This window comes from Elephas maximus, chromosome X (genome assembly GCF_024166365.1).
Source record: "Elephas maximus indicus isolate mEleMax1 chromosome X, mEleMax1 primary haplotype, whole genome shotgun sequence".
NCBI lineage: Eukaryota > Metazoa > Chordata > Mammalia > Proboscidea > Elephantidae > Elephas > Elephas maximus.
The window spans coordinates 32,817,550-32,889,638 of record NC_064846.1 but is presented as its reverse complement, the minus strand read 5'-3'; positions in this window follow the sequence as shown (position 1 = coordinate 32,889,638).

The following is a 72,089-nucleotide window of genomic DNA, read 5'->3' as shown; positions in this document are numbered from 1 at the left end:
GAACCATTCCCAAAGCCAACTCTTCAGACATGGATTGGACTGGACAATGGGTTGGAGAGGGATGCTGGTGAGGACTGAGCTTCTTGGATCATGTGAACACTTGAGACTATGTTGGCATCTCCTGCCTGGAGGAGAGATGAGAGGGTGGAGGGGGTTAGAAGCTGGTGAAAAGGACAGGAAAAGAAAGAGTGGAGGGAAAGCGTGGGCTGTCTGATTGGGGGAGAGTAACTGGGAGTGTGTAGCAAGGTGTATGTGGGTTTTTGTGTGAGAGACTGATGTGATTTTTAAACTTTCACTAAAGCACAATAAAAATTATTTAAAAAAAAACACCCCAGTGAAGCCTCTGAGTTCTAGCCATTGTCTTCCTTGCCTCCACTGTGTAGAAAACACCTAATTTGCTCTTGGTAACCAGGATAGATAACCCTTGTCTGTACAGTGAACCCTTAATCTGCCTGTTAGTTCATTTTATGCATGAACACCAATGACCAGAGGACAGTGTCAGCTTTCAAAACATCAGAATCATGGCTATGTGCCCTGGGGGAAGCATTTCTCCCTTGGGTACTAGAACCTCCTAACCCACTGTGTAACCAACCTGCCAGCAGCTGTCTATCTGGTCCCCTGGGGAATGGTGCCATAGCGGTGCCTCAGTGTTTGGTCTCTACTGATAACCAGGTAGCCCATTTAATAGTGGTGATAGCCAGATCAGCCTCACTGAGGGGAAGACTCTGTTGCTGAGCCATATATAGGCCACCTCCCTGCTGCCATGGCCATCTTGTACATGGGCCTACTGAGCATGTACTAGAGTGGCTGAGGAAAGAAGCTGGCTAACATCAATAGAATAGGTCATCTTATCTACCTGTGCTGCAGTGGAGCGTGTCCCCAAAAATTCAGATTCACCTTGAACCTCAGAATGTGACATTCTTTGGAAATAGAGCCTTTGCAGATGTAATTAGTTAAGATGAGGTCATATTGGGTTAGGGAGGGCCCTAAATTCAATCTGACTGGTGTCCTTGTAAGAAGAGGAAAAAAGACAAAGAGACACATCCAGGCAAGAAAGCCATGTGAATGTGGAGGCAGAGATTGGAGTTATGTTGCCACAAGCCAAGGAATGCCAAGGATTGCTAACAACCACCAGAAGCCAAGAAGAGGCAAGGAAGAATTCTTCCCAAGATTTCAGAGGGAACATGATTCTTCTGACACCTTGACTTTGAACTTCTAACCTCCAGAACTTTGAGAGATGAATTCTGTTGTTTTAAACCACCAGTTTGTAGTTACAGCAGCTCTAGAAAACTATTATACCACCTGAGCAATGAGAGCCTCCTCTACGGTGGATGCCTTCCCGTGTATGTGGAATACAAATATCTTCACACCCTGGCTCATTTCCAGAGGCCCATCCATATACCTCTCCCCTTGCCTCCTTATCGCTAAATTCCTATCTTTTACTTTCCAAACTCTTCACCAACCAGCCAATTCATTGGCTTCTGTCCATGAATCAGTATAGATCAGTATGTCAGGCCATTTCTCCTTCCACCAAAGTAGACAATCAGATGTACCACTTGGGAAGATTTTTCTTCACTGCTATCTTTAAGCGACATCCTTGAGTGGGGTTGTAAGACAACTGACACCCACGTCTACCTGGTGTCAGCCTACCATACAGACTATAAACAAGGCCTGCATTTACTTGCTCTGTCAAATGATTATAAAGAACTCTCCTTTAGCCCATATATATGGGCTGATGGAGAGGCAGTGATGTAGTAGGAGCAAGTGCCATGAGGGCCTGAGCCACTTACTCATTTTACCTTCCCAATATACTGGGACCTGTGTGGTGGTTAATATTATGTAGTAACTCATATGATTCTCAGTTGTTTGACCAAGCACTATTCTAGTTACTAACAAGGAGTAATAACACGTGATTAAATCAGTTGGCCTTGAGTAGAGCGGATTACTTTCCATAATGTAATCTAATGTTGGTTTATAGTGTCGTTCAGGTCCTCTGTTTTCTCGTTGATCTTTCTAGATGTTCTGTCCAATATTGAAAGTGGTATATTGAAATCTCCAACTACTATTGTAGTACTATCTATTTCTCCTTTAATTCTATCAGTGTTTGCTTTATATATTTAGGTGCCCTGATGTTGGGCACATATATATTTATGGTTGTTAAATCTTCTTGATTAATTGACCCTATATCACTATATAGTTCTTGGTTTATATCAATATATAACGTCCAACTTTATCTCTTCTGACAGATTGTCTTGAAGTTTTCTTTGTCTTATATTAAGATTGTCACACCAGCTCTCTTTGGGTTATTATTTGCATGGAATATTTTTTTCCATCCTTTCCCTGGATGTGTCTCTTTGTCTTTTTTCCTCTTCTTACAAGGACACCAGTCAGATTGAATTTAGGGCCCTCCCTAAACACCTATTTGTGTTCTTGGGTTTAAGGCATGTCTCTTGTAAACAGCATATAGTTGGATCACATTTTTTTTAATCCATTTTGCCACTCTTTGCCCTTTGACTAGAGCATTTAATCCATTTGCATTTTCTGCAATGATTGATAAGAAGTGCTATTTTGTTTTGTTTTGTATGTGTTTTAAGCCTTCTTTGTCTTTGTCCTTTAGTACTGCTTGCTTTTGTGTTTTATTGGTCTATTGCAGTGTGCCTTTTTGGTTTCCTTCTCCTTCCCTTTTTTTGTGTTTTTTATGTATTTTCTTCGTAGTTCCCATGAATATTACATTTGACAGCTTGTATTTACAACATTCTAGAGTAAGTTGGTACCAACTTAACTCCAGTAACATACAAGAAATTCTATATCTATATCATTCCTGTCCCTCCTTCTGTTGTTGTCATCACTAATTACGTCTTTATATTTCAAGTGCCCTGTAACAATTTTATCCTTGCCTTTTATATATTTGTTGTTAAAAAACATGAAGGACAAAACATTTAGGATTATCAAGCGTGAATACTCTATCACTAGCCTTTATACTTGTCCATGCATTTTCTTTATTTAAGGATCTTTCTATTTACGTATACCTTTGAATTACTACCTAGTGTCTTTTCTCTGGTGGCGTAGTGGTTAAGTACTACGGCTGCTAACCAAAGGGTTGGCAGTTCAAATCCACCAGGTGCTCCTTGGAAACTCTATGGGGCAGTTCTACTCTGTCCTATAGGGTCGCTATGAGTCGGAATCGACTTGACGGCACTGGGTTTGGTTTTTGTTTGGCTTGGTCTTTTCTCTCCTATCTAAAAAAAAAAAAAAAAATTTTTTTTTTTTCTCTCCTATCTACATAACTCCAATTAGTACTTTTTGTAGGGCCGGTCTGGTGGTTATGAACTCTCTCAGCTTCTGTTTGTCTGGGAATGTTTTAATTTCACCCTCAATCTTTTTATTTATTTTTTCTTTTTAGTGTTTTTCCATCCCCATCCCTTCCCTCCCTCATAACCATCAATGATTGTTTCTTTTTTTGTGTGTAAACCTTTTCATGAATTTTTATACTAGTGGTCTCATACAATATTTGTCCTTTTGTGATTGACTTATTTCACTCAGATTCATCCGTGTTGTGACATGCTTGACAGATTCACCATTGTTCTTTATTGTTGCATAATATTCCATTGTGCATGTACCATCATAGTTGGTTTATCTATTCATCTGTTGATGGGCACCTAGGTTGTTCCCATTTTTTGCTATTGTGAACAATACTGCAATGAACATGGGTATACATATGTCTATTCATGTGACAGCCCTTATCTCTCTAGGGTATATTCCTAGGAGTGGGATTGCTGGATCATATGCTATTTCTATTTCTAGCTTTCTAAGGAAGTGCCATATAGATGTCCAAAAAGTTGTACCATTTTGCATTCCCACCAGCAGTGCATAAGCATTCCAATCTCTCTGCAGCCTCTCCAACATTTGTTATTTTCTGTTTCTTTAGTTCATGCCAGTAGTGTCAGGGTGAGATGATATTTCATTGTAGTTTTGATTTTCATTTTTCTAATGGCTAATGATTGTGAGCATTTCCTCATCTGTTAGTCACTTGAATGTCTTCTTTGGTGAAGTGTCTGTTCATTTCCCTTGCCCATTTTTTAATTGGTTTATTTTGTCTTTTTGTTGTAGAGGTGTTGGATTTTCCTGTAGATTTTAGAGATTAGAGCTTCGTCGGATTTGTCACAGCCAAAAACATTTTCCCAGGCTGTAGGTTCTCTTTTTACTCTTTTGATGAGCATTAAGTGTTTCATTTTTAGAAGAGCCCAGTTATCTAGCGTATCTTCTGGAGTTTATGTTTGTTAGTTACGGTTTTTAGCCTTCTTAATGCTGTATATTAGGGCCTCTACGTTGATCCTATTTTTTCATCTGTCATCTTTATAGTTTTGGGTTTTATATTTGGGTCTTTGATCCATTTTAAATTAGTTTGTGTGTATGATGTGAGGTCTGGGTCCTGTTTCTTTTTTTGCAGATGAACATTTAGTTTTGCCAGCACCATTTGTCAAAAAAACTGTCTTTTCCCCATTTGATGGACTTTAGGCCCTTGTCGAAGATCAGGTGACCATAGGTGGATGGATTTACATCTGGGTTCTCAATTCTATTCCATTGGTCAATGTATCTGTCATTGTACCAGTACCAGGCTGTTCTGGCAACCGTAGCTGTATAGTAGGTTCTGAGGTCAGGTAGTGCAAGCAGACAGACCAAAACTGATCCCCAGGGAGGTCTATCCTGTTGGTTTCAGAGACCTAAACTATGGGGTACATAGGGAGGCAGGTAGAATGCTGAGTGTGGGAGCAGACTCCACTGCAGGGGCCTTTGTAGCAGTTTGCAATAGCCTGGCAACCAACAATTACCAGGTTGGGGAGGGGGTGTCTTGCTCTGGTCAGATCCCCAAGGAGGTCTGCATTGTTGCTATCAGAGTCCCTCCGGTAGATTGCTGGCTGTGAATGCAGCCTCCGCTCAAGACTTCTGCTTTCTAATGCACAGCAGCCTCAGTCAAGAGTCCTCAACACCAGCTGGAAGTGGGGGCAGACTAATCCTAATTGATCCCCAGGGAGGTTTGTCCTGTTGATTTCAGGGGCCAGAGCTATGGGATATGCAGGGAGGCGAGTAGAGAGCTGACTATGGGCGCAGACTCCACTGCAGGGCCTTCTGTAGTAATTCACAGTAGGCTTGCAGGTGATAGTGTCCAGGCGGGAGAGGGACTGTCATGATACAAACAGGCCTCCAGGGAGGCCTGTCTTGTTGCTATCAGAGCCCTCCCTGTAGTATGTTGGCTGTGGGTGTAGCCTCCACTAACGATGCCTGCTTTTTAGCACACAGTAGCCTGTCAGCAGTCCTTAATACTGTCCAAAATGGAGAGCAGATAGGCCTAAAGTGATTCCCCAGAAGGTCTGTCCTATTGGTTTCAGAGGCCTGAGCTATGGGGTGCGCAGGGAGGCTAGTAGAGTGCTGACTATGAGAGCAGGCTCCACTGCACAGGCCTTCTGCAGCAATTCACAGTAGGCTTGTAACTGACAGTGTCTGGGTGGGGGAGGTGCTGGCACACTCCACATGGACCACTGGGGAGGCCTGCCTTGTTGATTTTAGAGCAGAAGCTTGGGGTCCTGTCTCCTTGTACAGGCAGGAGTTGTGGTGGTTAGGGAAGCAGACTCTTTTTCTGGGGCCATTACCCCAACTCACAGCAGCTGGTGGCCCATATGGCTAGAGGAGGGGCAGGGACTGTGGGAGAAGCAATTTTCCTACCATATGTGACTCGTTGGTTTGTTGATTCTTGCTTGTCTGCAGTTCCCTGCTGCTTTCCTCTGCTCCCTCTTTCAGAGTTCCTCAAAGCTGAGCACCTTTTCCTTGTTGTATTTGGTGGCAGGGGGCTGGGGGGTGAGTGGAATGATGGTTTGTTTATGCTGCCATCTTCCCAGAATCCCAATGTATTTCATAATGTCTTAGTGAAGGGTGTGTCCTTCCAGTAGGGTGACCAAGTTGTCCTGATTGTCCTAGTACTGTCCTCTTTTTAAACTGAAAATCCCATAACCTAGGAAACTCTCAAGTCCTGGGCAAACCATGACAGTTGGTCATCTTATCACCCAGTCCTCCTAAGAGCATAGTTGGAAGTAGACACTGAGCAGGTTACACATAATAGATCCATTTCAGCATCTTCATCCACTTGGGCATTTGGGCACCTGGGCTACGCTGGGATCTAACAATTCTTAATGAGCATGGAGGCAATGTGGTGTGTAATGGCCAGTCCTGAGGAGAATCAACATTCCTTGTGAAGCAAATGCCCCAGATGAAGTCACCGAAAGGTTTTTATGCAGAGGAAGTCTGGCTCCTTTACATAAGGGATGACGGGCTGCTTCTACTGTCAAGGAAGATTCAGGGGGATTTGGGGTTTAAAATTTTCTCAGCCTCATCTGCCTATGCCCAAATATTCCACTCAATATCTTAGGGTCTTATTCTTTTCCCAGGAGTGCCCTTAACTTAGTGTATGAGTCCTAGCAAGGCTATGCTTTTAATTGATGCTGCAACATGTATAATCTGTCCCTGAGCACGATCTTCAGGCATGTCTGTCCTGTGGCTCCAGGAGAATCATGGCTACTTAAACCCTGACATTGAGGCACTTTGATTTTCCACCTGTGATATGAGTTGTACATTCAAGGCTTTCAGTTTGTGGTGTTTTCTATGTAAGCTCTCTAGGGTCATCAAAAGCAGTTAACCCTTGCCACATCCTTCATAATCATCATTGTCACCATAGGGACTAAGTGCAGTTTGAATTAGTGACAATCTAAGGAGATTTTGAAATAACATTGAACAGACAGACCTTAAAGAAAGGAGAGAGAGCAAGTTAATCATGTGAATGTATGAGAGAAGAGTATTCCAGGCAGAAAGAACAGTCAGTACAAAGACCATGAGACAGGAATGTGCTTGGTGTGTGTCCCTGGAATAATTCAAAGCCAAGGATTTGACTTTTTGTTCTTTCTGGTTCCTTATGTTCTTCCTTCCCCTGGGGAATAAGGTTCAGTTTATTATTCTATCACACAAAAGGGGACATGACATACATGCTGTGCTGCAACTCTCATTTTCCCTTAATGATAAATCATGCGCATTCTTTCAGGTCACTACATTTAAAATCTACCTCATTGTTTATAAAGGCCGCATAGTATTCCATTTTATAAACGTATCAGAGATTTACTTCTAAAAAAATCAATTATTTCATGATTAAAAGCTTTCAGTAAACTAAGAATAGAAGGAAACTTCCTCAACATGATAAAGGCCATTGTAAAAAATGGTGTGGCAGCAGCGTCTGACCTCCTCTAACATCTCAAGCGGGAAGGAGAATCAAGATCAACAGCCCAAGGCTGATTCCTCTGAAGCAGAGGTCAGACATGCCTCCACCCTCCAATCTTTTTACTAATTCTGACACCAACTGTCCCTCCCACGGCACTCTCTGCTTCTCTGCTGGGCTTGATAATTCGTTGCAATGGCCACACAGAACTCACAGGCCATACTCACAGTTACGGGGTTTAATAGGGAAGTTAACAGGCTACAATTCAGGTTCAGAAATGCTCAGGATACAATTCTTCAATCAGGACAGCCACTTCTCAGCCCCGTCCACAGGCAGGACTCCCTCTGGCCCTTGTTCTCTCAGCCTGGCCCCTGCCCTGCTTAGGCGAGTTTTATAAAGCTCTTTTAGCTCTGCTGGTAAGTGTCCTGAGGTACCCCACTCTGCCAGTAAGCCTCAGCCAGAAGGCACTCAGCTCTAGCTCCTGTGGGTTGGCAAACCTAACTCCACCAAGTGCTTGGAGGCACCCTATTCCTCCAGCAAGCCTCCTGCCTGAATGCACTCAGTTTCTCACTCATGGGTCCACTGCATCATCTCCTACCAGCCTCCTGCCTCTATAGCTGCTGCTGCTCTGCTGCTGCTTCTCACTGACTTCAGTATTACAACTCTCTCCCTTTTTTTTTTAAATAATTTTTATTGAGCTTTAAGTGAATGTTTACAAATGAAGTCAGTCTGTCACATATAAGCTTATATACACCTTACTCCATACTCCCACTTACTCTCCCCCTAATGAGGCAGCCCTTCCAGTCTCTCCTTTCGTGACAATTTTGCCAGTTTCTAACCCTCTCTACCCTCCTATCTCCTCTCCAGACAGGAGATGCCATCACAGTCTCAATTGTCCACCTGATACAAGTAGCTCACTCTTCATCAGCATCTCTCTCCTACCCATTGTCCAGTCCCTTCCATGTCTGATGAGTTGTCTTCGGGAATGGTTCCTGTCCTGGGCCAACAGAAGGTTTGGGGACCATGACTGCCGGGATTCCTCTAGTCTCAGTCAGACCATTAAATCTGGTTTTTTTATGAGAATTTGGGGTCTGCATACCACTGATCTCCTGCTCCCTCAGGGGTTCTCTGTTGTGCTCCCTGTCAGGGCAGTCATCGGTTGTGGCCAGGCACCATCTAGTTCTTCTGGTCTCAGGATGATGTAAGTCTCTGGTTCATGTGGCCCTTTCCGTCTCTTGGGCTCATAGTTATCGTGTGACCTCGGTGTTCTTCATCCTCCTTTGATCCAAGTGGGTTGAGACCAATTGATGCATCTTAGATGGCCGCTTGTTAGCATTTAAGACCCCAGACGCCACATTTCAAAGTGGGATGCAGAATGTTTTCATAATAGAATTATTTTGCCAATTGACTTAGAAGTCCCCTTAAGCCATAGTCTCCAAACCCCCGCCCTTGTTCCGCTGACCTTTGAAGCATTCAGTTTTTCCGGGAAACTTCTTTGCTTTTGGTCCAGTCCAGTTGAGCTGACCTTCCGTGTATTGAGTATTGTCCTTCCCTTCATCTAAAGTAGTTCTTATCTACTAACTAATCAGTAAATAACCCTCTCCCACCCTCCCTACCTCCCCGCCTCGTAACCACAAAAGTATGTGTTCTTCTCAGTTTATACTATTTCTCAAGATCTTACAATAGTGGTCTTATACAATATTTGTCCTTTTGCCTCTGATTAATTTCGCTCAGCATAATGCCTTCCAGGTTCCTCCATGTTATGAAATGTTTCAGAGATTCGTCACTGTTCTTTATTGATGCGTAGTATTCCATTGTGTGAATATACCACAATTTATTTAACCATTCATCTGTTGATAGACACCTTGGTTGCTTCCAGCTTTTTGCTATTGTAAACAGAGCTGCAATAAACATGGCTGTGCATACAGCTGTTCGTGTAAAGGTTCTTATTTCTCTAGGATATATTCCGAGGAGTGGGATTTCTGGGTTGTATGGTAGTTCTATTTCTAACTTTCTAAGGAAACGCCAGATAGATTTCCAAAGTGGTTGTACCATTTTACATTCCCACCAGCAGTGTATAAGAGTTCCAATGTCTCCGCAGCCTCTCCGACATTTATTATTTTGTGTTTTTTGGATTAATGCCAGCCTTGTTGGAGTGAGATGGAATCTCATCGTAGTTCTAATTTGCATTTCTCTAATGGCTAATGATCGAGAGCATTTTCTCATGTATCTGTTAGCTGCCTGAATATCTTCTTTAGTGAAGACTCTCTCCCTCTTGGTCTTCTGGTTCCAGGAGCTTCTCAGTACAGGGATCCTAGGTCTCAAGGATGCACTCTACTCCTGGTTCTTCTTTCTTGATGGTGGCGAGATCCTTCCCTCCCACCTCTGGGATGGCTCATTTTAAGCCTAGTGGAATGGCGAAACTGACCTATCCCCTTGTTAGGGTTCTATATACTTTATTTACATGGTCCCCCATATATATATATATAACCCCAAAGAATCCACAAGAAAATTACTAGAGCTAATAAATGAATGCAGTAAAATTACAAGATAAAAACTCAACACACAAACATAAGTTGGATTTCTATACACCAACAATGAGCAAACCAAAAAGGAAACAATTCCATTCTCAATAGCATCAAAAAATAAAATAAAATACTTAGGAATAAATTAAACCAAGGAGGTGAAAAGCATATACATTGAAAACTATTAAACATTGCTAAAAGAAATTAAAGAAGACTTAAATAAATGGAAAGACATCCTGTGTTCACAGATTGAAAGACTTAATATTGATAAGATGTCAATATTACCCAAAGTGTTCTACAGATTCAATGCAATCCCTATCGAAATTCCAGCAGCTTTCTTTGCAGAAAATGGAAAAGCCAATCCTCAAATTCATATGGTATTGCAAGGGGCCCCAAAGAGCCAAAATAATCTTGAAGAAAAAAAAAAGAACAAAGCAAGAGGGCTCACACTTCCCGATTTCTATACTATAAAGCTACAGTAATCAAAACAGACTGGTACTGGTACAATGATAGACATATAGACCAATGGAATAGAATTTAGAGTTCAGAAATAAACCCATACATCAACTGATTTTTGACAAGGGTGACAGGTCCATTCAATGCAGAAGGAATAGTCTCTTCAATAAATTGTGCTGGAAAAGGGAGAATGTTGACATGTTGTAAGGTTGGCAACCAATGTCACAAAACAGTATGTGTATTGTTTAATGAGAAACTAATTTCCTCTGTAAACCTTCATCTAAATTACAATAAAAAAATTTTTTCCCACAAGCAATCCCCTCTTGCCAAGCCAGAGGCCATGTGTATCTGAGTTATCACATAGAGAAGAGCTGCCAAAACTAGTACCTGCTAAAGAACATTTGCATTGGACTTAGTGTAAGAAGTTTATTATGTTAAGCCACTGAGATGTGGGGTATTTGTTATTGTAACTAACATTAATCATTCAGATTAATACAACTCTTTTCAAAATGTGTAATAGAATAAAAAATAAGAATGAAATAAAAGTACATAAGGTGGCAAAAATAAACAAATAATGCTGGAACAATTGGATCTCCACATGCAAAAGAATGAGCTTGGGCCTATACCTCACACCATATAACTCAAAATGGATCAAGGATCTATACATAAGAACTAAAATCATATAACTCTTAAAACAAAACAGAGGTGTAATGCTCTGGTAATGTTTTCTATAATACATTCTTAGATGACACCAAAAGCATGAGCAACAAAAGACAAAATTATAAAATGGATTTCATCAAAATTTAAAACGTTTGCATCAAAAGACTTTACCAAGAAAGTGAAGAGACAACCAACAGAATGGGAGAAAATATGTGCTAATCATACATCTGGTAAGGGTTTAATATCCAGAATACAACTCACCAACAGAAACAATTCAATCAAAACATAGACAAAGGACTTGAATAGACATTTCTCCAAAGAAAATACGCAAGTGGCTAATAAGCACATGAAAAAACGCTCAAAGTCGTTAGTCATTAGTGAAATATAAATCAAAACCACAGTGAGATACCACTTCACACCTACTAGGATGGCTATCATAAAAAAAAATGGAATATTAAGTGTTGGCAAGGATGTGGAGAAATTGGAACACTTGTGTATTGATGGTGAGAATGTAAAATGGTACAGCCACTGTGGAAACCAGTTTGATGATTCCTCAAAAAATGAAAAATATAATTATCTTATGACCCGGCAATTCCACTCCGGCATTGCCTTTGTTTCCTAGTGCTGCTATAACAGAAATACCACAAGTGGGTGGCTTTAACAAACAGATATTTATTTTCTCACAGTTTAGGAAGCTGTAACTTCGAATTCAGGATACCCCCTCCAGGGAAAGGCTCTCTATCAGATCTAGGGGAAAGTTTTAGTCTCTTTTCAACTTCTGTTCCTCGGTTCCTTAGTGATTTTCACGTGGTCTGTATCTTCCTCTCTGTTGGTGCTTCCTTCCTCTGTGCCTAACTGCTCTTTTTATATCTCAAAGATGATTGGTTTAAAACACACCCTACACTGACGTGGTCTCATTAACATAACAAAGCCCTATTCCCAAATGGGATTACATTCATAGGAATAGAGGTTTAGGATTTACAACACATATTTTGGGGGGACACAATTCAATCCATAATAGGTATATACCCAAAAGACATGAAAGCAGAGTATATCAAAAATTCAAAGCAGCATTATTCACTGCTGGGGGGAGATGGGTAATGGGAAGTTATTGTTTAACGGGTATAGAGATTCTGTTTGGGGGTCTGGGGAACATGGTTTGAGGAGACTTCTAAGTCAACAGGCAAAATAATTCTATTATGAAAACATTCTGCATCCCACTTTGAATTGTGGCGCCTGGGGTCCTAAATGCCAACAAGCGGCCATCTAAGATACATCAATTGGTCTCAACCCACCTGGAGCAAAGGCAAAGGAAGAACACCAAGGCCACATGACAACTAAGAACCCAAGAGACAGAAAGGGCCACATGAACCAGAGACCTACATTATCCTGAGACCAGAAGAACTAGTTGGTGCCCGGCCACAATCGATGTCTGCCCTGCTAGGGAGCACAACAGACAACTCCTGAGGGAGCAGGAGGCCAATGGGATACAGACCCCAAATTCTCATAAAAAGACCATACCTAATGATATGAAAGCGACTAGAGGAATCCCAGAGACAATGCTCCCCAGAACTTCTGATGGCACAGGACAGGAACCATCCCCGAAGACAACTCATCAGGCATGAAAAGGACTGGTCGGTGGCGGGGAGAGAGATGCTGATGAAGAGTGAGCCAATTAAATTAGGTGGACACTGGAGAGAGTGTTGGCAACTCTTGACTGGAGGGGGGATGGGAAGATAGAGAGGGAAGATGGCAAAATTGGCACGAAACGAGAGACTGAAAGGGCTGACTCGATAGAGGGAGAGCAAGTGGGAGAAGGGAGTAAGATGTATGTAAACCTACATGTGACAGACTGATTGGAATGGTAAATGTTCACTTGAAGCTTAATAAAAATTAATTAAAAAAAAAGATCGGGAAATAGATAATAGTGATGGCTACACAACATTGTGAATGTACTTAACACCACTGGATTGTACACTCAAAAATAGTTAAAATGGTAAATTTTAGGTGATGTATATATTTTTTCATTTTTTACTAATGTAAAAATAGATATAACATTTGCCTGTTCACCATTTTTCACGTGTACAATTTATTGATGTCAATTACATTAATCATGTTGTTCAAGCATCACCAATAAAAATTTTTTTTTTTTTTATTTAGTCACTGCTAAATTTTCTGTCACCTATGTTTGGTATATTTTACCATAATAAAAAAAAAATCACTTATTTAACCAGTTTCCTGTAAATGAGCATTTAGATTGCTTCCAGTTTTTAGCTATGACCAAAAAAATGATTTTTCATGTATGTGTGTCTGTGTGTGTACTGGCTCACGCACTCCTTTATTCACCAAAAATTTACTGAGCAGCTACTATGTGTTAGGTACTTTGCTGAAAATACCCAAAACCAGTGCTGTCGAGTCAATTCTGACTCATAGTGACCCTATAAGATAGAAGAGAACTGCCCCATAGGGTTTCCAAAGCTGTAATCTTTAGGGAAGCAGACTGCCACATCTTTCTCCCGCAGAGCGGCGGATGGGTTGCAACCGCCGACCTTTCAATTAGTGGCTGAGCACTTAACTACTGCGCCAACAGGGCACCTACTGAAAATACAGCGATGAACAAACCAGACACGGAATGTAGGGTCTACTAGGGAAGAAAATCATACAATAAATACATAATTACAAACTGAGAAGTGCTAGCAAAGCATGGTAGATACTGTTGTTCAGCTGACCCAACTCCCAATCTCATTTTCCCCAGCCTTCTACCATCTACAATTTTGGCTAATGAGCTCAATGTCATATTTGGCCAATGAGACTTAAGTGGGCTGTGGTAAACAGAATAATGGTCCTCCAAAGATGTTCACATCCTAATTCCCAGAACCTGTGAATATGTTATGTGGCATGACAAGGAGGAATGAAGGTTGCAGATGGCTTTAAGGTTGTTAATCAGCTAACTTTGGCACAGGACCAGGCAGTGTTTCCTTCTGTTATACCTAGGGTTGCTATGGGCCGGAACCGACTCGACAACACCTAACAACAACAACAATCAACTAACTTTAGGATAGGGAGATTACCCTGGATTATTTGAGTGGGCCCAATGTAATCACAAGGGTGCTACATGTGGAAGATGGAGGCAAAAGAGTCAGAGTCAGAGAAGGTGATGTGACGATGAAAGCAGAAGTCAGACTGATGTGATTCCTTTGCCGTGAAGACGGAAGGGGGCCACCAGCCAAGGACCCCAGGCAGCCTCTAGAAACTGGAAAGGCAAGGATTCTTCCCCAGTCTCCAGAAGGAACACAGCCCTGCTGACACTATGATGTTAGCTCAGTGACACCCATTTCGGACTTCTGACTTCCAGAACATTAAGATACTAAATGTGTGCAGTTTTAGGCGCTACGTTTGAGGTAGCTTGTTACAGCAGCCATAGGAAACTAATATATGGGTTCTTTGGGGAAAACTTTGGCTTTTCTGATACAGATGCTGTCCCTTCTTCTTCTTCATTATTCTTGCCTTGAATGTGGAACTGTAAAAGTCATCTAGTAATAATAATGATGGAAAGGCCAAGAGAATTGCAAAACCATCATCCCTGACATTGTTGAGCTGCTGAACCTATGCCAGCAGTCCCTGATCTCCACCCTTCTAGTTCTGTGAGAAAAATAAATCTGTAAACCCACATTTTGGGGGTTTGGATAGTTGTATATTCTGTTACTTGCAGATAAAACCATCTCTAGGTGATAAGAAGATAAAAGTATAAGGAGTTATGAGAGAATATAACAAAACAACCTAACTTGGTCATGAAAGGTGTATGTAGTGGACTTTTTTTCTTTTTCTGTACAAAGTCCAATTTCCCTTCCTCTTTGGAACAAATTCCCCAATATGTATAGTGAGTTAATAGTTGGCTGACCAAACCTCTCATTTGAACTACAGTTCCAACCCCCTCCTTCAGGATCTAAAGGGTGAAATCTTCCATCTCCCTGTCTCTTGGTAGCCAGTGCAAGCTCACCTAAACCAGAAAAAGGATTGTTGTTAGGTGCTGTTAAGTTGGCTTCAACTCATGGAAACCCTATGTATAACAGAATGAAACGTTGCCTGGTCCTATGCCATCCTCATAATCATTTGCACGTTTAAGTCCACTCGCACAATATTCTGTTGTGATCCATAACGTTTTCATTGACTAATTTTCAGAAGTAGACTGCCAGGTCCTTCTTCCTAGTCTGTCTTAGTCTGGAAGCTCCACTCAAACCTGTCCACCATGGATGACCCTGCTGGTATTTGAAATACCAGTGGCATAGCTTCCAGCATCATAGCAACACCCAAGCCACCACAGTACAACAAACTGACAGGCAGATGATGGAGAAAAAGGATGCAAGTATAAAGAAAAAGTTAATAATTTCCCTTCACTCCTTACAGTCAACTCTGTTGGTGCCCCACCCAATATCCTCCAGGCACTTATTGTTTCTGTACAGATCAAATGCTTCTTACTGCAAGCACCTGTGACTCTCTGCCTGAGGTCTTTCTGGCCACAGGAGTGTGCTCAACCAGTTTGCAAGGCAGGCCAGAAGTGCCAGGGATTCACGCCCACAGGAGCAACCCTCAATCGTGATGGACAGGAGTTGATGGAAAACACCCCAGTTTCTTTGTTCCCTGGATAGAAAACCTCTGAGTCATGTTCTGCATGGTCTTCCTGCCAAGGTCCCAGTGGAATTGAGTCCCAGTTGCTTACAGCACTAACCTGCTCATTAACAGGCCTTGTATTGTTTTTCATCCTCTCCCTATCTCATTTCCATACTTCCTCCATTGCTTCCTGGGATTATCCCAAATAAACCAATTGCACACAAATATTAATCTCAGGGTCTATTTCACCCAAAGCAGAACAATTTGTACGAGAAATGATCCTTAGAAGAAGACCCTCAAGATAGGAATCAGATCACTTGTAGACTGTATGACAAAACCCTGCTTGCTCATTAAGTGGTAGTGATAATCCCTGCCATGTTGTAGCATCACAATTGGTGAGACTCTTACCTATGCTGGATTGGGACGGGGTACAAGTGGCAGGAGATGCACTGGTTTATGCAGTAGTCCTAGCCCTTGAAAGATACGGGGTAACGGAAATTTTAAGAATCATCGTGTTGGTTTGCTGTCGTCAATGGCCATAGAAACCCTGAAGCAAATAATACGTTTGACCAGCCAACTATTACCTGAAGGAACAGCATGAAAGCAGAAGGCCTTCGATGGAAATTTTATCTTGTTTCATCTCCTGGAAAAAAAAAAAAAGGCAGAGGGGGCGTCTAAGCTGAAAATCGGGTCCAAGATTTAATTGCGAAAGTGGTAGACTGCACAGGAGGATGATGCTTGTCTTCCTCAAGGCCTGCGCCCCCCCCCCCCCGCCCGCCGCAGCTCATTTCTTCTATAGACAAATAACTAGGGGCAATTATTAGCATGGTCCAAGCAGGGAAGTACTGCTCCTCCTTTAAGAGAAAAGAAACTATTTACTCAAATAGTTGTAACCTGTTGCTGTCAAGTCACTTTCAATTCATAGGGACCCTATACGACAGAGGAGAACTGCCCCCTAGGGCTTCCAAGGCTGTAACCTTTACAGAAGCAGAGCTGCTGGTAGATTCCAACTGCCAACCTTTTGGTTAGCAATCAAGCACTTTAACCATTGCCCCACCAGGGCTCCTGAAATAATTGTAGGTCTTGGCTAATATGTATTGGGAAGAATCAGAAGAATAAACCTGGGAATGGATCCTGAGGGTGCTGTACCAGGGAGAGAGGAATATAAAGCTGGATGTGGGAAAGTTTATTGATATTGGAACACTCACCCATGACTCAGGATTTAACAGTCTGGCAAGGACACCAGGAACCAGCTGTAATATGCTGATGGAATGATTCCTTAAAGCTTGAGAACAACAATGCCTATATAGTAAATAAAGTGGAGTTGTTGGAACTGTCTTGACAGAGTATAGAGAAAAAGGTCAAAAGGCTCAGAGAGGTGGGCAAATTAGACTCACTTTCTTATTATAAGACCAGAAAACACACTAGCTGACTATGCCCCCTTGGGAGGGCCCAGAGAACTCTTCTTCTGTTAAGGCAATAGGGAATGTGCTCTGGCACTGTTGGGATCTCCGTGGTGACTGTCTTCTATGGGCTAGAGGTGACGATAAGGGAGACTGCTGTGTATTTGGGCTTCTTGGTGTCACTGGCGATGAAAGGATTCTAGAATAGTAGAGGCCAACTGTTAGAGCCAAGTTGGGTGTAGTAATCATAATGGGCATCAAGTCTGAATGGCAAAGATGGAGCTTTGACCTGCTGGGATCGGTAGAGATGGCCACTAAACTGTGGCATCACTAGGAACAAGATGGGAAGCCAATGAGGATATTGCTTATAAAACAAAAAAAATCAAGAATAGTTGAGCATTAGACTGATGCCAGTTGCCACAATGGAAAAATCATGATCCTTTGCTTACTTTCCATCCCTGAGCAAGTTCTCAGAGCCATAACTGAGAAGTAAAGAGGAGGGCAGGGACCCTTGAGGAAGGACTCTACAATGCCACAGCAAATATATATAGTTACGAGTCCGTCAATTCTTCCCTAACAGAACCTAGTATAACTGTAATACTGTTGCTGTCATTACTGTTGGGTGCTACAGTTTTCGACTCCTACTGATCCTATGGGACAGAGTAGAGCTGCCCCGTGGGGTCTCCTAGGCTGTAATCTTTACAGAAGCAGGTCACCAGGTCTTTCTTCTGTGGAGCTGCTGGCTGGGTTCCAACTGCCAACCTTTCAATTAGCACCCCAGTACTTAACCGTAGAGACACCAGGGATCCTTAACTGTAATACTAGGGCAAGAGAAATACCCATATTTCAGGGGGCTGGTACCAAGGACCCAAAGCACCATCGGGAGCCCCTGTCAGAGTAGAAGGTATGGCAGCCTGGTGAGAAATGGAGCCCTGGCCCAGCCTCACAGTGAATCCAATGGACCACAGACCTTCTGTGGCAACAGCCTGGCCAGTCCTGGCTGGTGGGATACCCTTGTTCCAAAAGGTTATTCGGTGACCCATGTTCCTTCCATCTTAATGTCCTGCCATCTACTGGGGTGTTATATTCATCTGCATGGTTGAGGCTGAGTTATAATTATGTCTACGTTCCAGCCTGTGGGGAGCAGGATGGAAGGAAAGCTCAGGGCGAGCAATTTCCTTTTAAGCAATTGAGGGATAATTTGAACTCACCACTTCTGTTCACATTCTCTTGGTGCAAATGCAGTAATGTGGCCTCACTTAGACTGGCCAAAGCAGTCTCTCAGTCATATGCTTAGGTGAAACTGTATTTCTAAAGTAGAAAGGGAGAATGGATTTGGGGGGACAACTAATGGACTGCTATACATAGTACTTCAATTTCTTGTCTTACTGCATTAGTTAGACCATCGAAAACAATATTGAATAGTAGTGGTTATAGATAGCATCCTTCTCTTATTCCTGATTTTAACAAAGATGACTTCAGTGTTCCATCTTTTAGTACAATGTTTGCTCTTTAATATTGGTAAGCAATCTTTATCACATTTAGGTAGTTTATTTTTTTTAAAGCACTTAGAACAACGGCAGGTACATAAACTGAAAAACCAAACCCACTGCCGTTATATCGATTCCAACTCATAAAAAGTAAAAAGAGTAGAGCTATAGGGATTCCAAGGCTGTAATCTTTACAGAAGCAGACTGCCACATTTTTCTCCCACCGAGCAGCTGGTGGGTTTGAACCGCTGGCCTTTTGGTTAGTAGCTGAATGCTTAACCACTGCACCACCGGGGCTCCTTGGCTGGTACATGTTGTGTTGTTAGGTGCCACTGAGTTGGTTCTGACTCATAGCGACCTTATGTACAACAGAACGAAACACTACCCAGTCCTGCGCCATCCTCATGATCGTTGTTAGGATCGAGCCCATGTTTGCAGCCACATGCCGATCCACCTCTTTGAGGGTCTTCCTCTTTTTCACTCTCTACTTTACCAACCATGATGTCCTTCTCCAGGGACTGATCCCTCCTGATAACATGTCCAAAGTATGTGAGATGAAGTCTCACCATCCTCACTTCTAAGGAACATTCTGGCTGTACTTCTTCCAAGATATATTTGTTCATTCTTCTGGCAGTCCATGGTATATTCAATATTTTTCACCAACACCATAATTCAAATGCATCAATTCTTCTGTCTTCCGTATACATTGCCCAGCTTCGCATGCATAGGAGGCGACTGAAAACAGCATGGCTTGGGTCAGGCGCACCTTAGTCCTAAACGGTGGAGAAAAAAGATGCACATAGTAGACAGAGAAAACAAGATAAATAAAATTAATCTAAGTGTTCATTTCGAAAGAATCAATGGAGGTAGATGGCCAAGAGAATGAAGGATTCTCATGTGAAAATCAGGGAATTCCAATTTGAGTAGTTTCTTTTTCATTTCGATTTTGCTTTGAATATTTATTAGGAACCGCTGCTGAATTTTTAAATGCCTTTCAGTGTGTTTCTATTGACATAATAATGTGGGTTTTCACCTTTAATTGCTTCGTATCATGAATTATGCTGATAGACTTCTTAATGCTGAATCAGTTTTTGCATTTCTGAAATAAACCCTACTTGGTCAAGGTGTGTTAGTCTTTGAATACACTGGAAGATTCCGTTTACTAGCATTGTATTTAGAATTTCTACATGTATATTTTATACAAGCATTATCATATTCTAACACTTGGTATCTATCATATTGTCATTATTTAAAGCTACGTTAGCTTTACAAAAGGAATTTGGGATCTTTTCCTCTTTTTCTATGGTTCGCTATGCAAAGTGTGGTCTGAGGACTGGTGGCAGCCTCTAAACTGTTCACTACCAATCCATGATGAGATACAGAAATTGAAAGTGTTTAGAAACCTTTATAGCAATCTGACATAGTTACGACATCCAAGCAGTGATCAGTGAATCAATGAATAAAGTATTCCGTTTTTGTCATTCCTTTTTGTCCCTATGTTAAATTTGTTTTGCTTGTATTTAATGAAATCTAATTTTAGTTATGATGAATCTAAAAATTAGATTCATTTAATCTAATGTAATTAGATTGCATTTTATGTCTGTTTATTATTTCATTTTTATAATCATTTTTATTGAGTTTTTTAAAATTAGATGTCCACTAAGATTATGGACACAGAAAAGAAAACTTGGTTCTTCACTACGGATACTGGTCCAGAATTTATTTGCTCTTTAAAGTTAGCTATAACTTAGTGGTGCAGAGGTTAAGAGATAAGGCTGCTAACTAAGGGGTCCGCAGTTGGAATCCACCAGCCGCTCCCTGGATACCCTATGGGACAGCTCTACTCAACAGCACGGGTGTGCGTTTTTTTTTTTTTTTTTTCAATAGCTTGATTGTAAAACCACCCGAACCTGGTAATTTTCATTTTCTTCTATGATTGTTGCTCTCTTCAGGTTTTCTACTTCTGCCACCAATTTTGGTAATTTATCACAACAGTTAAACACTCTAACCCTACGTCCAGCTGCTAACCAAAAGCTGGGTGGTTCGAACCCACCCAGTGGCTTCCTTGCAGAAAGACCTGGCAATCTGCTTCCATATAGATTATAGGAAGAAAACTGTATAGAGCAGTTCTACTCTGTCACACGGGGTCATTATGAATCAGAATCAACTCCAGGACACACAAAAACAACATAATTTGATAGGAAATAAACCATTCCTTCTATAGATTTGGAAACCCTGGTGGTGTAGTGGTTAAGTGCTACAGCTGCTAACCAAAAGGCTGGCAGTTCAAATCCACCAGGCGCTCCTTGGAAATTCTATGGGGCAGTTCTACGCTGCCCTACAGGGTCACTATGAATCGGAATCGACTCGAGGGCAACTGGTTTGGTCTATAGATTGGAATTTGCTGCATATGATAAAAAAATTTAAAAAAAACTTTGCCCCGGAGTGGATTCTGACTCCTAGCGACCCCATGCGACAGAGTAGACCTGCCCCATAGTGTTTTCTAGGCTGTAATCTTTAGAGGGCGGGAGAAAGATGTGGTAATCTGCTCTCTAAAAGAGTTACAGCCTTGGAAACCCTATGGGGCAGTTCTACCCTGTCTTATATAGGGTTGCTGTGAGTTGAGATCTACTGCATGGCAGTGAGTTTGGTTTAATCTCTAGGGGAGCAAATCGCCAGGCCCTTTCTCTTGCGGAGCAGCTAGCGGGTTCCAGCCACGCACCTTTCAGTTAGCAGCCAGTGCTTAGCCACTGCGTCACCACGGCTCCTTTTGCACATGATAGTCTCTTCAAATTCTTTTAATATCTTATAAAAAAATACATCTGTATTTTTATCTACTTTCTCATTACTATTACTTTTCCCTTCCTGCCTCCCTCTCTTTTTTCCTTCCTTCCTACTGTAGGCGGGATAAAAAAAGCAGGATAGCCAGGTGTTTATCTAGTTTCTTGGTCTTTTCGAAAACAACCTGCCTTGGGGGGCGAGCAGGCAGGAGGGCTGCGCCCGGGGTAAGGTGGGGGCGTGGCGGGCGCGCAGCCGGGACAGCCGCCTGAGCCGAGAGAGGGAGAGAGGCGACGGGGCTGCCCAGCGGGACCTGCAGGCGGGGGACCAGTGGCAACTCCGGGGCCGGAACCAGGGTTTTCCGGCTTTAGAGGAAGCCTCCTCCGGCCCCGTCTTCCGACGTCACCGCCCCGGATGCCATCTCCTCCTCCTTTGTCGCCACCTCCTCCTTCTCCCGGGCTGGGCTCGCGGAGCCTGGTTCCTCCTGCCGCCGCCGCCTCGCCCTTGGTTCATCTTCCTGCACCACATGTCCAACCTAGCGATCAGCCGGTACACAATGGTTCCCAGTTGAATGCACAGCTAGAAGGTTGGCTTGCACAGAGACAGCCAACAACAACAACGAACTCGCTAGAGCCATTATCGCGGACCATGCAGGACATATTTATTGTGGGTTTTTGTGTTGTCTAGGCTTACGGTCTTCCCATCACGTGCCCCCCTCTCCATGAGCACTTTCCACTATGGGTACAGTGGGGTCAAAAAAATTTATGCAGAAGTGAAGATGGGCACAGTACTGAAATACATTGGCCTTATACTGTTCAAAGGAGCCCTGGTGGCACAGTGTTGAAGCGCTCAGCTGTTAACTGAAAGGTGGGCGGTTTGAGCTCACCAGACACTCCCCGAGAGAACCATGTGCGTAGTCAGCTTTCCTACACCTTACTGCCTTGGAAACCCTGCGCGGCAGTTCTACTCTGTCCTGCAGGAGTCGATTGCCTCTAGGGCAGTAGGTTTTTTGGGGTTTATACTGTTAAAGCCATGGTAAGGCACGGGATGGGTTGGAATTCTGAGCAAGTCAAAAGAACAAGCATTCAGGAAATTTTGCAGTAGATGCCCTGTGCAGTGCTCTCCAATAGAAAGATAATGTGAGCTGCAGGTGTAATTTTTAAAATTCTTTATTTGTTGTTGTTAAGAATATAAACAGCAAAACACACCAATTCAACAGTTTCTACATGTACAATTCAGTGACATTGATTACATTCTTCGAGTTGTGCAACCATTCTCACTCTCCTTTTCTGAGTTGTTCCTCCCTCATTAACATAAACTCACTGCCCTCTAAGGTTCCTATGTAATCTGGAGTTGCTGTTGATCTCTTAGAACCAAAAAAAAAAAAAAAAAAAACCAGTGCCGACTTATAGGGACCCTATAAGACAGAGTAGAACTGCCCCATAGAGTTTCCAAGGAGCGCCTGGCAGATTGAAACTGTCGAGCCTTTGGTTAGCAGCCATAGCTCTTAACCACTACGCCACCAGGGTTTCCAGTGATCTCTTATAGATAGTTCTTTAAAAAAGCACAATGCTCAAGGTATTGTTTACTAGTTAAGCTAAACTGCTGTTTGGTTTTAAGAATACTTCAGGGGATATTTTTGGTTTAAGGTTTGAAGATTATCTCAGGGCAGTAGTTTCAGGGGTTCATCCAGCTTCCATGGCTCCAGAAAGTCATTTTAGAAACAGCCTATCACAGCTGGGTATAGGATTTTTACCTCACAGCACTTTTCTTCCAACATTCTGTAGATGGTATTCCACTGTTTTCTAGCTTTCTGTTTTGCAGATGAAAAGTCTAATTCTAGTTTAAGTTATTTTTCTTTGTAAGTGCATCAGTCAGGGTCCAACCAGAAAAATAGAAACTGCTCTGAGTATTTAAAACAGAGGGAATATAATAATGCAGGGAATGGATCTCGCAGTTAATGGAAGAACTGATAAACTTAACAGGGGCAGCCCAGAGATTAACAATAGCAGGGAGCTGCTACTGCCCCTAGTCAGCGGAAGAAGTTCCAGGGCCGGGGCTACCCAGTAAGATCCTGTTTGGCAGGAGCTGGGACCACAGAGTTCCTTGGGAAACTCAAGCATTCTCGACATGCTTGACAATGGGAATACAGGCTGCCTCACTTCTGCTTTCCCTCCTTACCCTGCTGTCATAGGCTACTCTAGCCAGCACCCCCACCTGTAGCATTCTTTGGGGGGAGAGGTGGGAACCATTCTCCGGGTTCACATATGACCCCAAATTCCAGGGAACACATGTCAAGTTCTCAATGATTTTGTCACCACCCTCCACTCTGGTGGCACTACCAGGGTAGGCCTTTGTGGCAGGCATGATGGAGCACTGCTAGGATCTCCTTTCAAGAAAGAACTTTCCATTTACTGTGAGGAATGAAGCAGCTGACATCCTCAAGCTGCAGTGCCTTCAGGATCCATTGCACTATTTTAACAAATGCAAAGCTCTTTCTGGGCAGCCTCCAGACAATGACTGAACATGGCAGGGGTACCAGGGTACCAGGACCTGTCCATATATACCCAACATGTGACTCCTCTAATGGGCAATTTATGCTCCAGAGTTTGGTTGGCTGAAATTTTGTCAAATCTACATTGTGGTCTCAGGCTCTCTGCCCAATCCTGCTTCCCACCCACCCCTTTCTTTTCATAGGTGTCATATCTGCATCACTACCTGCAGGCTCTCCCTGCCCAGTTCTGTTCCCTCCTATTTGTTTTCACAGGTGTCAGATCTGTATCATGGTCTGAGGCTTTCCCTGCTCAATTTTGTTTCTTCCCCCTTTGTCTTTCACCAGCATCACCTACCCAATAAACCTATCACACTCCTGATTCACTCCCAGCATCTGCTTCCCAGAGGACCCAAGCTGACACAGCCTCCAAATTTCTGCAGCTCAGCAGCCACCCCAATTTCTGAGTGGTTTTCTTGGATCCCTCACCCTTGAAGGGAATGGAAAAACTCCAGCACTTCACTTAAAAATCCTTGAATCTGGCATCTTGTTCATATTTCAATGAGTTTGCCTCAAGGAATGGATTACCCAATAAGCAAGGTATGAACAGGAGTACTTGAGCTTACTTATTAATCTTACTAAAGAGGTGAAATTGTGCACTATAGATTAGTAAGTAAGCACAAGTAAGTTGTGAAAAACAGGTGAAATTATACATTACAGATTAGTAGGTAAGCACAAGTTATTCCACGCATACCTTGCTTAATGTAAACCCATGTGTACCTTGCTTATTGGTTAATCTGCCCCTGTTGCCTCAGCTTTCTGGTCTTCATATGTTGGGGTGGTAGAGATAATGGTTGAAGAACTAATTTTTCTATTCTTAGCATGTGCTGGAGGGGGTGTCTGACGGTTCCTAGGTCCACTCTTTAGAAAGTGGAGCTATATATTTCCTGTTATCCTGAGCTCTGAACTTTAGCAAAAATTCTACTCAGACTTTACATGCACACACACATATATATTATATAAAAAAAAAAACTATATATACACAGAGCCCTAGTGGCACAGTGGTTAAGTGATTCGGCTGCTAACCAAAAGGTTGGCAGTTTGAATCCACCATCTGCTCCCTGGAAACCCTATGGGGCAGTTCTACTCTGCTCTATAGGGTCACTATGGGTCAGAATCGACTCGATGGCAATGGGTTTGGTTTTTTTTTTTTTTTTTTTGGTATATATGCACAGATATATTTGCATATACAATTTTTTACAAAAAGCTTTTTTAGTTTATAAAACAACATGCTATTTGTTTATTTCTGTACTTGCTTTTTGAAAAACCTAAAAATGATAATTTATCTAATTCTTTAAATGGTTACGTAAAATTCTACCGTTACTATGACTTATTTAACCAGTCCTCTCCATTTATGATTTTTTTTCTTTATTTCCTCATCATTTCAAATAATTCTGCAATGATAATCACTGTATATCCATCTCTACGTGTTTCTTACAGTGTAGATTCACCAATGCGTAGTTGCTAGGTCAAAGGGTCTACACATTTAAAATGTTTATAGATACTAACAAAATGCCTTCCAATAATATTGACCCAATGTATAGTCCCACCCACAGTGTTAAGAGAGTGGCTATTTCTCCACACCTTTGCTAACCCGATATTGTCGATACTTTAAACCTTTACCAATCTGATAGGTGAAAGGAAATATTTTGATTTGCATTTCTTTGGTTATGAATAAGGTTGAGCGTCTTTCATACATTTAGTAACCATCTATGTGTTCTTTTGTCCTTTGCCCATGTTTCCAATGTGTTGTTGGTTTTACTGATTTATAAGAATCCTTTTGTATTACGTAAATAAGCTCTCGTCATATGTGTTGTAAATGTGTCTTCCCAGCTTCTTCAAAATAATCAAGTAAAATTTTTTATTAAATTGTCAGTTTTTACTTTTTTTTTAACAATTTAAATTAAAACTAAATGAACAGCCCTTAGCATTCAATATTACACAGTGAAACTGCTTATATATTCCGGGAGCTTTCACACAGCTTAACACCATGAATCCTGTTGCCCATTGCCGTAGAGTCGATTCTGACTTATGGTAACCCTATGGTACAGAGTAAGAACTGTCTCACAGGGTTTCCAGGGAGCACCTGGTGGATTTGAACTGCCGACCTTTTGGTTAGCAGCCGAATCACTTAACCACTATGCCACCAATTATCAATTTGCACATCAGTTGCTCCACTAATCTTTGAGCTTTTTAAGTCAACGACCACATCTTATTCACGGTTGTTTTCCTGTTACCTTGTACGCGCCCATTTGCTGAATGAACAAATTGGAGCAAATGTGTAATTGGTCTTCTGACTAGTAGCTGAATACTTTTCCATAGTAACTGGGTGATCTTTTACAATGAGCTTGTTAAGATGTGCTTAGCTATGTTACAGCAATCCCACAAGGAGGGGCCCCAGTACAGCACATTTAGAAGGGCTAAATACCTTTTAAAATCCTCATTTCAACAACATTGTGGAGGCAGATAATGATCTTTTCCATAACAAGACTTTTCCCAGTTGCTGGAATTAGGAAAGCCCACAGTGTTCAGTTCCTACAGTCTACTCTATTGTTGCTGCTGAAATATAAGTAGGACAAACAACAAAGAAGTTATCCATATCCCAATTCATTTTAATCTTTATTTGTGGTGTTTTATATATATATATAGAGAGAGAGAGAGAGTTATCTTTTTTTGCCTTCAGAGCTTCTTGACTTTGTGTAATGCTTAGAAAGTTCTCACCCACTTTTTTCTTATACTACCTTTATGGTTTTATTATTTTTGACACACTCAAATTTATTTTGGAATAAGGAATGAGGTAGCAAATCATCTTTATTTTCTAAATGGCTAGCTTGCTTTCTAAACACCTTATTGGACAATGCTATCTTTTCTCTGCTGATTTCAAAACGTTACTGTACCAAAATCAAGATTGTCATAGTACTTGGTTTGTTTCTGAACCTTCTACACTTGTTTTTACTGTTTTAATTATGATATCTTACTTTTAAAAGTATTGTCACCTTATGATATATTTTAATATCTAATAGAGCTAGGTTTTCCTCTATTAACTTGTTTTTATAAATTTCCTAAATATTCTTGCACATTTTTACTTACATGATTCTTTAGAATCATTTTGTCAGCTATCCAAAAACTACCGAGGGATTTTAAAATCAGAATTCCAATAAATTTATAAATCAATTTAGGGATGGTTAATACCTTTGCAGAATTCAATCTTTTGGTGTCCCTCTGGAAAAATTCTAATTTCCTTTATATAGGTTTTTCATGATTTCTTCATTAATAAAATATTTATTGGGCACCTATAATGTGCAAGGCACTGTTTTAGATGCTGAATATACAACAATAAATTAAATAAAGTCCATGCTTTCATGGTGTCTTAGTCATCTAGTGCTGCTATAACAGAAATACCACAAGTGGATGGCTTTAACAAAGAGAAGTTTATTCTCTCACAGTCCAGTAAGCTAAAAGTCCGAATTCAGGGCCCCGGCTCCAGGGGAAGGCTTTCTCTCTCTTTTGGCTCTGGAGAAAGGTCCTTGTCATCAGCCTTTCCTTGGTCTAGGAGCATCTCAGCACAGGAACCTCAGGTCCAAAGGATGCACTCTGCTCCTGGCGCTGCTTTCTTGGTGGTATGAGGTCCCCCTACCTCTCTGCTCGCTTCTCTCTTTTATATCTCAAAACAGATTGGCTTAAGACACCATCTAATCTCGCAGACCTCACCAAAATAAGTGCCATTAATCCATCTTATTCCATCATAGTGGTAGGATTTACAACACAGGGAAATCACATCAGAAGATAAAATGGTAGAATATTATACAATCATACAAGAAATTCATGATCTAGCCAAGTTGACAGATATTTTGGGAGGACATAAGTTAATCCATGACACATGGAGTCTATAATACAGTGGGAGAAGGAGACAATATTTATGAAGAAATAAATATATGACAGGTGGTGACACGTGCTATAAAGGAAGCAAAGCTGGATAAGAAGGTGAGAATAAAGGGAAAGAACTGCTATTTTACATAGGGTGGTCAGGGAAGACCTCTCTGATAGGTGAAACTTGAGCAGCAGCTTGAAGGAGGAGGGTGAACCAGCCATGTGATCATCAGGGTAAAGAACATTGCAAGCAGTAAGTACAAAGCCCTTAAGGCTTAAGCATGATTGGCCTGTTTGAGGAACAGCAAGGAAGCTAGTGCAGATGATAAGATCTGAGTGATAACCAGGGGCCAGGTTATGTAAGGCCTTGTAGGCCATGAAAAGGACTTTGGATTTTATTCTAAGTGAGTTGAAAAGACACTGGGAGGTTTTAAACAAAGAAGTGGCAAGTCTAATTATGCTTTTAATGGGTCACTGTCACCTCTATGAGGAGAATAGGGGCGCAAAGATGGACAGAAGAAGACCAGCTAAGTCCAGGAGATACGTGATGGTAACACGAACCAGGGTGGTAGAGGTGAAGGTAATGAGTGGTCAGAACACAAAGAAGTGAACTGGAGCCTATTCTACCCAGAGGCATTTGCCACAGCCATAGTCAACAGCTGAGAGGTGAAGCACCTTACACACACACACACACACACACACACCACTATGATCCTACTGTAGCCTTTGCTCAGGGATCACTTGCCCAGCCCAGAAAACAGTTAATAAACAAGCAGTGCTTTGGTGGACACCAGAGCTGAAAGAGAGCAGTTGGAGATTAGTACCAGTCAAAGGGTGACTCCTAGTGCAACATACATTCTATTCTGAGGAGGGACTTCAGAGGACTACACTCTGGAAGGGGGGAAACAAAAAAAAAATCCTCATGCTTTGGTCCCAGACGAATAATGCCTTCAGGTAAGCAATTATTGAGATTATAGTTAAGAGAGGCTAAATACCCTCTTAGCAGAGCATGTTGTTGTTGTTGATAGGTGGTGTCTAGTCAGTTCTGACTCATAGTGACCCTGTGTACAACAGAACGAAACACGGCCTGGTCCTGAGCCATCCTCACAATCGTTGCTATGTTTCAGCCCACTGTTGCAGCCACTGGGTCAATCCATCTTGTTGAGAGTCTTCCTCTTTTTCGCTGACCCTCTACCAAGTGTGCTGTCCTTTTCGACTGGTCCCTCTTAATAACAAGTTCAAAGTACAGGAGACAAAATCTTACCCTCCTTGCTTCCAAGGAGCACTCTGGCTATACTTCTTCCAAGACAGTCTTGTTCGTTCTGCTGGCAGTCCATGGTACACTCAATATTCTTTGCCAATACCATAATTCAGAGGCATCGATTCTTCTTCAGTCGTCCTTATTCATTGTCCAGCTTTCTCTTTCATATGAGGCAATTGAAAACACCATGGCTTGGGTCAGATGTACCTTAGTTCTCAAAGTGACATCTTTGCTTTTTAACACTCCAAAGAGATCTTTTGCAACAGATTTGCCCAGTGCAATCCATCATTTGATCTCTTGACTGCTGCATCCATGGATGTTGATTGTGGATTCAAGGAAAATGGAATCCCTTACAACTTCAGAATTTTCTCCCTTTATCATGGAGGTGTTTTTTGGCCCAGTTTGGAGGATTTTTGTTTTCTTTACGTTGGCGTATAATCCATACTGAAGGCTATAGTCTTTGATATTCATCAATAAGTGCTTCAAGTGCTCTTTGCTTACAGCAAGCAAGGTTCTGTCATTTGCATATCACAGGTTGTTAATGAGTCTTCCACCAATCCTGATGACATGTTCTTTTCATATAGCCCAGCTTCTTGGATTATTTGCTCAGCATATAAATTGAATAAACTTCCTAAAAGGATACAACCCTGATGCACACCTTTCCTGATTTTGAGCCACGAAGTATCCCCTTGTTCTGTTGGAGCAACTGCTTTTTGGACTATGTTCAGGTTCCTCATGAGCACAATTAAGTGTTCCAGAATTCCCATGCTTTACAATGTTATCCACAATTTGTTACGATTCATACAGTCAAATGCCTTTGCATAGTCAATGTCTTAGGCCGAGTTCTCTAGATAAGCAAAACAAGTAAAGTGTATAAATATATATAAAGGGAGATTTCTATCAAGGAAACAACTCATGTGATTGTAGAGGCTGGAACGTCCCAAGTCCGTGGATCAGGATAGAGACTTCTTTTGATTCACATAGCCACAGGGGCTGTTGAACCCAAGATCGGTAGGTCAGAAAGCAGTGCTCTTGTTCACAGGCTGTGAAGATCAATGAATCCCAAGAATGGCAGGCAAGATTCAAGGCTTCTCCTTATTCACGTAGCTGCAGTGACTGCCGAACCCAAGATCGGTAGATTGGAGGGCAGGGCTCCTGCTCACAGTCAGTGAAAGATCAACAAATCCCAAGATTGGCAGATAAGCTGATAGCTCAAGTCCAAGAACTGGAGGTCAGATGAATAGGAGGCAGTCACAGGATCCAGAGAGAGAAAAAAGTCAGAATGTCTGCTTGTATTTGGATGCAGGCCACACCCCAAAGGAAACTCTCCTTTAACTGACTGGATACTCACAGCAGATTCCATCATGGGGGTGATTAGATATGAACACTGAGAATCATGGCCCAGCCAAGTTAACACACAATCTTAACCATCACAGTCAATAAAACACAGGTAAACATCTTTCTGGTATTCTCTGCTTTTAGCCAAGATCCATCTGACATCAGCAATGATATCTCATTACACGTCTTATGAACGTGGCCTGAATTTCTGGCAGTTCCCTGTCATATACTGCTGCAACCATTATTGAATGATCTTCAGCAAAATTTTACTTGCATGTGATATTAATGATATTGTTCAATAATTTCTGCATTCTGTTGGATCACCTTTCTTTGGAATGGGCACAAATGTGGATCTGTTCCAGTCAGTTGGTCAGGTAGTTGTCTTCCAAATTTCTCGGCATAGATGAGTGACACCTCCATCACTGCATCCATTTGTTGAATTCTCTCAATTGATATTCCATCAATTTCTGGAGCTTGTTTTTCATCAAAGCGTTCAGTACAGCTTGGACTTCTTCCTTCAATACCATCGGTTCTTGATCATATGCTACCTTCTGAAATGTGTGAACGTCGAACAATTCTTTTTGGAACAGTGACGGTGTATTCCTTCCATCTTCCTTTGATGCTTCCTGAGTCATTCAATATTTTTCCCACAGAATCCTTCAATATTGCAACTCGAGGTTTGAATTTTTAATTCAGTTCTTTCAGCTTGAGAAATGCTGAGCGTGTTCTTCCCTTTTGGTTTTCTAACTCTAGGTCTTTGCACATTTCATTATAGTACTTTATTTTTTCTTCTCAAACCACCCTTTAAAATCTTATGTTCAGTTCTTTTACATCTTCATTTCTTCTGTTCACTTTGGCTACTCTGCATTCAAGAACAAGTTTCATAGTCTCTCCTGACATCCATTCTGGCCTTTTATTTCTTTTCTGCTTTTTAATGACCTTTTGCTTTCTTCATGTATGATGTCCTTGATGTCCTCCCACAACTCGTCTTGTCTTCTGTTATTAGTGTTCAATCCATCAAATCTATTCTGGAGATGGTCTCCAAACTCAGGCAGAATATACTCATTTGTGTTTTGGTTCTCATGGACTTGTTTTAATTTTCTTCAGCTTCGACTTGCCCGTGAGCTGTTGATGGTCTGCTCCACAGTCAGCCCCTGGCCTTGTTCTGACTGATGATATTGAGCTTTTCCATCATTTCTTTCACAGATGTAGTTGATTTGATTCCTGCATTTTCCATCTGATGAGGTCCACGTGTATAGTCACCATTTCTGTTGTTGAGAAAAGGTATTTGCAATGAATAAGTAGTTGGTCTTGCAAAATTCTATCCTGTGATCTCCAGCATCATTTCTATCACCAAAGCAGTATTTTCCAACTACAGATCCTTCTTCGTTTCCAACTTTTGCATTCCAGTCACCAGTAATTATCAATGCATCTCAATTGCATCTTTGATCAATTTCAGGCTGCAGAAATTGGTAAAAATCTTCAATTTCCTCATCTTTGACATTAGTGGTTGGTGTGTAAATTCGAATAATAGTCGTATTAACTGGCTTTCCTTTTAGGCATATGAATATTATCCTTTCACTGAAAATGCTGTATTTCAGGATAGATCTTGAAATGCTCTTTTTGAAAATGAATGTGATGCCAATCCTCTTCAATTTGTCATTCCTGGCATAGTAGACCATATCATTCTCTGATTCAAAATGGTCAATACCAGTCTATTTCAGCTCACTAATGTCTAGGATATTGATCTTCAAGCGTTCCATTTATTTTGACAACTTCTAATTTTCCTAGATTCATACTTTGTACATTCCATGTTCTGATTATTAATGGATGTTTGGAGCTGTTTCTTCCCATTTCAAGTTGTGCTGCAGTAGCAAATGAAGGTCCTGAAAGCTTTACTCCATACACGTCACTAAGGCTGACTCTACTTTGAGAAGGCAGCTCTTCCCCAGTCATCCTTTGAGTGCCTTCCAACTTGTATTTTGAGGGCTTTTCAACCTGAGGGGCTCATCTTCTGGCATTATATCAGACAATGTTCTCTGCTATTCATAGGTTTTCGCTGGCCAATTTTTTCAGAAGTCGACCGCCAGGTCTTTCTTCCCAGTCTGTCTTAGTCTGGAAGCTCCACTGAAACCTGTCAACTATGGGTGACTCTTCTGGTATTTGAAATACCAGTGGCATAGCTTCCAGCATCACAGCAACATGAAAGCCACCACAGTATGACCAACTGACAGATGCATGCTGGAGCAAAGCTTGGAGAGAGGCTTTTATCCTAAGGTACCCAAATCTAAGGATGTTTTCCCATTCCAAAGATATATCTGATAACCTGAGTTGCTCTTTTGCTGGTTTCATGGGGTAGAGGGATAAAAATTGGAATCTGAGGTATGGGCTTAGAAACTAGACGGCTACACCCTAAGAATAAGGATGAACCCGAAGTGAAACAGCCATTGTAAAGTCTATACTTCAGCTTTACCATTTGAATAGCCCCAAAATATCAAGACTTAAATTTGGATTAAGGTAATTCCAGACTCTTAGTGTACCCAGACACCTGGCAAGAAGCAAACAAATCCTTTCTGGAAGAAGATAATATTGTTCTAGGCTTCAAATTATTTGTATAAATAATTCTTCAAATACAATATCCAGCACATAACTGAAGTAACCAGTGAAACACAACACAGCTAATGCAAGAAACATCAGAAACAATAGGCAACAGAAACAAACCCACTAGGACTCAGGATACTAATAAAGAAATAAAGTCAGTAAAAAACAAATACAAAAAACAACTTTGTATAAAGGAACTTCAAGCCCAGACAGCATCGCAGGTGAGTTCTACCAAACATTCAATGAAGAAAACATTCCAATTTATGTAAAGACTTCCAGAGAATACTTAAAGGGGTACCCTCCCCAATTCGTTTTATGAGCCTAGCATCACCTCTATACTAAAACAAACAAGCAACCAAAAAGACAGTTCAAGAAGGAAAAACTACATGTTAATCTGTATTGTGAACTTTGCAAAAATCCTGGACAAAACGTTAGCAAACCAAATCCAGCGATATATAAGAGGGGCAGTGCATCGTGACTAAGCTGGATTCATCCCAGGAATGTAAATGTGAATTAACGTTAAAAATCAATCAATGTATGAGTCCACTTACATGAAATATCTAGAATAGGCAAATGCATCAAGGCCAGAGTTTATTAGTGGTTCCTAGGGACAGGAGGGAGAGGGAGAGGGAGAGGAGTCATTAGCTTACAAGGCACTGAGTTCCTATGAAGGGCAATGGAAAAAGTTGGAAATGGGTATAGTGGTGATGGTTGTACAACATGATGACTGTAATTCATGCCACTGAATTGTATACTTGAAAATGGTTATAAAATGGCAAACGTTTTATGTATTTTACCACAATAGAAATTTTTAAAATCAATATATGTAATTTGCCACTTTAACTGAGGAAAGGAGGATAATTATATGATTACATCAGTAGATGCAGAAAAAGCATTTGACAAAATTAAACATCCATCCGTGATAGAGAAAAGCTATTAGCAAAACAGTAAGGGAATGGAGCTTCCTTAAACTGGTGTGGCCTATCTATGAAAACAAATACCTAAAGTATCAAACTTCAAGGAGAAATATTGAAAGCTTTCCTTTATAGATCAGGAATGAAACGATGCTATCCACTACTTCTTTTCAGCATTATACTAGGGAGAAGGCACCAATAAGAAACAAAAGGTTTAAAGATTACATTACAACACAAAAATGAAATTTACAAATGATATGTTCATGTACATAGAAAATTTAAAAAAGTACAGTAAGTTATTAGAATTATTTAAAGAGTTTAGCATGTTTCCTGGATACAAAATTGTTATTCAAAAATAGATTATAGAATTATTATAGAAGTAAATCTTTGTGACCTTGGGTTAAAAAACAGTTTCTTAGATATGATACCAAAAGCAAAAGTGACAATTTAAAAATAAGTAAATAAGTTGGGCTTTGTCAAAATTTATAATTTTTGTGTATCAAGTGTCACCATCAAGAAAGTGAAAATACAACCCACACAATCGGAGAAAATATTTGCAAATCATATTCAGGAGAAGGAATTTGTGTCCAGAACACAAAAAGAACTCTTACAACTCAACAATAAAAAGACAATAAAAACTCAAAGAATGGGCAAAGATTTGAATAAGCATTTCTTCAAAGATATAAAGTGGCCAATAAGCGTTCCAAAAGATGCTTGCCATTAGGAAATGCAAACCAAAACCACAGTGAGATACAACCTCACACCTACTAGGCTGGCTATAACTTTAAAAATGGAAAATGACAAGCCCTGGCAAGGATGTGAAGAAATCGGAATGCTCAAACATTGCTGGTGAGAATGTAAAATAGTACGGCCACTTTGAAAAATAGTTTTGCAGTTCCTCTAAATGTTAAACATAGAGTTTTCATATATTCAGTAATTCCATTTCTAGGTGTATTCCCAAGACAAACAGAAACACATGTCTGTGCAAAAACTTGTGCACAAATGTTCATAGCAGCATTTTTCAAAATAGTCAAAAAGTGGAAACAACCCAGATGTCCATCAACTGATGAATGAATAAACTAAATGTGGTACATCCATACAACGGAATATTATTCAGGCATAAAAAAGAACGAAGTACTAATATATGTTACAACATGGAAGAACCTTGAAAACATTATGCTAAGTGAAAGAAGTCAATCACAAAGGCCACATACTGTATGATTCCATTTATATGAAATGTCAGGCAGGAATTGTAAAGATTCAAGGGGTGTGTTTCAAGGTACTTGAAAAAAAAAGAAAAACCCAGCTGCCATAGAGTCCGACTCGATGTGTTTCATGTGTTTCAGAATAGAAATGCCTCCTTAGGCTTTTCAATGGCTATAATCTTTTGGAAGTAGATTGCCAGGTTTATTCTTCTGAGGTGCCTCTGGATGAGTCCAAACTGCCAACTTTTTGGTTAGTAGCCGAGTGCTTAACTCTTTGCTCCACCCAGGGACTAAATCCTTTGCCATTGAGTCAATTCCAACTCATAGTGATCCTGTAGGATGGAATAGAACTGCCCTATAGGGTTTCCAAGGAGTAGCTGGTGAATCTGAACTGCCAAGCTTTTGGTTAGCAGTGGAGCTCTTAGCTACTGCGCCACCAGAGCTCACCCAGGGACTAGCAGTGGTAAAACATGATAACATTACATAAAGTTCACCCTCAGGAGAGCAAACCATAACTAAGTAAACACAAAGAACAGGTTTGGTATATGGTAGACCAGAGCACTGACTAAGAATCAAAAGGAGGGACTTCAAATTGCACAGGATCAGAGGCAGCAGTCTTGCAAAGGAAAAAAGGAAGTAACTTGGAAGGGAGAAGTTCCCCTTGGAGGAATAGTGGAGTAGCATCACAGAATCAGAAGATCAAATGACCCTTCTCCAAAAAAAGGCACCATTTATTAAAGAAATTGTACTTTATTCTGTCAACAGAAGAGGGTGCTCTTAAACCAATAAGCCAAATAAGGCATCCAAACCCCTTTCTCTATGTAGAATCATCTGTTATTATTGAACCCAGAAAATCCAACACAATTTATCACGACTAGAGGAAGGAATGCAGCACCCACATGAAGCAGAGAAAAACATGAATTACATATAATTATACAAGCAATTACAGATATGAAAGAATGCTATGAATCAGAAATTTGGAAAGCTCAGAATAGAAACCAACAATAGGAGAATGTGAAATGAGTGCTGACTGAACCGTGGAAAGAAAGTTAAGAAAAAGACAAAATCATCTCGGAAGAGAAGACTAAACTATATCATACCCAAGGGAGAATGGATATGATTGGAAAATGCAGTAAAGAAAAAGTGGAAATGAAAAAGATAAGAGTTGAAGAACCGCCTGTATAACATTCTCTGACAAAGTAGAAATAACAACTAAACAATGGGAGTGCAGGAGAGAGGGAAAGGGAAATATAGAAGAAGCTCAATGCATAGGTCGCAGGTGGGAGTCAAGAAAGATTTAAACTAGCAACTCAAATAGTAGAAAGCCAAGTAAGGAAAATGGGGACTAAGAGCTAAGGTCCTTATCTATTCTGGTATGATCACCTCATCCATCCTTGTCATGTTCTAACCCTTGTGGGTATCTTTTAAACATCTTATGTATCACATAAGCCCCGTGCTAGACAATTCATCTCTCTCTCTTTCTCTCTCTCTGTCTCACGTGCACACACACACACACACACACACACACGGCTGCTAGCCCAGGCCATTACATAATACCTCTTCGCTCAATGTTTTGTAATCTTATGGCTACACTCTCACAATCTCAGCTCACAGACAAGGAATACTTTACCTTCCTGCTGGGCCAGCTGCCCCAATTCTAGGCAGGGAATCCAGCTCCTCTTCGGCTTGACAAAGGGCTTCTGGGCCGGCTTTATTTACACAGACTTACGCAACACATTTGTCCGTGCCTTCAGTCAGAAGCAGATATTGAAAGGTTATCCTCCACTCCAGGAGATTGCTGAAATTTAAAGACTTTTTTTTTTTAATTCTAAGCCAAAACAGTTTGCTTTAGGGCTTACTCAGTTGCTTGCTACTCAAGCCATAAGGGAGCAGATAGGAGATAATTCAGAAAGAAAATCGCATAAAAAGATGATGCTGGCTTTTTACTTGAAGTCTTTATTTATTTTTATCATGTTAAGGCAGTACCATCTATCTTTGTCTACTAAGGTTTTTTAAGATGTTATCATAAATATTGAATTACCTTGGATGCCTTTTTATCATGTATCAAGAGGGTCATACAGTTTTTCACCTTTCACCCATTAATACAATAAATATTATAATATTACTATATTTGGTCTTACTGAATCATCTTTACGTTTCTGGAATGGATCCTACTTGGTCATAATTAATGCATGTCTGTATTTCTCTTTGTTAATATCTTATTAAGATTTTTGCAGCAATATTTTGCCGTGATAGTTAATCAAATTTATTTTGAAGAATACTGTTTCCTTGACTGATTTTTTTCCTACCCAATCATCTCTTTCTATCAAGAAAAGAGCTCACTAGTGGACACAGCTTCTGTTAAGGATGATGGAAAATTTTGAAAATGGATAAGGGTAATAGCTGAAGATGATGAACGTAATTAATGTCACTGATCTGTACATGTGAAATATATACATATATATAGTAGCAGGTATTTTGTTACATATATATGGGAAGTTTCAACAAGCGAATGCAGTGCTGGAGGTGCTCACTCATCTATGCCAAGAAATTTGGGAGTCACCTACCTGGCCAATTGACTGGAAGGGATCAATATTTGTGCCCATTCCAAAGAAAGGTGATTGAACAGAATGTGAAAATTATCAAACAATATCATTAATATCACATACAAGTAAAATTTTGCTGACGACCATTCAAAAGCAGTTGCAATAGTACCTTGACAGGGAACTGCCAGAAATTCAACTTGGATTTAGAAGAAGACATGGAACATAGGATATCATTGCTAATGTCAGACAAATCTTGGCTGAAAGCAAAGAATACCAGAAAAATGTTTACCTGTGTTTTATTGACTATGCAAATGTATTCGACTGTGTGGATCATAACAAATTATAGATAACATTTCAAAGAATGGGAATTCCATAACACTTAACTGTGCTTATGAGGACCCTGTACATAGACCAAGAGGCAGTCATCCGAACAGAACAAGGAGATACTATGTGATTTAAAATCAGGAAAAGTGTGCATCAGGATTGTATCCTTTCACCATGCTTATTCAATCTGTATGCTGAGCAAATAATCAGAGAAGCTGGACCGTAGGAAGAACATGGTATCAGTATTGGAGAAAGACTCGTTAACAGCCTGTGATATGCAGATGACACAAACTTAAAGACTTGAAGCACTTAAGATGAAGATCAAAGACTACAGCCTTCAGTATGGATTACACCTCAACATAAAGAAAATAGAAACCCTAGATGAGAAGGCAGGAAGGGACAGGAAAACTAGACAAATGGAAGCAGGGAACCCGTGGTGGAGAAGGGGAGAGTACTGACACATCATGGGGCTGGCAATCAATGTCACAAGACAATTTATGTATTAATTGTTTGATGAGGAATGAATTTGCTCTGTAAACTTTCACCTAAAGCATACATATACACACACACACACACACAAAAAAAAGACAAAGAAAGAAAACAAATATCCTTACAACTGGACCAATAAGCAACATCACGATGAATGGAATAAGAACGAAGTCAAGGATTTCATTTTACTTGGATCCACCATCAATGCTCATGGAAGCCAAAACCCATTGCCCATTGCCATTGAATGGAAGCAGCAGTCAAGAAATCAAATGACGCATTGCATTGGACAAATCTGCTGCAAAAGATCCCTTCAAAGTGTAAAAAGGCAAAGATGTCACTTTGAGGACTAAGGAGCACCTGACCCAAGCCATGGTATCTTTTTTCTTTTTTTTCACCAATATTATTTTTATTGTGTCAACACTCTTCTCGACCTCAGGTTCCCCATTTCCATTCGTCCAATTTTCCTGTCCCTTCCTGCCTTCTCATCTTTGCTCTTGGGCTGGAGTGCCCCTTTAGCCTGGTATACATGGTTGAACTACATGTGTTGTTTGTTTTATAAGCTGTCTAATCTTTGGCTGAAGGGTGAACTTCAGGAGTGACATCAGTTCTGAGTAAGAGTGGTGTCCGGTGGCCACACTCTCGGGTTTTCTCGAGTCTCTGTCAGACCAGTAAGTCAGGTCTTTTTGTGGTGTGTGTGTGAGTTTGAATTTTGTTCTACATTGTTTTCCAGCTCTGTCTGGGACCCTCTGTTGTGATCTCCGTCAGAGCAGTCAGTGGTGGTAGCCAGGCACCATCCAGTTGTGCTGAACTCAGTCTGGTGGAGGCTGTGATAGTTGTGATCCATTAGTCCTTTGGACAGATTTTTCCCTTGTGCCTTTGGTTTTCTTCATTCTCCTTTGCTCCAGATGGGATGGAATCAGTAGATATATGTTAGATGGCTGCGCACAAGCTTTTAAGACCCCAGACACTACTCACCAAAGTAGAACGTAGAACATTTTCTTTATAAACTGTGTTATGCCAATTAAGCTAAATGTTCCTCGAGATCATGGGTCCCCAGCCCTCAGCCTAGTAACTCAGTCCCTCAGGGAGTTTGGATGAGTCTTTGAAGCTTCTATGACTTTGTCCTGGACAAATTGTGCTTACTTCCCTAGTATTGTGTACTGTCTTACCCTTCACCAAAGTTACAACTTATCTTCTGTCTAGTTAGTGTTTTTCCCTCTCCACCCTTCCCCTCCCTCATAACCATCAAAGATTATTTCTTTCTGTGTGGAAACCTTTCCATGAGTTTTTATAATAGTGGTCTCATACAATATTTGTCCTTTAGTGATTGACTTATTTCACTCAGCGTAATGCCCTCCAGATTTATCCATGTTGTGAGATGTTTCACGGATTCATCATTGTTCTTTATCATTGTGTAGTATTACATAGTGTGTATGTACCATAGTTTATTTATTCATTTATCTGGTGATGGGTACTTAAGTTATTTCCATCTTTTTGCTATTGTGAATAATGCTGCAATGAACATGGATGTGCGTATATCTATTCGTGTGACGGCTCTTGTTTTTCTAGGATATATTTCAAGGAGTGGGATTGCTGGATAGTATGGTAGTTCTATTTCTAGTTTTGTAAGGAAACACCAAATCGATTTCCAAAGTGGTTGTACCATTTTACATTCCCACCAGCAGTGTATAAATGTTCCCATCTCTCCACAACCTCTCCAACATTTATTATTATTATTATTATTTGATTAATGCCAGCCTTGTTGAAGTGAGATGGAATCTCATTGTAGTTTTGATTTGCACTTCTCTTTTTTTTTTAATGGCTAGTGAACGCAAGCATTTCTTCATGTGTCTGTTAGGCACCTAAATCTTTTCTTTGGTGAAGTGTCTGTTCATATCCTTTGCCCATTTTTTAATTGGATTGTTTACCTTTTTGTTTTAGAGATGTTGGATTTTCCTATAGATTTTAGAGATTAGACCTTTGTCAGATATGTCATAGTCAAAAAAGTTTTCCAAGTCTGTAGGCTCTTTTTTTACTTTTTTGGTGAAGTCTTTTGATGAGCGTAAGTGTTTAATTTTTAGAAGACCCCAGTTATCTAGCTTATCTTCTGGTGTTCATGTATAGTTAGTTATGGTTTTATCCTATTTATGGTGTATATTAGGGCCCCTAAGGTTGACCCTATTTTTTCTTCCATGATCTTTATTTTTTTATTTTATATTTAGGTCTTTGATCCATTTTGAATTAATTTTTGTGTATGGTGTGAGGTATGGGTCCTGCTTGATTTTTTTTACAGATGGGCATCCAGTTTTGCCAGCACCATTTGCTCAAAACACTGTCTTTTCCCCCATGTAATGGATTTGGGGCCTTTGTCAAAGAGCAGGTGACCCTAGGTGAGTGGATTTACATCTGGGTTTTGTATTCTGTTCCATTGGTCAATGTGTCTGTCACTGTACCAGTACCAAACTGTTTTGACTACCATAGCTGTATATTAGGTTCTCAGGTCAGATATTGTGAAGCCTCCTACTTTGTTCTTCGTCTTCAGTAGTGCTTTACTTATCTGGGGCCTCTTTCCTTTCCATACAAAGTTAATGATTAGTTTTTCCATCTTGTTAAAGAATGCTATTCGTATTTGGATTAGGATTGCAATGTATTTGTAGATTGTTTTGAGTAGAACTGACATTTTCACAATGTTGAGTCTACCTATCCATGAGCATGGTGTATTTTTCCATTTATGTAAGTCACTTTTGGTTTCTTGCAGTAATGTTTTGTAGTTTTCTTTATATAAGTCTTTTGTGTCCCTGGTTAGATTTATTCCTAAGGTTTTTTTTTTTTTTTTTTTTTAGGAGCTAATATAAATGGTATTGTGTTCCTGATTTCCTTTTCATCATTCTCTTTAGTGGTATATAGGAATCCAACTGATTTTTGTATGTTTATCCTGTATCCTTCTTCTCTGCTGAATCTTTCTATTAGTTCCAGTAGTTTTCTTATGGAGACTTTAGGATTCTCTATGTATAGTATCATATCATCTGCAAATAGGGATAGTTTTACTTCTTCCGTACCAATTTGGATATGCTTTACTTCTTTTTCTTGCCTTATTGCTCTAGCTACGACTTTCAGCACAATGTTAAATAGGAGTGGTGATAAAGGGCATCCTTCTCTTGTTCCTGTTCTCAAGGGGAATGTTTTCAGTCTCTCTCTGTTGAAAATGATATTAGCTGTTGGTTTTGTATAGATACCCTTCATTATGTTGAGGAATTTCCCTTCTATTACTATTCTACTGAGAGTTTTTGTCAGGAATCAGTGTTGGACTTTATTGAGTACCTTTTCTGTGTCGATTGAGATGATCATGTAATTCTTTCTTTTGTTTTATTTGAGTGATGGATTATGTCAATGATTTGCTAATATGGAACCATCCTTGCATGCCTGGTGTGAATCCCACTTGGTCCCAAGCCATGGTATTTTCAATCATCTCATATGCATGTGAGAGCTGGACAATGAATAAGGAAGACCGAAGAAGGATTGATGCCTTTGAATTGTGGTATTGGTGAAGAATATTGAATATACCATGAACTGCCAGAAGAATGAACTACTTTGTCTTGGAAGAAGTAAAGCCAGAATGCTCCTTAGAAGACAGGGTGGTGAGACTTTGTCTCATGTACTTAGGATACGTTATCAGGAGGGACCAGCCCCTGGAAAAGGACATCATGCTTAGTAAAGTAGAGGGTCATAGAAAGAGTAGAAGACCCTCAATAAGATGGATTGACACAGTAGCTGCAACAATGTGCTCAAGAGTAGCAACGATTGTGAGGATGGCGCAGGATCGGGCAGTGTTTCATTATGTTGTACATAGGGTGGCTATGAGTTGGAATGGACTTGATGACACCTAACAGCAACACTATATATATATATATATATATATATATTTGTTGTTGTTGTTAGGTGGCGTTGAGTTGGTTTCAACTCATAGCGACCCAATGCAGGACAGAAACAAACAATGCCCAATCCTGTGCCATCCTAACAATCGTTGCTATGCTTGAGCTCATTGTTGTAGCCACTGTGTCAATCCACCTCGTTGAGGATCTTCCTCTTTTCCACTGACCCTGTACTTTGCCAAGCATGATGTCCTTCTCCAGGGACTGATCCCTTCTGACAACATGTCCAAAGTATGCAAGACGCAGTCTCGTCAGCCCTCCCTGCTTCTAAGGAGCATTCGGGTTGTACTTCTTCCAAGACAGATTTGTTCATTCTTTTAGCAGTCCATGGTATATTCAGTATTCTTCGCCAACACCACAATTCAAAGGCATCAATTCTTCTTCGGTCTTCCTTATTCATTGTCCAGCTTTCATATGCATATGATGCAATTGAAAATACCATGGCTTGGGTCAGGCACACCTTGGTCTTCAGGGTGACATCTTTGCTCTTCAACACTTCAGAGAGGTCCTTTGCAGCAGGTTTACCCAATGCAATGCATATTTTGATTTCTTGACTGCTGCTTTCATGGTTGTTGATTGTGGATACAAATAAAATAAAATCCTCGACAACTTCAGTCTTTATTCTGTTTATCATGATGTTGAGTATTGGTCTAGTTGTGAGGATTTTTGTTTTCTTTATGTTGAGGTGCAATCCATACTGAAGGCTGTGGTCTTTGATCCTCTTCACTTTCAGCAAGCAATGTTGTTTCATCTGCATAATGCAAGTTGTTAATGAGTCTTCCTCCAATCCTGATGCCCTGTTCTTCTTCATATAGTCCAGTTTCTTGTATTATTTGCTCAGCATACAGATTGAATAGGTATGGTGAAAGGATACAACCCTGATGGACACCCTTCCTGACTTTAAACCACTCAGTATCCCCTTGTTCTGTCCGAATGACTGCCTCTTGATCTATGTAAAGGTTCCTCATGAGCACAATTCAGTGTTCTGGAATTCCCATTCTTTGCAATGTTATCCATAATTTGTTATGATCCACACAGTCGAATGCCTTTGCATAGTCAATAAAACACAGGTAAACATCCTTCTGGTACTCTCTGCTTTCAGCCAGGATCCATCTGACATCAGCAATGATATCCCTGGTTCCGCGTCCTCTTCTGAAACCAGCCTGAATTTCTGGCAGTTCCCTGTCAATATACTGCTGCAACCATTTTTGAATGATCTTCAGCAAAATTTTGCTTGTGTGTGATATTAATGATATTGTTCAATGATTTCCACATTCGGTTGGATCACCTTTCTTGGAAATAGGCATAAATATGGCTCTTTTCCAGTCAGTTGGCCAGGAAGCTGTCTTCCATATTTCTTGACATACACAAGTGAGCACTTCCAGCGCTGCATCTGTGTGTTAAAACATCTCAGTTGATATTCCGTCAATTCCTGGAGCCTTGTTTTTCACCGATGTCTCCAGAGCAGCTTGGACTTCTTCCTTCAGTACCATTGGTTCCTGATCATATGCTACCTGTTGAGATGGTTGAACATTGACTAATTCTTTTTAGTATAATGACTCTGTGTATTCCTTCCATCTTCTTTTGATGCTTCCTAGGTAATTTAATATCTTCTCCATAGAATCCTTCACTACTACAACTCGAGGATTGAATTTTTTCTTCAGTTCTTTCAGCATGAGAAACGCCGAGCTTGTTCTCCCCTTTTGGTTTTCTATCTCCAGCTCTTTGCACATGTCGTTATAATACTTTACTTTGTCTTCTCGAGACGCCCTTTGAAATCGTCTGTTCAGTTCTTTTACTTCATCATTTCTTCCTTTTCCTTTAGCTGCTCAACTTTTGTGAGCAAGTTTCAGAGTCTCCTCTGACATCCATCTTGTTCTTTTCTTTCTTTCCTGTCTTTTCAATGATCTCTTGCTTTCTTCATGTATGACATCCTTGATGTCATTCCATAACTTGCCTGGTCTTCGGTCACTAGTGTTCAATGCGTCAAATCTATTCTTCAGATGGTCTCTAAATTAAGGTGGGATATACTCAAGGTCACTATTTTGGCTCTCGTGGACTCACTTGAGTACCTTTTTTAAAACAGGATTCAATTTTCATGCAGGATTCAGGAATATAGATGTTGCATAGAGCAAAGCTTGCCCCCATTAGGGGCACCTCACTAGTTTGTGGCTTTGATTATACAGGTCAAATTACATTATGTCCTCTGTGTCAATTGATGGGCAGTGTGTTTCTCTCTAAGGTGAAAAGGCCTCATTCTGTCCATTGAAACCAGTATGGTAATAAGTTTCAATTTGGCTTCTCTAGGGATCTCTTCTTGGGATATATTCAAGGTCATATTTTGGCTCTCGTGGGCTTGCTCTGATTTTCTTCACTTTCAGCTTGAACTTGCATATGAGCAATTGATGGTCTGTTCCACAGCCGGCTCTTGGCCTTTTTCTGACTGATGATATTGAGCTTTTCCATTGTCTCTTTCCACAGATGTAGTCAATTTGATTCCTGTGTGTTCTATCTGGCGAGGTCCATGAGTATAGTGGCCGTTTGTGTTGGAGAAAGAAGGTATTTGCAATGAAGAAGTCGTTGGTCTTGCAAAATTCTATCGTTCAATCTCCGCATTGTTTCTCTCACCAAGGAATGGCATTGCATTAATCATCAAAAAGAACATTTCGAGATCTATCCTGAAGTACAACACTGTCAGTGATAGAATACTAACCACAGACCTACAAGGAAGACTAGTCAATATAACCACTATTCAAATTTACTCACCACCCATTAAGACCAAAGATGAGAAAATTTAAGATTTTTACAACTTTCGCAGTCTGAAATTGATCGAACATGCAATCAGGATGCATTGATAATTACTGGTGATTGGAATGCAAAAGTTGGAAACAAAGAAGAAGGATGGATAGTTGGAAAATATAGCCTCAGTAACAGAAACGATGCCAGAGATCTCATGACAGAATTTTGCAAGACAAATTACTTATTCATTGCAAACAGAAATCATTACTCCTTTTTATAATTCCTCTGAGTCCACCTCTGTACTGGCTGTGACCCAGTGATCCTTTACATGGATTTTTCCCTCCTGACTACCCTAGGAGGAGGAGGTGCTCAGACATCTTGGCGCCTCACCTGGAATTGTATCTCTTTAGCCCTGATGACGTTTAGATAAGCCATTAGGCTTCAGAGGGCCTGGTTGTGGTGGTTTGTTCCTGAACCCCAAAGATGCTAGCAGGGGGAGGAATGGGGAAGACATGGCCCCCGGGCTTGTCTGAAGGACTGTCACCTCATACCTGGAATCGACCCCCAACAAGAATCCTCTCTTCTATCTCTTCATTCACTCCTTTTCTATGGATTCCTTCCCTAACCATCCTCCTTAAGACCTGTTACAGCCCTTTTATCCTAAAAACAAAGCCAGCCCTGGGCCCTAAATACACTTATTTCTATTTATGTCCGAGCCAAGCTCTAGAAGAGCAGCCTGTAGCCTATCTCCGCCTCTTCACTTCCCATTCACTCCTCTATCCCCTGTAGGCTGGACTTTGCCATCGTGGCTTGACTGTGAAACTGCTCTACTGAGATCAGAAGTTGCTACAACCAAAGGTTGGTTTTCCAGCCCTCAGCTACTGGACCTGGTTGGGACATCAGACACCTGAGTCTCACTCTTCTCGGTGAAACTCTCCCCTCCCTCAGGTCCCCTCACCCTTGTTATGTTGTTGTTAGGTGCCGTCAAGTCAGTTTCGACTCATAGCAACAGTATGCACAACAGAACAAAACACTGTCCGGTCCTGCGCCATCCTTACAATCGTTGTTATGCTTGAGCTCATTTTTGTAGCCACTGTGCCATTCCACCACATTGATGGTCTTCCTCTTTTCTGCTGACCCTGTACTTTACCAAGCACGATGTCCTTCTCCAGGGACTGATCCCTCCTGATAACATGTCCAATGTATGTAAGACACAGTCTCGCCATCCTTGCTTCTAAGGAGCATTCTGGTAGAACTGCAACCAGAATGCCCCCTAGAAGCAAGGATGGCCCCTCACCCTACCTTTCTGAAAATACCTCCTGCTGTCCCAGGTCCCAGTGGATGCCCTTCTCTGGGCCCTTGAAGACGTCCCCCAAAGTCCCCTGCTTCACATACCTTCCAGGCAACCTGCAGTCTCCACTCAGGTGTCCCCTCCCCCAAAAGCCCTAGCTGATCCCACCCACAGCACCTGGGGTTGCCTCTATCACAGAGGGAGGGTGTGATCTCCCTCCAGGCCTTAGGTCTTCATGGGCAGGAAGCCCCTGCCCTCACCTCTGGGTCTCCAGGACAGGGCACTGTGCCTGGCTCTGAGGCAGGACTTGGTAATGCTGGGTGCCCTCGAGCTCAAGGGCTGTATGTTTGGAAGCCAGAGTGTGGCTGGGACCTGCACACAGGATTCCTGAGCACCCACGAACAGCATGACACAGGACGCCGGCTGCATGCTGCTGCGGGAAAAGCTGTTGCAGAAGGCAGGAGAGGCTGGCAAACCAGGCCTGCTCCAGCAAGTGGCAGCAAGGGCCACCTCTAATAACCCCTGTAAGGGCTCCGTGAATGTGTGTTGAATCAGCTGAGAGGCGTCGGTGCAGGCTTAGCCATCAAGAGAGGCATGAAGGGCCCTTGAATTCCCTCTGTTAGTAAAGATAATTTGGTGAGCAGAGGAGAGGGAGGTTGCATCAGTGGCTTGTAGGGAAAAGCGCCCAGCTGCGGCAGAACCAGCAGGAGTGGCCCAAAGATGTCAAGCCAAGCACAGGGCGAGGATGGCTTCTGGGCACTGAGGGTCGCCAGGCCTCCTCCTTGCACTCAGAGCTCTGTCTTCCTGACCAAGCTGGCTGAGCACTCTCCACAGCAGTCCAGTATACACATTCTGTCATGGGGGTGGGGGTGACTTTAGAGTGTCCAACCATCCCGGCTTGCCTGGGACTGGTGAATTTCCCAGGAGTTTTCAGACCTGAACAATCTGGGGCAAACCAGGAGAGTTGGTCATCCTAGGTGGCATTGGAGGGGGCCATCAGTCTCAAGCAGGGCCCCCTTCTGCTGTTTTGAGCCGGGGAAACTGAGCGGGCCTTAGCCTGAATTGCAGCCCCATCAGGACGCTCCCAGTGAGGTTTGGGCCTGCATTCAGTTTTGACAGAGGGCTGCCTGGAGGTGACATCAGTGTGGGCCCTTTTTTTATAGGGGTTACCATACTAAGGAATGCCCAGCCAGGCTTTCATCTCAGTTACGCTTTGGGGACACCGTGCTTGGCAGGTGAGCTGTGCAGATTAATTCCAGTAAAGTTGCAATTAGCCTGAGCTGTTTTGCCAAAGTTCTAGCCTGGCACTGGTTTCTGGTCAAAGCATAAAATATATTGATTAATAGTGTGGGACCAAGGAGTTTCAGGGCAGTTTGTATTAGAATGTCTCATTGTTTTGTTTACTTTTTTTAACTGAGAATAAATTCACATAAGAAAATTCACCATTTTAACCATTTTCATGTGTACAAATCAGTGCTTTTTAATATATTCAGTGTTGTGCAGCCATTAGAACTGTCTATTTTTGGAACATTTCCATCACCTCAATAAGAAAACCAGTACCTCTCAATTCCCCTCTCCCTCAGCCCCTGGCAACCACTAATCTACTTTCTGTCTCATGGATTTGCCTCTTCTGGAATCACAGAACGTATCTCCTTTTGTGCCTGACTTCTTTTACTTAGCATAATGTTTTCAGGGTTCACCCATGTCATCAGAACTTCGTTTCTTTTTATAGCGGAAAAATATTCCATTGTATATATCCATCACATTGTGTTTATCCATTCATCAATTGATGGACATTGAAGTTGTTTTCACCTTCTGGCTATAATGAATAATGCTGCTATGAACATTTGTGTACACGTTTTTGTGTGAATACATGTTTTCAATTCTCTTGGCTATCCACCTAACTCTATGGTTAGCATTTTGAGGAACTGCCAAACTATTTTTCGAACTGGCTGTACCATTTTACATTATCACCAGCAGCATGTGAGGGTTCCAATTTTTCCACATCTTCACCAACATTTGTTACTTTCCATTTTTTAATTTATAGCCTCCTAGGGAAACCCTGGTGGCGTAGCGGTTAAGTGCTACAGCTGCTAACCAAAGGGTTGGCAGTTCAAATCCTCCAGGCGCTCCTTGGAAACTCTATGGGGCAATTCTATTCTGTCCTATAGGGTCGGTATGAGTCAGAATTGACTCGACGGCACTGGGTTTAGTGAGTGTGAAAAGAGCCCTAGTGGCACAGTGGTTAGGTACTCAGCTGCTAACAAAAAGGTCAGAGGTTGGAACCCACAAGGCACTCCATGGGAGAAAAGCCCTGACAATCTGCTCCCATAAAGCCTAGGAAACCCTATGGGGCACTTCTACTCTATCCTATAGTGTCACTATAAGTTGAAATCAACTTGAAGGCATACAACAACAGTGTGTATGAAGTGGTATTTCATTGTAGTTTTTATTTGCATTTTTCTAATAACAGCCAGAATGCACCCTAGAATCAAGGATGGTGAGACTTCATCTCATGTATTTTGGACATGTTATCAGGAGAGATCAATCCCTGGAAAAAGACATCATACTTGGTAAAGTAGAGGCTTACCAAAAAAGAGGAAGACCCTCAACAAGATGGATTGACACAGTGAATGCAAAAATGGGCTAAAAAATAGTAGTGATTGTGAGGATGGCACAGCACAGGGCAGTGTTTCATTCTGTTGTACATAGGGTCGCTATGAGTGGAAAGCAACTAGATGGCACCTGTGATGGTTAAGGTTGTGTGTCAACTTGGCTGGGCCACGTTTCTCAGTGGTTTGGCAGTTATGATGTAGTTTTGCAATTATGTAATGATGTAATCAACTCCATGATAAGATCTGCTATGAACAGCCAATCAGTGGAAAGGGAGATTCAAGTATATAAATGGATATTCCAGCAAGGCTCTTGGTCTGGATCCTGCATTTGGATCATCATCATCTGACCTCCAGCTCTTGGGAGTTGAGCTAGCAGTTTACCTGCTAATCTTGGGATTTGTCGGCCTCTACAGCCTATGAGCCAGTGGCCTGCTGTCTGAACTGCCATTCTTGGGTTTGTCAGCTCCAGCAGCTACGAGTCAGCAGAAGCCTCCAGCCAGATGCCTGACCCATGGACTTGGGACTTGCCAGTCAATACAACTGCATGAGCCATTTCCTTGACATAAATCTCTCCTCTCTCTCTATATATATATACAACCATTGCCATCAAGTCGATTCCACGTTGTAGTGATCATACAGGACAGAGTAGAGCTGCCTCATAGGGTTTCCAAGGAGCAGCTGGTGGATGCGAACCACTGACCTTTTGGTTAGCAGCCAAAGGCTTAACCACTGTGCCACCAGGGCTCCATATGTGTATATGGTTCACTGGGGAACTGGGGCTAGGACACTGCCAGTTCCTTTGAGCCTGGAGCTGTCCTCCCCATCAAGTGTCAGAGTACTTCTTGAAGCCATGGTCTTGGGTCCTAGGAAAATAGGAAAATACAAACCTGAAGTAGGTATGCAGGAGGAATTTACACTTTCCTGCAAGGCTCTGGTCTTTTTGTGAAAAAGTGAAGTGAGAAGGCCAGGCTCCACTAGGGCTACTAGATCCTAAACAAAAAGGATAATACAGAATCACTATCCGCTCACTGGTTTGTCTCGGGGGATTCATGTGTTCTCAAACCCAGACTTCATGGGAATGAACAATCTTCTCTGAATCAGAGACAATGATAAATCAAGATATCATTTTAGTCCTTCCTAGGGCAGTGTGAGCACTGTGTGTTACCTTTGGACTTGGCAATGGCCCCATGTTGTTCCCAAGCCAGCTATATGGCATCCTCCATGACCTCTTGGAATGACGGTAATCATCTAAGAAGATGATGATTGTGGGCCTCCTGGTTTTTGTTAATTGTTCCCATGGCTGGAATTCAGCCATGTCTGGGCATCTCTGATGACTTGGAATGGCAGGCAACCCAAAGACATTTATTTTATTTATTTTTTTTTTTATATCAAATGCACATGGCACCTGTATAAAGGTTTGCATGGGCACCTAGGGAGAGATGAAAATAAAGAGGATGGCACTTTATTTTTCTTGAGTATTGACTTCCCTGTTCAGCCTCGGGGACACATATTTGAGCCCTATGGAAAAGAGACTAATGGCAGAAGCTGATGGATCTCATTCCCAGCTGAAGTGTGACAGTGTGAGAGGAAGCACTTCAGTGACACCTCAATAATTCACAATTTCAGCAATATGTAAAGGCCACACTCTTGGCACAGATGTTCTTATGTGGTGGTAAGAACAATTATTGAAAACTTGGAAATAAGGCAAAAGGATGCCCTTTCCGTGTCATGTTAGAGCATTATCTATTTGGATATGGATTCTTAAATTAATCCCAGGGATTATTTAATTCTCTAGGGGAAGGCATCTTGTTTGACTTACTATTTACTATTAAGTCCCAGTCTTTGTGAAGTTATACATTAACTTGCAGATTTGTGTTTGTAGAGACGCAAATGATTTCTGTCCAGTAGAAAAAATAGCCTCCAAAATAAGTTTTATTTCCCCATGCAGTATTAACTAATTTTGTATTTAATTTAGTAATCTTATTCTAGAATTCATTCTTTCAGTGACTATATGCAGTCTTTCAAATTCTTCTTTGAACCAACTTGCCATAGTGCCGTTTCCTCATTAATAAGTTAAATAAATTTTTGAGAGGTGCTTACTTTATATTTTGTATGAGTCGTGTTTTTAACTTTCTAGAAATTATACACTGACAGTGGATACTAGCAGCTGTGGCAAGGCACTCTCAAGTGTTTCATGAAACAATGAATAACAATAAAGGGGGTTGCAGTAGGTGAGAAGGAAAAATGGCAGAGACTACATTTTAACAATAGCTCACAGACATGTTCATGAGGACATTAGAAACACTTCCTGGGGACTCCTAGACACAACTTGGTGAAATAAATATTTTACCCAAAGTTTCTGGTTTCATCTTGGTTATGAAGGCAAAAGGCAATCAGAGGAAGGAACTGCCCAAGTTTCACTAAGACATTTTTTCAAAACCTTTTCATGATAGAACTACCATATGATTCAGCAATTCCACTCCTTGGAATATATCCTAGAGAAGTAAGAGCCTTTACGCGAACAGATATAACGGCAAAAGGCAATCAGAGGAAGGAACTGCCCAAGTTTCACTAAGACATTTTTTCAAAACCTTTTCATGATAGAACTACCATATGATTCAGCAATTCCACTCCTTGGAATATATCCTAGAGAAGTAAGAGCCTTTACGCGAACAGATATATTATGCACGCTCATGTTCATTGCAGCAATGTTTACAATAGCAAAAAAGGTGGAAGCAACCAAGGTGCCCATCAACGGATGAATGGATAAATTATGGTATATTCACACAATGGAATACTATGCATCAATAAAGAACAACAATGAATCTGTGAAATGTTTCATAACATGGAGGAACCTGGAAGGCATTACGCTCAGTGAAATTAGTTGCAAAAGGACAAATACTGTATGAGACAACAATTATAAGAACTCGAAAAATAGTTGAAACAGAAATGAACATATTCTTTGATGGTTATGAGAACAGGAAGGGAGGGAGGGAGAGGGGTTTTTACTAGATAGTAGATAAGAACTATTTTAGGTGAAGGGAAAGACAACACACAATACAGGACAGGTCAGCACAACTGGACTAAACCAAAACCAAAGCAGTTTCCTGAATAAACTGAATGCTTCCAAGGCCAGTGTAGCAGGGGAGGGGGTTTGGGGACCGTGGTTTCGGGGAACATCTAAGTCAATTGGCATAATAAAATTTATTAAGAAAACATTCTGCATCCCATTTTGGAGACTGGCGTCTGGGGTCTTGAACTCTAGCAAGCAGCCATCTACGATGCAACAATTGGTCTCAACCCACCTGGAGCAAAGGAGAACGAAGAGCACCAAAGACGCAAGGTAAGTATGAGCCCAAGAGTCAGAACGGTCCACATAAATCAAAGACTACATCAGCATGAGACCAGAAGAACTAGATGGTGCCCAGCTAGAACTGATGACTGCCGTGACAGGGAGCACAACAGAGAATCCCCGAAGGAGCAGGAGAGCAGTGGGATGCAGACCCCAAATTTTGGTAAAAAGACTATAGACTTAATGGTCTGACTGAGACCAGAGGGACCCCAGAGGTCATGGTCCCCAGTCCTTCTGTTATCCCAAGACAGGAACCATTCTCAAGGCCAACTCTTTAGACAGGGATTGGACTGGACTACAAGACAGAAAATGATACTGGTGAGGAGTGGGCTTCTTGGATCAAGTGGACACATGAGACTATCTGGGCAGCTCCTGTGTGGAGGGGAGACGTGAAGGCCGAGGGGGACAGAAGCTGGCTGAATGGGCGTGGAAACACAGGGTGAAGAGAAGGAATGTGCTGTCTCATTAGGGGGAGAGCAGCTAGGAGTATATATATATATATATAGCAAGGTGCATATATAAAATTAAAAAAAAACTTTTCATGAAAACTTCTAGTTTGAATACATTTTTGCCAACTTTAACTCAACATGTCCAAATCTGAACTTAGTATTTTTCCCCAAAACTATCCTCCCATGTTCTCTACCCTATTGAATGGCATCTTTACTTATGCAGTCTCCCAAGCCAGAAACTGGAAAGCTATCCTGGGCTCCTCTCTCTACTCTGTTCTCCACATATAATCAGCACCCAAGTTTTATTAGTTCTATCTCATAAAAATCTATACCTTCCTGTCCAACATGGCTGCTACTGCCTTCATAATTCAGTTCTTTATCATCGTGCACTTGTTGAACCGCCTCACCTACCTCTGGTTCCACCATTTTCACTACCCACTCCAGGCAGTCTATCTTAGACAACATTGTCAGCTTCCTCTCATTAAAACAAAATTGTAATCATGTCGTCGTTGTTGCTGCTGTTAGGTGCCTTTGAGTTCGTTCAGACTCATACTGACCCTATGCACAACAGAATGAAACACAGCCCAGTCCTGTGCCATCCTCACAATTGTTGCTATGCTTGAGCCCATTGTTGCAGCCACTGTATCAATCCACCTCGTTGAGGGTCTTCCTCTTTTTCGCTGACCCTCCACTTTACCAAGCACGATGACCTTCTCCAGGGACTGCTCCCTCCTGATAACATGTCCAAAGTATGTGAGATGCAGTCTCTCCATCCTTGCTTCTAAGGAGCATTCTTGTACTTCTTCCATGACAGATTTGTTCGCACTTTTGGCAGTCCATGCTATGTATATTCAATATTCTTTGCCAACAGTACAATTCAAAGGCGTCATTTCTTCCTTGCTCTTCCTTATTCATTGTCCAGCTTTCGCATGCATATGAGGCGATTGAAAACACCGTGGCTTGGGTCAGGCAAACCTTAATCTTCAAGGTGACATCCTTGCTTTTCAACATTTTAAAGAGGTCCTTTGCATCAGATTTTCCCAATGCAATGCATCTTTTGATTTCCTGCCTGCTGCTTCCGTGGGTGCTGATTGTGGATTCAAGCAAAATGAAATCCTTGACAATCTCAATCTTTTCTCCATTTATCATGATGTTGCTTATTGGTCCAGCTGTGAGGATTTTTTTTTTTTTATGTTGAGGTGTAATCCACAGCGAAGGCTGTGGTCTTTGATCTTCTTCAGTAAGTACTTGAAGTCCTCTTCACCTTCAGCAAGCAAGGTTGTGTCATCCGCATAACACAGGTTGTTAATGAGTCTTCCTCCAATCCTGATGCCACATTCTTCTTCATATAATCCAGCTTCTCGGATTATTTGCTCAGCATACAGATTGAATAGGTAAAGTGAAAGGGGTGAAAGGATACAACCCTGACACACACCTTTCCTGACTTTAAACTGTGCAGTATCCCCTTATTCTGTTTGAATGACTGCCTCTTGATCCATGTACAGTTCCCTGTCGATACTCTGCTGCAGCCTCTTTTGAATGATCTTCAGCAAAATTTTGCCTGCGTGTGATATTAATGATTTTGTTTGATAATATCTACATTCGGTTGGATCACCTTTCTTGAGAATGACATAAATGTGGATCTCTTCCAGTCAGTTGGCCAGGTAGCTGCCTTCCAAATTTCTTGGCATAGACCAGTGAGCACTTTTAGCACTACATCCGTTTGTTAAAACATCTCAGTTGGTATTCTGTCAATTCCCGGAGCCTTGTTTTTCGCCAGTGCCTTCAGTGCAGCTTGGACTTCTTCCTTCAGTACCATCAGTTCCTGACCATATGTTACCTCCTGAAATGGTTGAACATCAACCAATTCTTCTTGGTATAGTGACTCTGTGTATTCCTTCCATCTTCTTTTGATGTTTCCTGCGTCTTTTAGTATTTTCTTTGTAGAATCTTTCAGCATTGCAATTCAAGGCTTGAATGTTTTCTTCAGTTCCCCCAACTTGAGAAATGCTGAACGTGTTCTTCCCTTTTGGTTTTCTGTTTCCAGGTCTTTGCACACGTCATTATAATACTTTACTTTGTCTTCTTGAGCCACCTTTTGAAATGTTTTGTTCAACTCTTTCACTTAATCATTTTTTCCTTTTGCTTTTGCTATTCAATGTTCAAGAAGAAGTTTCAGTGTCTCTTCTGACATCCATTTAGATCTTTTCTTTCTCTCCTGTTTTTTTTTCTTGCTTTCTTCGTGTGTGATGTGCTTGATGTCATTCCACAACTCATCTGCTCTTCAGTCCTTAGTGTTCAATGCATCAAATCTATTCTTGAGATGGTCTCTAAATTCAGGTGGGATATACTCAAGGTTATACTTTGGCTCTTGTGGACTTTTTCTAATTTTCTTCAGTTTCAACTGGAACTTGCATATGAGTAATTGATGGTCTGATCCACAATCAGCCCCTGGCCTTGTTTTGACTGATGATATTGAGCTTTTCCATCGTCTCTTTCCACAGATGTAGTTGAGTCAAATCTGTGTATTCCATCTGGCAAGGTCCATGTGTATAGTCACTGTTTATGTTGGTGAAAAAAGGCATTTGCAATGAAAAAGCCGTTGGTCTTGCAAAATTCAATCATAAGATCTCCGGCATCGTTTCTATCTCCAAGGCTATATTTTCCAACTACTGATCTTTCTTTGTTTCCAACTTTTGCATTCCAATCACCAGTAATTATCAATGCATCCTGATTGCATGTTTGATCAATTTCAGACTGCAGAAATTAGTAAAAATCTTCAATTTCTTCATCTTTGGCCTTAGCACTTGGTGCATAAATTTGAATAATAGTATTAACTGGTCTTCCTTGTGGTATGGATATTACTCCATCACTGATAGCGTTGTACTTCAGGGTAGACCTTGAAATGTTCTTTTTGATGATGAATGCAACGCCATTCCTCTTCAAGTTGTCATTCCCACCATAGTAGACCATATGATTGTCTGATTCAAAATGACAAATACCAGTCCATTTCAGCTCACTAATTCCTAGGATATTGATCTTTATGTGTTCCATTTCATTTTTGACACTTTTCAATTTTTAAAAAATTTTTATTGTGCTTTAAGTGAAAGTTTACAGTCTCTCACATAAAAACTTGTATACCCCTTGCTACACACTCCCAATTACTCTCCCCCTAATAAGGTAGCCCGCTCTCTCCCTCCATTCTCTCTTTTTGTGCCCATTTCACCAGCTTCTAAGCCCCTCTACCCTCTCATCTACCCTGACAATTTTCAATTTTCCTAGACTCATACATGTTACTTCATCTGATTAAAGCCCTTCAAAGGAGGGCTTCGAACAGTTTCAAACCCCTGCTGAGAATTTGCATTTCCACCGCAGATATACCAAATCAGAATCTATAGTTTAACAAGATCCCCAGGTGATTCTTATATATAACTTCCTGAGAACTTGTTAGAAATGCAAATCTCGGGAGGGATTTGAACCTGTTTGAAGCCCTGCTTCAAGGCCAGCCATTGTGAAAGTGGAATTGATGGAACGAGAAGTCTGAGTGAATAAAGCAATCAAGGGTGTGGAAAAAAAATCTTCAAGGGCTTCTTAATGCCTATAGGATAAAGTCCTGGCTCTTAGCACTTAAGGCAATTAATTTATAACCTGATCTCAATCTGCTGTATCAACCTCGTTTTCACGCCCTCCTTAACATTCTTTACATTGTACTTCTCACCGTGCACTTTCATGCTTTCTTGCCTTTGCATATTCTGTTCCCTTTGTTGGAAATGACCTTGTCTCTCTTCTCTGCTATTCATCTGTCAAACTTCTCCTGGCAAAACTCTCTAGTATCTCCTTAAATTTTTCCATCCAGGCGCCTCAGTCACCTCACCCTAGTCCAGCCCTGGTAGCCCTTTAAGATACCCCCAGTATTCTGCTGAGTATATTCTCAGTAACAACAACAAAAGTAAAATAAATCATTAAAACATAAAATACTCCATTATGTCGTGTTAAGTAAAAGAAGTGAAGTGGAAAAAAGAGTATATACTGTAGGCTATCAATTGTTCAAGAAAGAAGACAAAATAAGAATGCACATATACCTGCTTATCTTTACAAAAAGAAACACAGGACAAATAAATTGGAAAATAGCAATGTTAATGTAATGGTGAAGGTTGTATGTCAACTTGGCTGGGCCATGATGCTCAGTGGTTTGGCCGTTACATAATGATGCAGTTTGGCGGTTATGTACTGATGTAATTTGGCAGTTATACAATGATGTAGTTATCCTCCATTTTGTGGTATAATGTAATCACTTTCATAATGTGATCTGATGTTATCAGCCAATCAGTTGTAAGAGGAGTTTCCTTGGGGGTGTGGCCTGCATCCAATATGTATGAACATTCTGTCAAAGCTTGTTGGCTTTTGCTTGCTCTGAATCCTGCATCCTGCTCATCATCATCTGACCTCCAGTTCTTGGGACTTGAGCCAGTGGCCTGCCGTATTGCCTGATGATCTTGGGATTTGTCAGCCTCTGTGGCCTATGAGTCAGTAGCCTCCTGTCTTACCTGCTAATCTCAGATTCATCAGCCTCTGCAGCTATGTGAGTCTGGAGAAGCCTCCAGCCTGATGCCTGACCCACAGACTTGGGACTTGCCAACCTCTACAACTGCATGAGGCATTTCCTTCAGATAAATCTCTCTCTATATATATATTTTTCTCTCCCTCGCTCTCTCTCTACATGTATATGCATATTTATTTATTTACTTATACACTTAACTGGTTTTACTTCTCTAAGGAACCCAGTCTAAGACAGTTGATTACCTACAAGAGGTTGGGAGAGGGAAGAGAGGTGATACAGAAGGCTATGAAAAGGACTGACACTTCTGAGTATCCATTATTGTATAGTTTTGACTTCTGTAAGCATGGTGATGTTCTTCATATTAAAAAAATAGAACTAAACCAATAAGGATGGAAAGGGGAAAAAAACTGAACTGAAAGAAAACTGAAACAAATGAACTCCATTGTATATCACATAACCACACTTATTAAGAGAAGAAGAAAAGAAGACTAGCCAGTCTTAGGTGGGATGAAGTTGTGAGGCAAGGGGAACTGCAAACAAATCCTGAATGCCTTTTAGTAGGTTTGTTTTTGGTAATTGTATGGCAAAACAGTTCTGAAACTATTCTAGATAAAGGATTGAGCGAATGAGCAAATGTGTTGATATAACTGGGAGTCAAAGTTTTCACTGTGGGAGAAAGGACATAAATTATGAGGTAAGGGAAGGCAAGAAAGAACTCTGTGGGAATGGATTGGAATTGGAAGTATTGGTGTGAATTCATGATTTCTGAATACGTATACATGTGTGTATATGCAGGTTTTAAGGAGCCCCGGTGGCGCACTGGTTAAGTACTTGGCTGCTAACCAAAAGGTCAGCTGTTCAAACCCACCAGCTGCTCCACAGGAGAAAAGACCTGGTGATCCACTCCCATAAAGATTTTAGCCTAGGAAACCCTATGGGACAGTTCTAGTCTGTTCTATAGGAATGCTATGGGTCGGAATTGACTCAATGATACACAACAACTACAATATGTGCATGTTTATGTGCCCGTGTGTGTATATGTGTACGTGCATGCAGATATGTCCAAGCTATGTCTGCTGAAGGGCCAAGAGGCAAAGACACTCCAGTAACAATGAACGTATCTAGTCCCCAGATCCTGGTCTCATATATTGTTTCCTCACTAAAACCAAAGAGGGCTTCTCAGAGGAATGGCTGATTCCAGAGCTGGGACAGGGTAGGGACAAGATAAACCTGGAGCATCTTGGTATTTCAGTAAGGGAAGTAAGAAAGTGCTTTAAAAAACAATGGGACCATATAAGTGTACAGGAGCCAGCTTGAAGGGGCTGCCATTGGCCAAGTCTGGAAATATTTGAGCATCGAAATAATTAAGTATGGTAATAAATTAAAAATCATCAAAAAACTAGAAATTCCTGAGTCCCTACTGACAATAACTAAGTAAATAAATAAGAGAGGAGGGAGGGCTCTTGCTTAAAGTAGATGTCTGTCAAATGCCATTTGAACAGAGGGGAACACTGGACTAGGAAAATGAGCGTTTTATAACTTTCTTAGTAAAGATTGCATTAGAAAAGAATCTACAAAAGAAACTAAATCCTGGTGGGATTTTTTAGAGGAGCAGGATATTTTCATTGTCTTAAGGTATCTACCCACAAAATACTTAAGGTATTTACCCACAGGGAGAGAAAAACAGTAATTATACAGCAGAGATATCAGAAAATCCCTTGACCAGGTGATCAAAATTAATATTACCAGTGAAGGACAGATGGACATCAGGTGCGTCCAGATGTAATACCCTGAGAAGGACATAACATCACCAATGGAAGATTCTGGTCAAGGATACATAACCTCAATGTAATCATGAGGAAACATTAGACAAACACAAGTGAGAAATGTTTGATTTTTTTAAAGGAGGACATGTATTTTTCAAAAATGTCAGAGTTATAAAAGACAAAGAAAACCTGTGGAAATATTCCAGGTTACAGGGGGCTAAGGAGACATGATTACATTCTTGGAAATCCCATAGGGAAGTTCTACTTTGTACTATAGGGTTGCTATGAGTCGAAATTGGCTGGACGACAATGAGATTGCTTTTTAAAACTAAATGTAATACCTGTCCCTAGACTGAATCCTGCACTGAGGGGAAAAAATGATCTAAAAGACATTATTAGATCAACTGCTAAAATTGGAATATGGGCTGATAAATTAGATAAAAGCATTGTTTCTGAAGTTGATAACTGTGCTATGGTTATGGAAAAGAATATCCCTTTTCTCAGAGGGGGACAGGAGCTGGTTGAATGGGCATGGAGAATACAGGGTAGAGAGAAGGAGAGTGTTGTCACATTAGGGGGCGAGCAGCTAGTGTTACATAGCAAGGTGTGTATAAGTTTTTGTATGAGAGGCTGACTTAATTTGTAAACTTTCACTTAAAATACAATAAATAAATTAAAAAAAAAGAATATCCTTTTTCTTAGGACATACACACTGTTCAGAGGTAAAAGGCCAAGATATATAATACCCTCAAATAGTGAGGAAAAAAGTACTATACAAAGAGAGAGGGCAAATGATAAAGCACAATGAGTGAATCTGGGTTAAGGGTGTACAGGTGTCCATTAGACTATTCTTATTCTAGCACTTTTTCTGTAAATTTGAAGTTATTTCCAAATAAAAAGTTAAAAATAATAAATAAATAAAACAGAATGCCTTTATTAGAGTTGTCATTAAATTATATTAGGATTGTGGCCCCACCAATCTGTGAGCAATCACAGGCATGGGCTATGAACGCCCTGCAAGAAGTGTACTGACAAGGACTATTTCCTGGGTGGTGTGTTAGTCAGGGGTTCAAGTAAGTTATAGAACCTCCATTGATGCTATTATCAAAAGCCTCTATAGATTTCTTGATGTTATTGCCTCTTCCCTTCAGGGGTTCATTAGATTTTACAGACACACCTCTGCAAAGCATGTGTTAGGGATTCCTCAGCTCTGAATATGTTAAGCCTTGCCTAAAGTAAAGCCCAAGCAATTTTGTGCAGCCTATGTTGAAATTTACCATCTCCTTCTATCTCTATAATTGAGCAGACACCCTGAAAATTTTGTGAACACTCCCATACCACCTTCACAGAAAGATACGATTGTAAGTCATAAAGAGGTCATATGATTCACAAGGGAAAACATCCAAACAGGAGTCTACCTTGTTATAACTGCCTTTAATTAAGAGAATGACTCATCCACGCCAGTTAATTTTTTTCACTACTGCTTTTGACTTTTTTCAAGGGACCATAATTCACTCATTCATTAAAAAAAATTTGTTATCCATTATTTGAGGAGTACTGTCCTGGTCACAGGAGCCCTGGTGGTGTAGTGGTTAAGAGTTCAGCGGCTAACCAAAAAGTCAGCAGTTCGAATTTACCAGCAGCTCCTTGGAAACCCTGTGGGGCAGTTCTACTCTGTCCTATAGGGTCACTATGAGTCAGAATCGACTCGGCGGCAATGGGTTCGGTTTGGGTTTGGGTCCTGATCACTGAAGATACAACAGTGAGCAAAACAGATACGTTCCCGTTCTCATGGAATTTATTGTTTAGTTGGGGAGATAGACGTTAGACAAGCACACCAGAGATTACCTTTTAAAACTCAACATTTCAAAAAATATACGATATCTTTTGGCTTAAGACTCAATGTTTCTTTAGGAGGTTTGGGTGTATACATTTTGTGGTTTTACAAAATCATCAGAGAGACTTTCTGTAAATCTCTTTAAATGGAAGTTTAATGCTATTGACTTATTAATAGAAGGTACCTTCTGGAATTTTCTAAGTAATTCGTAATACAAGAACCAGCCTGAATCAGTTAATGCCCAGCAGGAACAGATGGCACACTCAGATTTTTTAGCAAAGCAGTTAATAAAGCAACGATTTACAAAATCTGGATAAGGTGTAGAGGATCCACAAATGATACTGTAGAACCCAGGGCTAGTAAAGTACGAGGCTGTTAATACCCCTAGGCTGGAAGCAGCGAAGGGAGGTAGTGGTTACTTGAACCTGGGGGTAGGGAAGGGAGGGAGTCGTTACTTGAACCTGAGGGTAGGGCGGGTGGTGCAAGTGCTGTGTGGAAAGGCTACCTGACAGGAAAAACTCTGGCCTTTGGTTGAGGGAAAAGGCCGGTGTCCTACAGAAACCCCTCAGGGAAAAAAAAAACAGAGAAATAAGTACTGCAACTCCATCCTCCTCCATCCTCTCCAATTATCTTGTCAGTTCTCCCCATTGGCCAAGCCCAGCTGGAAGACTGAGGCAAGGGAGCTCACTGACTTGTATATACAGGTCAGCCCCCCAGAGTACAGAGCGTAGTGGAGAGTGCGTCTGGAGGGGGAAATCAATGAAGGATACGCAGCACTCTTCTCATCACAGTCTATATCGTGAATTCTTTGACTCAACTTATATTTGATTTCCAGGCCAGTTCCTGACCTTACCAGCTTTTAACCCTTAACGGATTCCTTATGTAAAACCGAAGAGCATCCTTGGAAGCTAATGGTTGTCACTGCATCTTTGAGATTATTAAACCATTACAGAAATGATTGTTGTTAGCTGCCATCCAGTCGGCCCCTGTCATGGATTGAATTGTGTCCCCCAAAAATATGTGTATCAATTTGGCTAGGCCATGATTCCCAGTATCCTGTGATTGTCCACTGTTTTGTCATCTAATGGGATTTTCCTGTGTGCTGTAAATCCTGTCTCCACAATGTTGATGAGATGGGATTGGTGGCAGTTCTGTTAATGAGGCAGGATTCAATCTACAAGATTAGATTGTGTCTTGAGCCAATGTCGTTTGAGATATAAAGGACAGAAGTGAGCAGAAAGACATGGGGACTTCATACCGCCAAGAAAGCAGCGCTGGGGTGTATCCTTTGGACCCGAGGTTCCTGCACTGAGAAGCTCCTAGACCAGAGCAAGATTGATGAGAAGGACCTTCCTCTAGAGCCAACAGACAGAGAGAGAGCTTTCCCCTGGAGCTGGCACCCTGAGTTCAGACTTCTAGCCTCCTAGACTGTGAAAGAATAAACTTCTGTTTGATAAAGCCATCCACTTGTGGTATTTCTGTTATAGCAGCACTAGATGACTTTGACAGCCCCCAATTCATGGTGACCCTATGCACAACGGAACAAAACGCTGCCCAGCCCTGCACCATCCCCATGATCAGTTCAGGTCAGAGCATTGTGAACTGCAGGGTTTTCACTGGCTGATTTTTGGTGGGAGATTGCCAAGCTTTTCTTTCTAGTCTTAGTCGGGAAGCTCCGCTGAAACCTGTTCAGCATGATAGCATTGTCACTGCTTCTTACTTGTGACTTCTGGTTTCCTTCCTCCCTCATTTCTTTGACCATGATGTTTTCGTCTACTCTGGCTAACCTAGTCGGGTTCAGTATGCACTCTGGAACACTATTTGACCAAAGACCCTCATGGCGAGTGTCCCTGCTATAATCACTTTGGCCCTGTGAGTGACACCTGGATGTGACAAAGTGAGAAGGGAAGCACTTATTTGTGGCAGGCGAATAACTCAGCCATCATTCCAGTTCTGTTTACCTCCACCCCCTCCCTTGCCTGGCAATCAAGCTCATGAATAGATTAGGGTCACTGAGAATAAAGACACTGGACTCCAAACGACCAGGTACAAATGGTACCTCATCAGAAGATGGATGGAAATGATTGGGGAGACTATATGAACCTGAAGAACTAGCATTTCTTGCCTACGCTGGGTGATGAAATTAAAAAAAAAATCGGGAGGGGGGCAGGCTAGTAAAGGGTTCTGGCATGCATGAGGAAGATAAACTCCAGTTGCAGTACAGTACTTTCCTCTGGAGAGGGAAGGAAAAGAGATCCAGGAGAAGTACAGAGGGGACTTTAACTGGGTCTTGATTTTATTTAATAATAAATGAAATTCTGAAGCAAATATGAGAAAATGCTAGAGTTCAATAATAGCGAGTGGTAGGGTGTTACTAAGGTGCCCTGGTGGCACAATGGTTAAAGCACTGGGCTGCTAACAGAAAGGTCAGCAGTTCCAACCCACCAGCGACTCTGCAGGAGAAAAGATCTGGCGATTTGCTCCTGTAAAGATTAAAAAAACTAGAAAACCCTGTGGGGCAGTTCTACTCTGTCACATGGGGTCGCTATGAGTCTAAATTGACTTGCCATCACACAACAACACGGTCTACTTATGAAATTCCTTGTGCTTTTCTGTGTGTGCAGAACATAGCTGGTGAGAGGAAACCAGACAGGCCTGTATCACAGATGCGACCAAAGAAAACAGGATGTAAAGAAGAGTGCAATTATCAGTCTTCAAGGGTCCAGGTGGTGTTTTGGGAGAATGTGGCTTCAGTCCAGCCTCAGACTGAGGCCTGATGGGACTCTGGAATCATGATGATACTAACACTTTGGAGGTCCTACAAGGTTTGCATTCCTAGCTCTGCTCTACAAAGGAGGCAGTTACCTGTGGTAGTTAGGAGCCAGTCTGTAGAGCCAGCCTGCCTAGGGACAAATCTTGGCTCTGGCATTCACTGGTTGTGTGACCCTGCACAAGTCACTCCACCTCTCTGTGTCCTAGTTTCTTCACCTGAAAAAATGTGGATGAGACTAAGAGTACCCATGTCAAAGGGTTGTTTGGAAGCCACTGACTGAATTTTCTAATTATTTTTCCACTATTATTTTTCCAGGCAAGCTGCACTGATGTCTCTAACACATAAGCCAGAAAAACTTTCAGTAAAGGGCCATATAGTAAATACAAAAGGCTTTGAGGACCATAAGGTTTCTGTCACAACTACTTAACTCTGCTGTTGTTTGGAGAAAGCAACTACAGATAATACATAAACAAATAGGCATGGCTGTGTCCCAATAAAACTTTATTAATAAAAACTGGCAGTGGGCCCTTGGACTGTAGTGTGCCAGCCCTTGCTCTAGCATTTCAAATGCTTGAACGCTCCACTTATCTCTCAAAATGGTAGATGGCCTAGGTTATTTGGGGTGTGTGGCACACCTTCCTAGATCCTGGTTGGACCCATACCAAAAGCTATACTATGCCTCCCTTCAAAGAAGGAGAAATTTTGTTTCCTTAGCACAAGCTAGGGACCACATCTCCCCCACTGCTACCCTCCGTAAGCAGCTTCTGCCTGTGATCATCCAATTGGATTACCCCAAGCTGAATTTGAGACTTGGGACTTGCTCCTTATTGAAGGGCCCAAAACAGTCCCTCTTCATTCAAACCATTACTACTTGAGAAAATTCTCCATCCTTATTGAAGAAACATGGGAAATCTCTAACTGGAGTACTCAAAACCTGCCCAGAACTCAGGGTGCACAGCCCACACAGATTCCATCATAGGCAACAGCATGCATCAGCCACTAGTTAGGTAGGGGCCAGACACACGTCATTAGAAGGCCACTGTCTAGAGAAGGGCCAGTTCAAAAACTACCATACTCTCCCCACGGCCAGGGGATAGCCACAATTCATACCCTTATTTTTATCATATACCTCAGGAGACACCCCCAGCTAGGATGACATCATGGCACAAGATCACTGCCACGGCCTTGGCGTATAGCACCTCCCAAAGCAGCCAGTGCCCAGATCAGACTTTATGGCTAAGCTGGACACACTGTGAGACAGCTGCTTCTCACACACCTGCTCATGTTTCCACTGAGAGGCAGCCTTTGCTAGGGTCTGGACACTGGCTCACTCAACACACAATGACCCACTGGCTCCACACAGGCCTGAACACACACCCATGCCTAACTCAGTCCACAGTACATAACCTTACCAAGGTTTAGGAACTCCTCAAGGCAGACTAGGGCCACACCCAGACCCCAGCTCAGCATGATGCAGAATAGTCTCAGCTGACTCTAAAGACCTTATGTGCACATCTGCCAGAAAAACTGTCCCCAAAGCATAGCTGAGACAAAAGCTCTGCTGGGCATTCCTTAGTATGGTAACCCCTCCAGAAAGAGGACCCACACTCATGTCACCTCCAGGCAGCCCTCTGTCAAAACCGAATGCAGGCCCAAACCTCACTGGGAGCGTCCTGATGGGGCTGCAATTCAGGCTAAGGCCCGCTCAGTTTCCTCTGCTCAAAACAGCAGAAGGGGGCCCTGCTTGAGACTGATGGCCCCCTCCAATGCCACCTAGGATGACCAACTCTCCTGGTTTGCCCCAGATTGTTCAGGTCTGAAAACTCCTGGGAAATTCACCAGTCCCAGGCAAGCCGGGATGGTTGGACACTCTAAAGTCACCCCCACCCCCATGACAGAATGTGTATACTGGACTGCTGTGGAGAGTGCTCAGCCAGCTTGGTCAGGAAGACAGAGCTCTGAGTGCAAGGAGGAGGCCTGGCGACCCTCAGTGCCCAGAAGCCATCCTCGCCCTGTGCTTGGCTTGACATCTTTGGGCCACTCCTGCTGGTTCTGCCGCAGCTGGGCGCTTTTCCCTACAAGCCACTGATGCAACCTCCCTCTCCTCTGCTCACCAAATTGTCTTTACTAACAGAGGGAATTCAAGGGCCCTTCATGCCTCTCTTGATGGCTAAGCCTGCACCGACGCCTCTCAGCTGATTCAACACACATTCACGGAGCCCTTACAGGGGTTATTAGAGGTGGCCCTTGCTGCCACTTGCTGGAGCAGGCCTGGTTTGCCAGCCTCTCCTGCCTTCTGCAACAGCTTTTCCCGCAGCAGCATGCAGCCGGCGTCCTGTGTCATGCTGTTCGTGGGTGCTCAGGAATCCTTTGTGCAGGTCCCAGCCACACTCTGGCTTCCAAACATACAGCCCTTGAGCTCGAGGGCACCCAGCATTACCAAGTCCTGCCTCAGAGCCAGGCACAGTGCCCTGTCCTGGAGACCCAGAGGTGAGGGCAGGGGCTTCCTGCCCATGAAGACCTAAGGCCTGGAGGGAGATCACACCCTCCCTCTGTGATAGAGGCAACCCCAGGTGCTGTGGGTGGGATCAGCTAGGGCTTTTGGGGGAGGGGACACCTGAGTGGAGACTGCAGGTTGCCTGGAAGGTATGTGAAGCAGGGGACTTTGCGGGAAGTCTTCAAGGGCCCAGAGAAGGGCATCCACTGGGACCTGGGACAGCAGGAGGTATTTTCAGAAAGGTAGGGTGAGGGGCCATCCTTGCTTCTAGGGGGCATTCTGGTTACAGTTCTACCAGAATGCTCCTTAGAAGCAAGGATGGCGAGACTGTGTCTTACATACATTGGACATGTTATCAGGAGGGATCAGTCCCTGGAGAAGGACATCGTGCTTGGTAAAGTACAGGGTCAGCAAAAAAGAGGAAGACCATCAATGTGGTGGAATGGCACAGTGGCTACAAAAATGAGCTCAAGCATAACAACGATTGTAAGGATGGCACATGGCCAGGCAGTGTTTCGTTCTGTTGTGCATAGGGTCGCTATGAGTTGGAACCAACTCGACGGCACCTAACAACAACATAACAAGGGTGAGGGGACCTGAGGGAGGGGAGAGTTTCACCGAGGAGGGTGACACCCAGGTGTCTGATGTCCCAACCAGGTCCAGTAGCTGAGGGCTGGAAAACCAACCTTTGGATGTAGCAACTTCTGATCTCAGTAGAGCAGTTTCACAGTCAAGCCACGATGGCAAAGTCCAGCCTACAGGGGATAGAGGAGTGAATGGGAAGTGAAGAGGCGGAGATAGGCTACAGGCTGCTCTTCTAGAGCTGCTTGGCTCGGACATAAATAGAAATAAATGTATTTAGGGCCCAGGGCTGGCTTTGTTTTTAGGATGAAAGGGCTGTAACAGGTCTTAAGGAGGATGGTTAGGGAAGGAATCCGTAGAAAAGGAGTGAATGAAGAGATAGAAGAGAGGGTTCTAGTTGGGGGCTGATTCCAGGTATGAGGTGACAGTCCTTCAGACAAGCCTGGTGGCCATGTCTTCCCTGTCCCTCCCCCTGCTAGCATCTTTGGGGTTCAGGAACAAACCACCACAACCAGCCCCTCCGAAGCCTAATGGCTTATCTAAATGTCATCAGGGCTAAAGAGATACAATTCCAGGTGAGGTGTCAAGATGTCTGAGCACCTCCTCCCCCTAGGGTAGTCAGGAGGGGAAAATCTATGTAATAGATCACTGGGTCAGGTAAGCTAGGGGTATAAAAGAGCTGGGGGAGGAATTTTTCTCTGTCTCCTCAGCTATGGTGCTAGTGGGCATGCATAGCATTAAGCTTACAGCCCACCTAACTGTATCTACCTGACCAGAGAGATACCTGCAGAAGGTAAGCCCTCACTGTGTCCCTCACCCACAACGCCTGGTGGGGGGCTTGTGTGGAAGAGTTCTTTATATTCACCAGGACAGCTTCCAGAAGCCAGGGGGGACTGGCATGCCATGTTACTTTCCCATTTAAGTCCCTCACCTGTGACACACAATTGAGTGTGCATAGAAGAGTTATCATTTCTGCCCAGCTTTTGAGCCAGGAAGGACAACTAGTTATGGAACTTTTCTGGCTGTATGCTGTCTGCATCTGTTTGTAAGTAATAAAATCTATTTTCCATGCATTAACATGTGTTCGGGAGCCCTGGTGATGCAGTCCTTGAGCGTTAAGCTGCTACCCAAAAGGTCGACAGTTCGAATCCACCAGCTGCTCCTTGAAAACCCTCTGGGGCAGTGTCCTATAGGGTCACTATGAGTCAGAATCAACTCAAGAACAACCAGAACTGGTAACATGCGTTTAGGCTCTGACCAGAAGGACGCGATTGTTATGGAGCAATCCATATTAGTTATTCGTTCCCTTTTTCTAATGGCCTCCTGGCTATGTAGAAATTGGGGACAACCTGAGAGTACATCACAGGTGTACTCTCAGATTTGCACGTCAGATTTGGCACCGCAAAGCAGAATCTGACGGTGTCGTATCTCAGCAGGTATGTTGACAGGGATTGAACCGAGTTTCTCATTTGTTATCCTGAGCAGCTGAGAGGGCTGGATCTCCCTCCCAGACCTTTCTACTGGGCCCCAGGAAATTCTCAAAGACAAACTCTTCTCCATTTGGCACCCCTCCATGGACACTCTCCCAAGTTTCTGCCCTTAAATAAAATTGGTTCTTCCCTCAAGACATCGCTTCCCATTCCATTTCACTTCAGTGGACGCTGATAGTTTGTTCATTCTCCACATGTCACAGGACACAGAGGTAGGAATGGCATTCTCCTACTACCCCATCACTACTTCTAAGCCATAACTCTTTCAACCTTGCTGCTTTGAGATTCATGCCATCCAACCTCTCTTGTTCATTGTGGTCATCTAACAACCTACTGGCCAGCCTCTTTCTCAGTCACTGAATATGTTGCCACCTGACGCAGAGTCTTCCTCTATGAAGTTGGCCATTACCCCAGGTGACTTCAGTGTTCTTATCAACAAGCCATCCATCTTGGCTACTTCATGTCCACGTAGGACAGTCTGAGATGGAAGCATTTAAATGGTCTCAGCTGATTGAAAAACTCAACCTTGTGGTGTCCAGGATAGAGGGTCTAGGATGGTTGTAGTTGGTAGAGTTTCAATAGATTTGAATTTGTCTCAGAAGGCTTGGTCTCCAAGTATCTGAGATGGAAGAGAGATTGTCCAGGAAGGGGTGTTTAAGCAAGAGTTGCAACAGACTGGGTCTAGGTTTACCTGGCTGGTAGCACTGTATTCAAATCAAGTCTATTATGAAAAGATGACAGGTGAATACCCTCTGAATAAAAGTTCCATAATGGTACGTAAAAAACATTACTTCAATAAATATTTCTTGAGAATCTGCTATGTGCCAGGTACTATCCCAAAAATTCCTTACCCCATTGCTTAAATCAGTTTGTAACTGTTTAATATAAATCATTCCTCTGTAGAATTTAAATAATGATATTCCCTTTAGTGGGTTGTTGTGAGTTTTAAATGATTCACGCAAAATGAATAGTCAGGTAAATGGTCACCGCATGGGGTTATTATGGACACTTCTGCACCTCCGAAGTGTAACCACCAGGTGTCAGCCTCCCCTAGCTAAACACTGCTCCGCCAAGGGTGACTCGGTTATCTATCCCCTTGTTTAGCCACTTCCACTCCAACACCAGAAGGCACAAAGGACATTGCTATCACTATTTGCCTTTTCCTACTCCTGGTCAACCGTATTTAGGTGCAGAAACTACAAAGTACCAGTTTTAGGTGAGAAGTTGTTTGCCTACAGAGTAAGCTCAGTTCAAAGCATTCTACAATCTCTCTAGGCACTCCAATTTGGAAATAACCAAGATAAGATCAGGGAGCAGCAGAAAAAGGACATTCAAGACAAAGAGAAGTAGTGCAAAGCCAATTCAGGAAAAGACCAGGGAGATAAAGAAATAGGAAGAGGGGAGAAGAGACTGTTAGAGGGAAAGATAAAATTTCACTTCCTCAGTCACCTCTCTAGGGCCTCACCCAAAGCTTTACCAAAGCCCTCTCCTTTAAACCACCAGCAACCTGAAACTCCCACCTCCCAGACTCCTACCACACGTCAAATCCCTTTTTAATCCCTGTAATCCCATTGATTCTCTAGCTGGCTTTCTCTCAGGTATATTTCAGAGAGGAGCTTTAGCATCCCTGGCAAAGAACTCATCATTCTTTTTTAGCCCATGCAATTTCTACCCTGGATCTCAGCTGCCATATTTTCCAGACTTCCCTGTTCCCCTCATTAGAAACTATATTGCCATTTTTTGAAAGACGCCTTTTTCTCCCTTACAATACCCTCTTTGATTTTGCCAGTTAACCAAGCGGCATATTTTATTTCCCTAGTGCCTAGTATTTTTTACCGTTGGCATACATTTTCTCAGGCTTCCAATAAGGTATTTTTAAAACAGTCCACAGGCTTCCTGAGGGTTATTGACTTTTTGAATGTTAGTCTTAATTTTTCCTAATGTCTTGTAACATGTGGCATACCCAAACAGGAATAGCCCTTGTTCGGACATCACGTTGAAGCAAGACTGTTGACTTAGCTTGCTCTGGGCAGAAACTGGCTGGAACTGTTAGGCCCAAGCACCAGTTAAAAAGTCTTTCCTTAACACAGAAAGAGATCTTTACTCAGGAATGTCTAAAGAAGGTTTAATTGAGGAAGACTGAACTTATACACTGGAAAGAACAATAAACACAATAAAAAATGAAAACATATTGTAACTCTTGAGCTACCACTAATTCCTCCTTTCCCTTAGCAAGGTGTGGCTAAGGGGAGTGAATCAATTTCTAGGGCCACATAATGATTCTAGGAACTAACATATCCAGTTACCTGAAAAATCTGAATTTGGGATTTCCTCTAAATCATGACCAATCAAGATTTACATAAAATCTCCAGATCAATCAAGAGAGGCCTAAGTCCTTCCACATACCCAAGGCTGTGCCTGCTACTGTTCCTACCCATCCTTAATAGAAAAAGAGCCTTATAGGGAAATAGCCACGGCGACCTTGCACCTATGCACATAGGCAAGCAAAAGCTTGAACTGCAGCCTACCTGCGTCTTGGCAGAAGGCCTTGTGATTCTCCTGGAACATGAGAGGACAGGAGGCCTGAAAGCAGCTGCTACAAGACCATCTCCTGCTTGCCTCCCTATCTCCATGGGGAGGTGTCGTGAGACAGTTTCTCATGGCCTCCCAGGTTCTAATGAGGCCTGCGGCTTTCTGCCCTGCCTCCTCTTTTTTCCTCAGAATAGAGCTGCAGAAAAGATAAAACTGCTTAGCACCAGCAACGAGGTATCCAACAGCTCACTGCGGTCGCCCGGCCCCTTGTGTTTCCATATCATCCTTTTTAGCGTGTGGTACAAGGATCATCCAGAACTGGAGCCTTAGGCTTATCCTTCCTTTCACTGATTATGTAAGTAATAAACAGTCTAAATCCAAAAGTGGCTTCTTGTATCTTTATTGGCCGAATCAGTCTAGGCCCTGACTTTGCCTTATCTTTTGTGTGTGTATGGCAAGCCTTAGCCCGTTCCACACAACCAAGCTATGATTGCATCCAAAGCGTGATCAGTTGAGGCCACAGCTAATTCCATGGAACAAGGTCTGAGTCCTTCCACCCACTGGAGGTTGCTGCTGTTTCTAACTCTGGGGAGGGGCTCAGTGGAGGGACCTAGGAACTAATTTGTTCCTTCTCTGTAGACTCAGCTAAGACTGCCTTTGAGACACAATAACTTATCTCCAGCATTTTTTCCTATTTTTTAATTGAAGTATAATTTACATAAAATTAAATGTACAGATTTTAAGTGTACCGTTTCATAAGTTTTTGACATATATATATATATATATATACGGAGCCCTGGTGGCATGGAGGTTAAGAGCTCGGCAGCTAACCAAAATGTCAGCAGTTCAAATCAACCAGCTGTTCCTTGGAAACTCTATGGGGGTAGTTCTACTCTGCCCTACAGGGTCACTATGAGTCTAAATAGACTCAACAGCAACAGGTTATAAATATACATATATATATGCGTGTGTGTGTGTGTGTATACACCCACATAGCTACTATCCCCATCAAGATATAGAATATTTCAATTGCCCCAAAAAGCTCCCTCTTGCTCCCTTCCAAACTAATCACTACCACCTCCAGAGAAAGAGAGGCAACCATTTTTCTTATTTCCATTTGTAAATACTTCATATAAATAGAATCATAATGCATAAACTCTCGTGTATGGCTTGTTTTGCTCAACACTATGCTTATGAGATTCATGCGGGTTGTTGTACATATCAGTAGTTTGTTTTTTGTACCGTCGAGTAGTCATTCCATTGGATGAATGGACCATAGTTTATCCATTCACCTGATGATAGACAATTGGGCTGTTGCCAGATTTTGCTATTATTTATAAATTTAGATTTGTGTACAATCTAACATTGCTTTGAATTCTGAAGAAATGCC